The sequence below is a fragment of the Nicotiana tabacum genome, chromosome 17 (assembly GCF_000715075.1).
Source record: "Nicotiana tabacum cultivar K326 chromosome 17, ASM71507v2, whole genome shotgun sequence".
NCBI classification, from domain to species: domain Eukaryota; kingdom Viridiplantae; phylum Streptophyta; class Magnoliopsida; order Solanales; family Solanaceae; genus Nicotiana; species Nicotiana tabacum.
In genome coordinates this window covers 126,006,628-126,078,716 of record NC_134096.1, presented here as the reverse complement: position 1 = coordinate 126,078,716, position 72,089 = coordinate 126,006,628, and the positions used below count along the sequence as shown (strand labels likewise).

At 38.4% G+C, this 72,089-nt stretch overlaps 2 protein-coding genes across 8 annotated transcripts; one reads left to right on the top strand and one right to left on the bottom strand.

Annotated features, from left to right (window-relative positions):
• Window positions 1-19,248: 19,248 nt before the first annotated feature.
• LOC107764294 (uncharacterized) lies at window positions 19,249-44,932 on the top strand. 5 transcript variants are annotated; one of them, XM_016582850.2, is made up of 12 exons: window positions 19,249-19,543; window positions 21,715-21,809; window positions 24,494-24,723; window positions 25,358-25,525; window positions 28,968-29,328; window positions 29,407-29,550; window positions 30,329-30,481; window positions 30,562-30,678; window positions 32,865-32,945; window positions 34,128-34,277; window positions 42,394-44,319; window positions 44,548-44,932. In XM_016582850.2, exons 1-12 carry the CDS (start codon window positions 19,495-19,497, stop codon window positions 44,761-44,763), a joined length of 3,690 nt encoding a protein of 1,229 aa, XP_016438336.2. In that variant the 5' UTR covers window positions 19,249-19,494; the 3' UTR covers window positions 44,764-44,932. The 5 variants fall into 5 exon arrangements, with proteins under 5 accessions (XP_016438336.2, XP_016438338.2, XP_016438337.2 ...); XM_016582852.2 differs by having other exon boundaries at window positions 19,273-19,543; window positions 29,016-29,328; XM_016582851.2 differs by having other exon boundaries at window positions 19,294-19,543; window positions 21,692-21,809.
• A 2,134-nt stretch (window positions 44,933-47,066) lies between these two features.
• On the bottom strand, window positions 47,067-57,219 carry LOC107796847 (uncharacterized). Of its 3 annotated transcripts, none has more exons than XM_075235045.1 (7): window positions 57,126-57,219; window positions 54,696-54,959; window positions 54,383-54,510; window positions 53,480-53,579; window positions 52,656-53,174; window positions 51,993-52,330; window positions 47,067-47,597 (listed from the first exon to the last, which is right to left on the bottom strand). In XM_075235045.1, the coding sequence occupies exons 2-7, from the start codon at window positions 54,862-54,864 to the stop codon at window positions 47,583-47,585; spliced, it is 1,269 nt and encodes a 422-aa protein (XP_075091146.1). In that variant the 5' UTR covers window positions 54,865-54,959; window positions 57,126-57,219; the 3' UTR covers window positions 47,067-47,582. The 3 variants fall into 3 exon arrangements, with proteins under 3 accessions (XP_075091146.1, XP_075091144.1, XP_075091145.1); XM_075235043.1 differs by lacking the exon at window positions 47,067-47,597 and adding an exon at window positions 50,753-51,277; XM_075235044.1 differs by lacking the exons at window positions 47,067-47,597; window positions 57,126-57,219 and adding exons at window positions 50,753-51,277; window positions 56,936-57,094.
• Between the last annotated feature and the right edge of the window lie 14,870 nt (window positions 57,220-72,089).

Here is a 72,089-nt window from a genome sequence, read left to right as displayed (position 1 = left end):
TTGACACCCCTAAGGGCAAGTCTATGGATGATGAGACTACAAGTCGAGCGCCACGAGTTACCAGGGATCGGGGAGAGTCGCATAGTGAGACTTCATCTCAGACTTCACATACCCTACCCTCTCCGGAGGAGATCCGAGGGGCACCAGCTCCAACGTCATCCCCAGTACCCCCAGTTCCTCAGCCATATGCAGATGGTATGGAGATGAGAGATGTTATTCAGCTATTGACTCGCTTAGTGGCCTCACATACTCGACGCCAATAGGTAGGTATCGGTCATGCAGATACGGCCATCAGTGCGAGGGTTCGCGATTTCATTAATTTGGACCCTCCCGTATTCATAGGAGCAGATCCAAATGAGGACCCTCAGGTATTTATTGATAGGATGCAGATGACTTTGAGGGTAATGAAGGCTACTACGACTGAGTCAGTTGAGCTAGCTTCCTATAGACTTCGAGATATTGCAGTTAATTGGTACGAGTCTTGGGAGTTGTCCAGAGGTGAGGATGCCCCTCCAGTAGTATGGCAAGAGTTTACAGAGGCTTTTCTTGGTCATTATTTGCCACCAGAGCTTAGACGGGCCAGAGTTGATAGGCTTTTGACCCTTTGGCAGGGTAATATGAGTGTTCGGGAGTACAACCATCAGTTTGATTCTTTTGGGTAGGTATGCTCCCACTATTGTAGCTAAGTTGGAGGATCGAGTTCACCGGTTCGTGATGGGGTTGGAGCCGCACCTGCTTAATGACTGTATGTCGGTCTCACTTCAGCCAAGCATAGATATTTCTCGTATTCAGGCATACACTTAGGGTGTAGAAGAGCGTAAGTAGAAGCAGAGGGCTGATTGTGAGCATGATAAGGGCCGGAGTAAGAGAGCGAGATCTTCAGGTTCTTCTAATGAGCTTCGAGGTGGTCAGCGACAACAGTATCCGAGGTATTCAGCCCAGCCATCGGCTAGTGTACCCCCTTAGTTTGTCGGTAGGAGATTTGATCGTTCCACATATTTAGGGCCCAGTCAGAGTTCTAGGGCCTTTAGTTCTCAGTATAGGGGTGAGTCAAGTCAGATAAGGCCACCCTTGCCACGATGTGCTCAGCGTGGTAAGCAGCATGCCGGGCAGTGCCTTGTAGGGTTCACTGTTTATTATACTTGTGGTTATCCAGTCCACGTTATGAGAGATTATCCGATGAGAGGTGGTGCAGGTATAGTTCAGTCAGCGAGATCTGTAGCCAGTTCGTCATCATCAGTACGCCCCTTGGGCAAGGTTCACGGGCACCAGCTGGTCGTGGTAGATGCAGAAGTGGAGCATCTAGCTCGAGCGATCCTCGGAATCGTATTTATGCATTAGCGGGTCGATAGGATCAGGAGGCATCACTTGATGTTGTTACAAGTATATTATCAGTCTCCTCATATGATGTATATGCATTGATTGATCCAGGTTCCACCTTATTGTACGTCACTCTGTTAGTTTCTAGTAAGCTTGGGATAGAACCTGAGTTAATTGAACCTTTTCAGGTGTCTACACATGTTGGGGATCCAATGATAGCTAGACAGGTATATAAAGACTGTTTAGTAGTAGTTCATAGTTGTTCTACAGTAGCAAGCCCGATTGAGTTAGATATGGTAGAATTTGATGTTATAATGGGTATGGATTGGTTGGCTTCTTTTTATGCTAACGTTGATTGTAGATCAAAGATGGTTCAGTTCCAGTTTCCAGGGGAGCCAAGTCTGGAGTGGAAAGGTAATACTGCATCGCCAAGAGGTAGGTTCATTTCCTATCTCAAGGCAAGGAAGATGATCAGAATGGGCTATATTTATCACTTAGTTCGGGTACAGGATATGAAAGTAGAGTCACCGACCCTTCAGTCTATCCCGATGGTTAATGAGTTTCACGATATTTTTCCCGATGAGCTTCCAGGCCTTCCGCCAAAGTGGGAGATTGAGTTTGCTATTGACACATTACCAGATACCAGCCGATATTTATTCCTTCTTATAGAATGGTAACTGCAGAGCTGAGAGAGTTGAAACAACAACTGCGGGGTTTGCTTGAAAAAGGCTTTATCAGACCCAGTACATCACCGTGGGGAGCACATGTGTTATTTGTAAGAAAGAAAGATGGTTCCTTGTGGATGTGTATTGATTACAGGCTATTGAATAAGGCGACGATCAAGATTAAGTACCCGCTCCCGAGAATTGATGATTTATTTGATCAGTTGCAGGGTGTCAGGTGTTTCTCGAAGATAGACTTGAGGTCTGGGTACCATCAGGTAAAGGTTAAAGAGAAAGATATTCCGAAGACAGCATTCAGGACCAGATACGGGCACTTTGAGTTTTGAGTTATGTCGTTCGGGTTGACGAATGCCCCAACAATATTCATGGACTTGATGAACCGTGTATTCAGACACTTTCTAGATCAGTTCGTGATTGTACTTATAGATGATATTTTGGTTTACTCCCATTTAGAGGCTAATCATGCAGATTATTTACGTATTGTTCTCATAGTTCTATAAGAAAGGAAGTTGTATCCAAAGTTTTCTAAATGTGAATTCTGGTTGAATTCTGTAGCCTTCCTTGGTCATATTATTTCAGGTAAGGGTATCCGAGTTGATACACAGAATATTAAGGCAGTGAAGACTTGGCCTTAGACCCACGACAACGACGGAGATTCGTAACTTCCTGGGTTTGGCAGGTTATTACAGGAGATTTGTAGAGGGTTTTTCTTCTCTTTCAGCACCATTGACAAAGTTGACTCGGAAGGCAACTAAGTTTCAATGGACTAATACTTGTTAGCGGAGTTTCCAGCATTGAAGGACAGATTGACTTCAACACCGGTTCTGACATTTCCAGAAGGATCGATGATTATGCTATCTATTGTGACGCTTCGGGCGTTGGATTGGGTTGTGTATTGATGAAGCATGGTAATGTTGTCGCTTACACTTATAGACAACTAAGAAACCACGAGAAGAATTACCCGACCCACGATTTAGAGTTAGCCGCGATGATTCATGCACTAAAGATGTGGATGCACTATTTGTATGGCATTCGCGTTGATATCTATACGGACCATAAGAGGCTTCAGTATATATTCAAGCAAAAGGAATTGAATTTACATCAGAGGCGATGGTTGGAGCTACTGAAAGACTATGATATTGATATTTTATACCATCCAGGGAAGGCGAATGTAGTAGCCGACGCCCTCATCCGTATATCTATGGGCAGCCTATCATATCTACAGCCAGAGAAGAGTGAGATAGCTTGTGAGATTCATCAGCTAGCTAATCTTCGAGTTCGATTACTAGATTCAGGTGGTACCAGAGTTGCTATTTAGGACACGACAACATCCTCTCTAGTAACTGAAGTGAATGAACGCCAGTATGAAGATCTCGTGCTAGCTCACTATAGATATACAACCCCTCAAAAAGAGAAGACACCATTTGAGATTACAAGAGATGGAGTCCTCAGATATCGAGGTCGATTATGTGTTCCAAATGTGGCAGGGTTGCGCCAGCAGGTTATGGGAGAAGCTCACTATTCTCGTTATTTTATTCATCCAGGAGCGACGAAGGTGTATCATGATATCAGGGGAATATACCGATGGGACAGAATGAAGAAGGATATAGCAGAGTTTGTTGCTCAAAGCCCTAATTGTCAGCATGTTATGATTGAGCATCAGAAACTCGATGGATTATTGTTGGCTATAGAGATTCTGACTTGAACACGGGAAGTGATTAATATGGATTTCATCATAGGCTTACCTCGTACCTAGCGTAAGTTCGATTCTATATAAGTTATCTTATAGACTTACAAAATCAGCCCATTTTCTGCCTATCAGGACTACGTATTCAACAGAGGATTATGCAAGGCTTTACATTAAGGAGATAGTACGACTTCATGGTATCCCCATATCTATTATCTCATATAGAGGTGCTCAGTTTACAGCTAATTTCTGGAGGTCCTTCCAAAAAGGATTGGGGACTCAGGTAAGTCTTAGTCCATCATTTCATCCCCAGACAGATGGTCAGGATGATCGTACTATTCAGACACTGGAGGATATGCTACGGGCTTGTGTGCTGGGATGATAATCTTCCACTTATTGAGTTCACATATAATAATAGTTATCATTCCAACATTCAGATGGCTCTATACGAAGCTCTTTACAGACAGAAGTGCTTATCGGATGGTTCGAGATTGGGGAAACTAAGTTAGTAGGACCAAAGTTAGTACAACATGCAGTTGAGAAGATTAAGCTTATAAGGGAAAGGCTATTAGCAACTTAGAGTCGTCAGAAGTCCTATGTGCAGATAATCGACAACGAGATTTGTAGTTTCAGGTAGACGATTGGGTATTCTTAAAGGTATCACCGATGAAAGGCATTATGAGATTCGGTAAGAAAGGAAAGCTTAGACCTCGGTACATTGAACCTTATAAGATTATACGCAGAGTAGGCCAAGTAGCACATGAGTTAGACTTGCCTTCCAACTTGGAGTCTGTACATCCAGTCTTTCATGTGTTTAAGCTCCGTAAGTGTATTGGAGATCCCTCTAAAGTCATTCCAGTTGATGATGTTCAGGTTATAGAGTAGCTATCATACGAGGAAGCTCTTATTGTTGTACTAGATAGACAAGTTCGGAGATTGAGAACTAAGGATGTAGCTTCAGTTAAAGTACTTTGGAGAAACAATAATATGGAGAAGATTACTTGGGAAGCTAAAGAAGGAACGAAGGCTAGGTATATTCACTTGTTTCCACTTCCGGAGGAGGATCGGACTGAGACATCACAACCTTTAGGTACGCATATGATAATTGACGCTTATGTTAGTTATTGTTATTGATCATGTGAGGCCATTGATGTTATTGATAATTATGACCATGTGTGACTTTTGTATTGTTGGGTTTTCTATGTGACAGGTTGGTAGTAGTACCGTTACAGAGGAGACTCTGCCAAAATTTCTATAGATTTCCGGTAGTTTAACATTTGAGGACGAATGTTTCTAAGAGGGGAAGATTGTTACACCGTGTGCGTCCCAAGGTGACGTAATGAATATGGTACATGTTAATCATGATTTAAATGAGTTTAAAGTCATAATATATCTATATATGATGTTTGGATAGAAAATATAAAGTTTGGAAAAAATCGGACTAAAGTTGCGAAAAAAACGACTAAGGATTTGCCTTGTAACTGAGTTTTTTGAGCAATACATTTATGTGCTATATGGGATCTTTTTAGGACATATTATATACAAAATTGAAGATCTACGAGTCCAGTGTCCAACGCATTAAACTGTTCATCGATACGATATTGGAGTAGAGAGATCCGTATTTTTGTGAGACTGCACAAGCAGCTCGGTTGGGACCCACTTTAGATGGCCACCGACCTTACATCTTTTAAAAGATGTTTCAGCCTCATTTAGGGTCATTTCTAACCCAATTTTCATCCAAAAGCTCTCCAAAACCCTCCCTAACATATCCCAAGATCCCAAGAACCAAACTCAAGGGAAACTAACTCAAATCATCATCAAAGGTGTTAAAGACTACAAGAGAATGCTTCTATGATGTTGTGGTGTGATTGAGGGCTATTGTGAGCTATGTTGAGATAGGTATTTCGAGTTGTAGCTGCTGTCCAAGGTATGTATAACATCTTCTTGATTGTGCCTAAGGTTAATCTTGTGTTGGTTGTGTTGTTTGAGTGAAAAAAATATAAGATAGCACTTGAAAGAACATGGGATATGGTTGTCTTTTTGGTTGGACTGTTTTGTGGCTAAATATATGGTTTGTGGTGGCTGGAAATTGTGAGAAATAATTTGATAATGTTGTGGATGCCGCTGTTAAATTTTTCTAGGTGTTAATTAAGTTGATTGAAGGAGAAAGTATGAAAAACAAGTGATTGACGTAAAAATTAAGGTACTAGACGTATGGGGTTGTTTTGGAAGGCCTTTTGTGGATGTTTTGAACTAGAAATAATACAGTACACAAAAGTATGATGTTTTGAAGGTTGTAAACTAATTTATAGAATAAGAGTTGGATTCAATTTATATCTTGTTATGAGTAAAAACAAGATTGCCGCTCAATATGATTGTTAAGATAATCGGAGAAACTCATATTGGATTATATTGTTGTTGTTGCTATTATTGGTTATAGTTGTTGTTGTTGGGCTGTTGATGACCCTTAGTGGTCTTTGGGATGTATTAAAAATAGGGGAGTTTGTGCCCGATTTTTCTTAAGCCATACGACTAGCCAAATACGATGGTACAACATTATATGTTAACGACAATATCATTTCACTTGTTGTAGATGCAAGAAGTTATGTTGAGCTTGGTTGAGTAATAAGGAAGAGATCATACATGTATGTTAAGACTGCCCCTTCTTTTCTTTTGGCATGATCTATATGATACAACGAAACGAGCAAACACGCCACTTTTATGAATGATTCTATTCTTAAAAGTACTAGGGTTACCTATGTTCTTGATTCCCCATATGTCCTACTATCATATCGTATGTTCATGGGTCTCATGACTTTCCGAGAGATCTTATTGACTTATTTTGTTATGCACTGCATTCATTTATACATGTATATTGACTAATGACCATACGGCATTATATACGCGTATAGTATATGTATATGGGGTATGTGGGAAATATTATGGCGTTATATACGCACCACCACCTGATCAACTGGTATACGTTTATGATTTCGCTCACAAAGGCTGAGATGATATGATGGGATGCACTCAGGGGATTGATGATGTAATGTACGCATATACACTACTAGAAATTCGCTAAAAACCGACCAAAAATACCGACCAACGTTGGTCGGTTATGGCAAATTACCGACCAAAACGCGACCATTACGGTGTGGACGGTGTTTTGATGGTCGGAATGGCTTACCGACCAAAGTTGGTCGGAAATTACCAACCAACTTTGGTCGGTATATTAAAACGATCATCTGACAAGTTTAATTACTTACCGACCAACTTTGGTCGGAAACATATTTTATTAATTTAATTTTACCGACCAAAGTTGGTCGGTTTAACTAAATTATATTTTTTTTATTAATTATTAAAATTAAAAAAAACCGACCAACTTTGGTCGGTAATTGAATATATATATTTTTTAAAACTAATTAAAATTAAACATTACCGACCAACTATGGTCGGTAATCTCAACAATGCAAGCAAAATACCGACCAAAGTTGGACGGTAGTGTTGAATTCTGGGAATTCAATGTTCATTAACCGACCAACTTTGGTCGGTATTTTGGAATAATTTTTATTTATTTATTAAAAACCGACCAACGTTAGTCGGTTTTTCTGGGATTAATTTTGGCATAAAATACCTGTTTTGGCAGCTAAACCACCTATAAGCATACCAATACAATAACACAACAACAACAACAACACAACAACAACAATAACAACAACAACAAAAAAAACACAACAACAACAACAACAACAACCAAAACATTCAATAAATACTTTAAAACTAACAAATTAAAGTTCAATTGAACATAAAAATCCAAAACCAAGTTAAAACTAATTACAACTAGTTCAAAACTGGTTCTATTTGTCTAGTTCAAAGTATATAAAAGTCAAGGGGTGTTTTGTACAACATCATCATCACCGTCTGATTAACTTTCATCTACAAGACGATATAGAGAACGGTCTTGTGGAGGACGGGAAGCACGATCACGGGGAGGACGGGAGGAACGATCACGAGCAGGGCGGGAGGAACGATCACGTGGAGGTCGACCCTCTGGAGATGACTCACGAGATCGGGGCAACGGAAAAGCTCCACTAGATAGGAGAGTTCTGATCTGAGCTTGCATGCCAAGGAATTGAGCATCTCTAAGCCTTTCTCTTTCCTTGGCCGCTTCTAGCTCTGATGTGAGCTTTGTCACTGTATCCCGCATAGCGGAGAGGCTCTCCCTATTAAGTTGCTCGCCTTGCGAGGAAGTCCCTATTCCTCGCATTCCACACTTATAGCGATGGAAGTTTTTAGTAGGAAGCCCGTATACCTTCCCCCATTTTGGACCGCCAACAGACTCCAACCATATTCTTTCAGCATCCTCGTCCGAAGGTTGGGTTGGCTCACCCGATTCACCAGCTGGATGACTACGGATGAATTCCTCTACGTTACTTTGGTAGCGACCCTATATTATTTTAAATTAAATTAGTATTTCAAGTTGTTTATAAAAGTAAATTATAATACTTAAATAAAATTGAAAGCTTACATATGCAGTCGAGGCCCGGTCCTCGACCCACCTATCTTGATCCCCCTCTTTCTTCTTCTTCACAACATGTGTCTCCTTGAATAACTCATCATGACTCATTGGACGCCCATACTTCTTTTCCTGAAAACAAATTAATTTAGTTAATAAACAGAATAGATATACTTAGAAAAGTAAAATAATTTAAGCAATTACGTACCAATCTTCTTTTTATTGTCCCTAGGCTGATCGCACCTCCAGTGTGCAAGGAGCCTCCCTTCTCGGATGCGTGAGCTTTCTTTCCTTTTTCACTCCTCTCTAAGAACTCTGCGGTAAGCCATTGCCTTTGCAAATCATTCCACAAATTCTCAAGTAACCAGCCAGGCCTCTTGTTCTTCTTTCTAGCATCCGAGAAAGCATCCGCCAATCTCTTGCGAGCTTTATGATGAAAATTTGTAGCCACTTCCGCGCTATAGCGGTCTTCCCATACACACTTGCTCTATATTTCAAAAGTTAAATATTAGATGGAAACATCATAAATATAAATTATTAAACTGTTTAAAAGAACATTTATACCTTAAATTGATTGAAAATTTGCTCCTTCAGTGAGAATGGGCAATCAGTCCAAGTCGCATAAGGGCCATCATAAAGCTTTCTGATGGCATTGGTGATTATCCTCGTAGTCTTATTACCCGGCCTGAACCTGCAATTTAACAATAAAAACACATTAATATCTTAGTAAAAATGTTACAAATCAATAGACGCAAAACTAATGAATAACACTTACCCATCACCCTCAGGGACTATGATGATCCTGCCATATCGATCATAATGCACTACCTCGTCATCACCATCTGAAGCATGTGTATCAAAGGCATGTGAAGACGGTGTAGGCGGGTCAGAGCTAATGCCTCCCAGGCGAAGGCCTGCAATAGATGGAGTCGATGATGAAGATGGTTGCGATCCCTGTGACTGCGACATAGCTGGATGCGACCCAAGTGGATGTGATACCGATGGCTGTGACCCGAATGGCTGTGACCCGATTGGCTATGACCCGAGTGGCTGTGACATGGGTGGATGCGATCCATGTGGCTGTGATATGTAGGGATGTGATCCATGTGGATGTGATGCAGATGGCTGTGAGGCAGCTGGACTGTATGTCGGACGTATAGTCCTGTGGCCCTGTGATGGAAGACTGGGTGTCTGAATGAAGGTGTACGGCTCGTGATGCTGTGGCAGCTCAGTATAGCCGTGTGGTGGAGGATAAGACATAGGCATCTCTGAAAAGGGTGGACAAGAGGGAGTATTATTTTCTACCCTCCTCTTTCCCTTCCTACCCTTTTCTCGACCCCGAGAACTAGTAGGGTCATTGTTACCTTGACCCTTGCCTGCCATCTGCATAATATAATACACATTTAGATTGAAACATATAAGAAACTAGCTATAAAACGAGAGTGCTTTAAAAAACTAACTTTTTAATTCTCATCAACGTATTGTTCCTCGTCCGAGAATTCTTCGTCCTCACTTGTTTGAGCTTCATCAGTTGATTCCTCGTCCTCATTTTTTATAATTGTTACTTCATTTATATCAACTTCTTCCAATATGCGTTCAGGATGTTCCAAATCATTTTCTAACTGATCGTCCACTATTTGGTGAATATTGGAGATATCGTTTTGATATGCAACATCTAACACATTCTCGACTTCCACCCTACCTACAGGCTTAGTTTTTATTACAACCCACCAATCGGACTTATTCTGCCGCAATGGATAAGGAGCATAATACACTTGCCTAACGTTATGTGCAATTATGAAAGGATCATAGCGATCATACTCCCTCATATGATTAACCTCAATTATGTTGTATTGGTTGTGTACTCTTGTTGGATTTGGGTCAAACCACTTGCACCTAAAGAGTATCAATTTCTTATATGGCCAACCTGTATTTTCTAGTTGTAATATTTCTTTGACCACACCATAATAATCAATATCTCCAACTTGGTTGCCATCACCAATTTGAACCCACACCCCGCTGTTGTTGCTATTTTTATTTTTAGAGCAATCCTCTGTATGAAACTTATAATCATTCACTACGTACTTAGACATTGTTGTGACCTGAAGCCCAGGTCTCCAAGATATATCTTTCAAAAATTGATTTACACCATTATTTATATTATTTACCTACATAGAGTTAAAAAAAGTCATAAATTAGCACAACTTATGAATTAATTTTTATACATTCACTATATATATATATATACACTTACAAACTATTTGAACCACGTATCAAATCTCGTATATATAACATCATAGCCAAATTGACCCAAGAAGTGACTGTGACATATCAAATATTTTTAGTAGTTGCATCAATACGTAGTCACAGTAAATTTTATATTTTGATAACTAATAAATCAATACTTACTTGAGAAATGGTACAACTTCGGGACAATTTAGCAACACATGAAGTGTAGCTGACTTGTACTCCATATCACTCAAACTTCTATTTCTAACATCCTTAGAACATCGGCCTGGTTGATTGAATATGGACATTGGTAGATATAATGGATCATTCACACATTTGACCGTGTGCCTATTGGGCCTATTCCTAGAACATGGCACGTTACTCTCAAAATAATAAGAACAAAAATGTGCAGTTTCCTTTGCAAGATAGGCTTCGCATATAGATCCTTCAATCTTATTCCTCTGCTTAACAAATTGTTTGCATTTGCCAATTGTCCTACATAATCTCATGTTAGCCAATAACATTCAAATAAAATAGAATATTACATCAAACTTATAATATTACCTCTCAAAGGGATACATCCATCTGCATTGAACAGGCCCTCCAAGTCGTGCCTCGTGTACAAGGTGTATTGGAAGGTGTTCCATCACATCAAAGAAACCACATGGGAATATTTTTTCCATCTTACTAGAAATTACAGGGATGTTCTGGTCCATCCGAAGTAGGTTTTCTTCCCTTAATGTGGTAGAACACAAGTCTTTGAAAAACAAACTAATCTCTGTGATGGGTTTCCAGATTCTTTCAGGCAAACCACAAAATGCAATAGGCACTAAGGTCTCCATGAAAATATGGCAGTCATGACTTTTCAAATGGCTCAACTTCCCTACCCCATATCTACTTTTTTTCCAAGATTCGACGCATAACCCTCAGGCATCTTTAATTTCGTAACCCAATCACAAATTTGTCGTCTTTCCTCCAAAGTGAATGTGTAACTTGCTTTGGGCTTGAACACCTTACCATTGTTTGCTGTCTGCAAGTATAATTCAGGCCGCCTGCAATATTCTTGTAAGTCCATTCTAGCCTTCGGGTTATCTTTTATCTTACCTTTAACATCCATCACTGTGTTGAACAAATTATCAAAATAATTCTTCTCAATATGCATGACATCAAGGTTGTGTCGGAGAAGATTATCCTTCCAATAAGGCAACTCCCAAAATATACTCTGTTTCGTCCAATTATGATTAACACCATATCCGGGGAATCTATAAGGTGGAGCCTCAGTAACTTTACTGAAGTTCTGGACCCTCTCCCAAATTTCCTCACCTGAAAGTATCGGAGGTGGAGAATCATATTCCACTTTATTCTTTTTGAATGCATTTTTCATCCTTCTAAACTCATGATCATCAGGCAAGAATTGACGGTGACAATCAAACCATGATTGCTTTCGGCCATGTTTCAAAGTGAACGCTTTACTATTTTCCATGCAGTAAGGACAAGCTAGCTTCCCAGCAGTCATCCACCCAGACAACATTCCATACGCAGGAAAATCATTAATAGTCCACATTAAATTAGCACGCATATTAAAATTCTGCTTGGTTGATATGTCATATGTTTCAACACCATCATACCACAATTGTTTTAGCTCATCAATCAAAGGTTGCAAATATACATCAATCAAACTTTTCGGATTACGTGGACCGGGGATAATACAATTTAAGAATATATATGGACTAGTCATACACAACTCAGGTGGTAGATTATAAGGTGTAAGAAAGACAGGCCAACATGAATATGGTGTCGCAGATATAGAAAAAGGCGTGAAGCCATCGGCACACAGACCTAACCGAATGTTCCTTGGTTCACTAGCAAAATCTGGATATGTCCTATCAAAGTGCTTCCAAGCTTCTCCATCTGAAGGATGACACATAACACCAGGTGGTCTTCTATTTTCAAAATGCCATCTCATATGAGGAGCAGAACTCATCGACGCATATAACCTCTTTAACCTAGGTATAAGAGGTAAATAATGCATTGCCTTGACAGCGACCATATTCCCGCTGGAAAGCCTCTTGAAACGAGGCTTTTCGCAAAATTTACAACTGTCTAAAGTTGCATCATCTTTATAATATAACATGCAACCATCTTCACAACAATCAATTCTCATTGACGAAAGTCCTAACTTAGAAACCAATCTCTTCGCCTTATAGAAATCACCAGGTAAGTTGATATTAGGGTCAACTAGTTCACTCATAAGGTCAATGAAACAGTCCATGGCTGCTTGAGAAATATTCCAATTAGATTTGATACTTAGTAATCTAACTGCAACAGACAGCTCAGAGTGCGGACTTCCTTCACGTAGTGGACGACTAGCTTCCTCTAACTGTTATTAAAAATGTTTTGCGTCATCATTAGGAGTTTGTTCAACATTTTCATTGGGCTCACCCCCAAAAGCATCCGCAACCATATCCTGAATTCTAGAATCAAGATTTGTATTCTCCACCGACCTACTACTTTCACCAACAACCATGTTATGAAATATCCCACGGTTACCATCGATCTCTCCATGATTAGTCCACACAAAGTAATTCTCTATAAACCCCTTCCTATAAAGATGAAGCTTAACTTCCTCCGATTTTTTAAACTTCATACAATCGCACCTGACACAAGGGCACCTAATTACTCCTTCACTTTGGTATGGTGGAAGTGACATTGCATGTCTAATAAAGTCATCAACCCCTTCTACAAAATCCTCCCGCAATCCCCGCCGATTAGGATAATTTCTATTGTACATCCAAGTACGATGTTCCATCTATACAAATAAAACAAGAACAAATTAATTTATTCTACAATTATAAATTAATTATATCTTTTTTAGTTAATTCAAGATAATTATTTTTTCCTAATTACACCAATTTATATCCTAAAAGTTCAATTCATATCCAAAAGGTCCAATTCATATCTTAAAAGTTCAATTCATATCCTAAAAGTTCAATTCACAAGAACAAATCCTAAAAACTAAAATTTCAATTCATATCCTACGAGTTTAAACATAAATTAACTAAACTAAAGAAATTCAACCCATACCCTAAAAGTTCGATTCACAAGAACAAATTAATTTATTCTACAATTATAAATTAATTATATCTTTTTTAGTTAATTCAAGATAATTATTTTTTCCTAATTACACCAATTTATATCCTAAAAGTTCAATTCATATCCAAAAGGTCCAATTCATATCTTAAAAGTTCAAATCATATCCTAAAAGTTCAATTCACAAGAACAAATCCTAAAAATTAAATTTTCAATTCATATCCTACGAGTTTAAACATAAACTAACTAAACTAAAGAAATTCAACCCATACCCTAAAAGTTCGATTCACAAGAACAAATTAATTTATTCTACAATTATAAATTAATTATATCTTTTTTAGTTAATTCAAGATAATTATTTTTTTCTAATTACACCAATTTATATCCTAAAAGTTCAATTCATATCCAAAAGGTCCAATTCATATCTTAAAAGTTCAATTCATATCCTAAAAGTTCAATTCACAAGAACAAATCCTAAAAACTAAAATTTCAATTCATATCCTACGAGTTTAAACATAAACTAACTAAACTAAAGAAATTCAACCCATACCCTAAACTAAACTAATTCATAAATAATTGACTAATTAACAAAACTAATTAGTTAATAAAACTAATTAACAAAACTAATTAAAACAAGACCTAAACCCTAATCCTCAATAAAATACAATGTTCAAATAATTAAAACACTAATCAATTGAAACTAATTCATAACTAATTAACAAAACATAGAAATAATAAATAAATGGGTTGTAATTCAAACCTAGATGGAGAAGGAGATCGAGAGGCGGCAGTGGCAGTGGCAGCGGCGACGGCGCGACGACGGCGAGGGTAAGGGCTGGACGGCGAGGGGGAGGCCTGGACGGTGAGGGGGAGGGGCTGGGAGAAGGAGAGAAGGGAAGGAAGAAGAGGGAAAAATTTCAGAGAAATGGGGGTTTCCCCCGTTTTTCACTTCTCTGATTTTAGAATTACCGACCAAAGTTGGTCGGTAATTTTGGTCGGTACATTAAGTGCTGACCGTTTGACCAAAAACCGACCAACTTTGGTCGGTTTTTTTTTTAAAAAAATTTTAAAATCTTTAACCGACCAACGTTGGTCGGTAATTTTAAATATAAATTCTTAAATATTATAAAATATTTTAAATAATAAAATAATTATTAAAATTTAAAAAATTAGATCCAGATTACCGACCAACGTTGGTCGGTAATCCAAAATTTTCTTGTCTGACCAGCTATTGACCAATTTACCGACCAACGTTGGTCGGTATTTTGTTTTAAAAAAATATAAATGTTTTTTTCCCCAGTTTGCGTCCAACCTGGACGATTTTTGGTCGCATTTTTTGACCGACCAATGTTGGTCGGAAATAGTTGGTCGGTTTTTAGCAGATTTTTAGTAGTGATACCTATGCATGATATGACATTTATATGCATACGCATGGCATTATAAATATTTTCATGATTCACAGAGCTATTTAGACTTACAGGTTGAGTTCTTTACTCCATGTTTCTTTCATGCCTTTTATATATTGATTTTTATGCCTTACATACTCGGTACATTATTCGTACTGACGCCCCTATTGCCTGGGGGTCTGCGTTTCATACCCGCAGGTGTAGGCTGACGGTCCCCCTCCTTAGGATCCTAGCTCAGCGAGAGTTGGTGTGCTCTATTTGATCCAAAGCTGCTATTGGGTTTTGGTACGATACTTTTGTATACATATAAGGGTATGAAGGGGCCCAGTACCACCCTTTATACAATTTTACACTCTATTAGAGGCATGTAGACAGTCATCTATAGTTGGATAGTATGTGTCCTTGTCGGCTCGCCCTACTGTATTCCGCATGTATATGTATGCATGTCTTTTGAGTATGTCTCCTCACATATGTTGTTCGCATTATTCAGCAGTTTAGGGGTAGATGTTATGCATGACCTATACTTATTTCATGTTTATATCTTAAACTATGCTTATGGGTGTTCGCTAGGTAAAACTCGGGCACTAGTCAAAGTCCATCGGTTTGGGTCGTGATAAATTGGCACGGCAACACCCTTCATGCATTTATCTCTTTCTCACTGCGCATACATATAACAGTAACAACTATGTGGGAGAAATGCCAATAACAATAAAAGAGATAAGGTGGGAGGCACGCAGAAAGCAACAACGAACAAGCAGTACGTATGGACCGCAGAAACAGGCTGGGGAAATGGGGCATAGAAATTATGACAACAATTAGGAAGGAAAAATATAATTTCACTAATTAGCATGGTAGAGGGCTTAGATGCAAATATAACAAACAAGAATAAAATCATACTATTTACAAGTTAAACAGATAGAAGACATGGATAACACAATAATACTTGGGGTAAACGACACATAAGGAACAACGACTACAAGTCACATAGAAAACACAAGTGCACAATAACAGCTCAAGATAAAGGCATGATTGTATACACAACGAAAAGATATCTCAATATAATGTATGTCTCTTGTCCTCACCTGCACCGAAAGACCTTTCGTGCCGTGAACATATGATAATATAAAATAATGGCACGATATCACCCTTCATGCTTTTCATTTTTCCTCACATGATAATGTAAATGAAATGCCACAGTATTATCTTTTGTGCATAATAATGCATATGAATGGCACGACATCACCCTTCGTGCTTTATACTATTTGAAATGGCACGACATCACCCTTCGTGCTTTACACTCTCCCTCACATGATAATGTATATAAAATGGCACGGCATCACCCTTCGTGATTTACACTCTCCATCGCATGATAATGTACATAAAATGGCACGACATCACCATTCGTGCTTTAAACTCCTTACCAAGCATATGTATATTATTAACAAGCAAGGTAGGAAGCATAAATAACATCAAGGAGAGTGTTTAAACGAATGTTCCAAATTGAACATCAATCACGACTTTCAAGCCAATAACAACTCAATAACCTTCAACTACTTTATTATTCGAGTATTTCAACAAGTCTCAAAAATGATCTTCAACTCATGTATAGAATTCAAAATCTCAAGAATAACGGTCGTAGAATCGTATTTATGATTAAGTATAATAACGACCGGATTTAGTACATCAGTAATGTTTACAAAAGTTCGTCAAATTTTTAATCAAATTATAATAAGCCAAATCAGGGTTTCTAGCATTTAATGTCATATTCATAGAAATCTAGAAGTCAAGAAGACATGAAACAAGAGTGTCACATAATTCTACAAAGCACAATAAATCGTATAATTTACATCCGAGCATGATTAACCCTTGCACATGCATATATGCTCATCACCTCATATATGTATCACCCCCACACGTAACAAACAATGGCAATAAGTAGAAAAATCCCCCCAACAAGGTTAGGCAAAATACTTACCTCAAACAAGACAATTTCAATGTCGAGCAAGCTAAACAATGCTCCAGAAATTCCATTATGCGCGCATCAACTTCCGAACGACTCGAATCTAGTCACAATTAATTTGATTCAGTCAACACAAATTATAGGAATTAATTCCATATTAAAATATTAATTTTTCCACAAAATTCAAAATTACACTAAAAAATCGCAAGTGGGTCCACGACCGTAACCCGACAAAAGTTACAATCGTCCATTTAACCACGAGTCCAACCATACCAAATTTACCAAATTTCGATAACAACTCGACCTTCAAATCCCCAAATCTCATTTTCAAATCCCTAGACCCAAATCCTCTAATTACACCTTAAAAATACGTAATCTAGTTGGAATACTCAATGATAATTCAATATTATCGACTAACAATGATCACAAGTGACTTACCTCAAATTTTTCCGTTAATTCTCTATGAAAATCCCCGCAAAATCGTGGTTGGAATTTCCAAAATGACAAAAATGTCGGACCCTTCTGTTTTTGTAGCACGCCTAGCGTTTCCGCTTTTGCGGAGTACTTAACCGCATTTGCGGTCTCGCTTCTGCGACTTGTTTCTCTTCTGCGGACAAGAGGCCCGCTTCTGCGGCCTCGCATTTGCGGAACCCAAGCCGCTACTGCGATGAGGCCCCTCCCCTCACTTCCGCTTCTGCGGTCCTACGTGCGCACCTGCGACCCCTGCCCTTGCCAAGCCAATTCCGCTTCTGTGCAACCAAGCTCGCTTCTGCGAGTTCGTACCTGCGAGCCCATTTTCGCATGTGCGATTGCATAAGTAGGCAGCAACAAGTTTCAATTGTTCTAAGTCCAAATTTGATCCGTTAACCATCCAAAACTCAATCGAGACCCCCGGGACGTTAACCAAATACACAAATAAGTTCTAAACACATCATATAAACTTAGTCGAACCCCTAAATCACATCAAACAACGCTAAAACCACAAATCATACCCCAATTCAAGCTTAAAGAAGCAAAAAATTTTTAACTTCTACATTCGATGCCAGAACCTATCAAATTAAGTTCGATTGACTTCAAATTTTGCACACAAGTCATAAATGACATAACAGACATGTTCCAATTGCCATAATCGGATTTCGACCCCGATATCAAAAAGTCAACTCCCCGGTCAAACTTTCAAACTTAAATTTCTATTTTAGCCAATTCAAGCCTAATTTAACTACGAACTTCCAAATAATTGTCCGAACACTCCTTAAGTCCAAAATCACCATACAGAGATATTGGAATCATCAAAACTCTATTCCGAGGTCATTTACACATAAGTCAACATCCGGTCAACTATTTCAACTTAAGCTTTAAATATTGAAACTAAATGTTCTAATTCATTCTGAAACCTCTCCGACAAGTCACATAATTATAATAAAACACATGATAAGCAGTATATGGGAAAACTGGATTGTAATACTCAAAACGGCCGGTCGAGTCGTTACATTGCACTTCCTCAATTATAATCAATTTAATTTTATGAAGTACGTAAATGATATTAATCCAACTAGTTTTAGGGTACGCGCTTTGTGCGTGCACCCTATATAAGTGAGTATACGATCTTAAAAAGTAAAGTAATTATATTAAATAATGTGTTTGCGCTAATGAGCAAAAGTTAAAAGAAAATATAAGTTCCTAAAATTGATAAAATGTTGATCCAAGTTAGCTAGTTCAATAAATAAAGAATACTGCCCTATAAAAGTCCTTATATGCTTTATTGTGATTTTTGATGACTTATGTAGGAATATATGATGAAACGTATTGTTATTTTTATTACCGAATACTGAAAACAAGTAACAAATAATACTATGATATAACTAATTTTGCTCTATTTTCTAATTTCTTTCACCGCTAGTGCTCTTCTTGTGAAAATAAATTTATGTAACTTAGGAGTTTTATCAACTTAAAAAATAATTTTACTTACATGAAGATTTTGAAAAAGAATTGAATTAGATTCTTTTTCTAATTAGTTAATTAAAAGATTTTAATATTATTTTTTTGAATTGAGGCTTTGTGTTGTTAAAATAACATAGAAGATATAGATAATTTTTTAACTCCAATCCTACTCGAACAATATTTTTTCTCTTAATTAATTTTTGAATAATATTTCAAAATTACGTTCGATAATTAAAAAAATATTTAGTTAAGTACATATCTCTTACTTTTAATAGTTACAAAATAAGTAAAGATTTAATAACGAAAGTTTTTGTTGATTTTAAAGTCCAAAAACGATTAGAAAAATAAAAACCAAATTACAACTTTGTCTATTGTGAAGATTATTTTAAAAGGGCAAAAAAAAAAGGATAAATTTCGCACGCCTTAGTTAGATATAGATAGATATACATTATCATATGTCCGAGGGTTAAATATTAGTCCCGGACGGAACTGTGCAGTACCACTTCCCCGCTTCAGCTTCAACCTGTTGGAGACCGTTGTGTCTTTTTCTCCGGCTACACGTATTCCGGTCTTCTTCCCATTGTTTATGTACAAAAGCATACATTCATCAAACGTGAACCCTAGGTGCACTCATTGGCGGCTTCCAACAGAGTTCTCCAGCTATGGAGGTACACAATCACAATGCTGCTGAGGGACCTTATCCCATTGAAGGTATACAGCTCAACCTTTCTAGAAATTTCCATTAGAAAATGAACTTATTTTATGGTTATTTCTTGTTTGATAAATGATAACCAAGGCATCGTGTGAGTTACTTGGCCCAACCCCAGCTGATACCTAGCGCAAAACCTGTAACTTCTAGGAAGATAAAGGAATCTCAAATTTGTTTGGTTAGATTATATTCATGTTAATGAAAATCGATATGACTAGCACAAATGTGTCATATAGTTGATGATAAGTCGGTTCATGTATATTTTTTCATGGTATATGTGGATACAATTTGAATCATTCTTGTGATTGTTCTTTCATGAATTATGATCCAAAAATCCTTTGTGAGTTAGCTGGACCAATCCTAATTGGCCCATAGGTTTGAAACTCGACAGAGTATGGGCCAGTCCCTCTATCCTGCTCCCACTTAAATGCTTCGCTTCGTGTTGGTGGCAAGGTTTGAAACGTGCGATGTGCGCCCAATCTGCACATCCCACTTTTCGTCCTTGTTCTTGTGGTTGTTGGGGAAGATTCATCCCCTACGGAATAAGAAACTATTTTTAGGTTCTAGTTTTACTAAAGAAAATTGAAATGTAATGAAGTGGGAGACCATATTAGGTACTAGTTTCACTAGAATTTTAGCTCATATTTTTCGCCTATTCCTTTCTGAAATGAACAAGTCTTATCATAAAGGACGCTTTGTTTAGAAATAACAAAACAAGCTGTTTGAAGACTGTTCTTTCTCCCTTTGTTAGATTGAATAACTATGACGTTCATGAAATGTTGTAATTCATGTGTTTGTGCGTGTGTGTATAATTTTTTGAGGAGATAATGCACAGCTGTTGGATTTTTCTTGTTATTTTGTGAGGATCATTGCTAAACTTTCGAAATAGAATTAAAAACTTCCTAGGGAGATTATTTTATAAGCTTGTTTTACTAGAATTAGAATCTTATTGGTGTCCGTAAAATTTGGTGTAGCTTATTAAAAATTGCCAAAGAACATTGTACTGCAAATGTTACTGAAAGTAATAGCAAATTTGTATACAGTGTCTACTATCTGAAGAAAATTGCTATGTGGTAGTTTATGATTTTATTCCCCCTCAATAACTGCCTAGTGTTTCTTGAGTTTGAGTGGTTAGGATGATGAATAGCAAGTGGTATAACCATTTCGTCTACAGAAATCAGTTACTGAAATAAAGACAATAAAGAAAATGAAGTAATCAAGTGAAACACACTATTACCTTATTAAAGTTGAGGTCCTTGATTAGTTAGCCTCAGCCATATAGATTGGAAACAGATGTTAATCCACCATTGTTCTAAAGCTAGTTTCTGAAATGAAGGATTGCTGAATACCTTAGGCACGTGCACAGTCATCTCTTGGTTTGTGATTTCTACATTTTACACCCTTGATGTATATCTATTTTGCTAAACTTGAGAAACAAAACCATTCATACTGAGAGAGACACTATAGATCAAATGCCATAAACCTAGCATTACCTCACACTGCAAGAGCAGGTGAGTGATAAACCTAGCATTACCTCACATTGCAAGAGAAGGTGAGTGATGCTTTTGTGTTACCAGTTTTTGATGATCTTTCTTCTTCTTTTTGGCTTATCCATTTTAATAGAAATATGAATTTTTGGTTTCTACTCTAGGGAAGCATTCACTTTGTTCATTGTCCAATGTATGATATGATTAAGCTGGAATCTGAGCCTCCACTCTCAGATATTTTCATGCCTTGATGCTCTAATGAATACATTTAATGTAACTTGTGAAAAAGAAAAGAAATGGAAACACACTCACTGTAGTCATGTGCATACACATCAAACGTGATATTCTCGGTGGCTTGTCCTTTCTTGCGTGGAAGAACAGTCATTGACTGCAACTGAGAACCAAGGAAGGCAAATATTAAGGCTTTATTCACACGTTTGTTTCTCTTTTCTTTTCCTTTTAAGTTTGATACGTGTGATAATCTCACCATTTTAATTTTTCATTTTCCATGTGTTTTTCCTTTTATAGCAAACTTCAGGAAGCTTGACTAAGCTATTTATCCTTTTTGTCTCTCGAGTTTTCTTATACCTAGCTTCATTTAGTCATGCAACATGTGCCATTTTTCTTTTTTCATGTTTTGGCATTGCTTAATTCTGAATACAGACTCATGGCTTCTTTTGTTGAAGTTCATCATGAAAGACTTAACGAGATGATTTCTGGAGGGTCACAAGACCTTGATTCTTGGAACTCACTGATATCAGAGATTGAGAAAACCTACCATGTAAGTCCCAATTCGCTTGGCTTCATATGGGTCAAATTTATTATAATGTTTGATGTGGGAAAGAGCTTTATATTGGGTTTTTTCAATCATGTCAAATTGAACTTTACCATAGTGCATCTTCTAGTTTGTATAAGAATGACAGTAATCCAAGTCCAAAAAGCAAAACAGCATGTTTTCTTGTTCTTGGATAAGTCCACTGAAATGATCAATGGTAGGTTTGGCAATTTTATGGTCATGGATTTTGGATGATTGTACGAGAGAAATTCAGTACAACAATGCCTAGAGACTAGCATGGACTCTGTTAAGAAAAATAAGGCTTTTTAATTATGATGAGCATTTGCTCGAGACTTGTGATATATTGATAGATGTGGAACCCAAGGTTCAAAGGCAAGTTGAAGTATATTAAACTTCAACTCTCAATAGAACCAAAATCGCAAAAGGTTAAATGATGCATGCCAGAACAATTGTCGGAATATAATAGGACTACAAAAAGGCGACAGAACATTGTGGAACAATATACCAGTGGCTATATGGTGGATTTATGGATGGAAAAAGATCACAGATACTTTGAAAGCAAAAGGAAATAATTGTACCTTAAAGCATATATGTTTAGCTAATTAGCTTTTTGGTTAAAAAAACGAGAATGTAGGAAGCATATAAGAGGATTAATTTCCCCAGTTACAATAAAAAATTATTAATTTCCTTAGTTCTTTTCAATGTAGCTAGTGTACTAAGATGCATCTTGCTGGGGTTGTACTATTCATCCATAGCGCTTTTTGGGCGCTATTATTTAATAAAAGTTTTATTACATTTAAAAAAAAAGAAAGAAAGAAATCAAAAGCTCAAACAAAAAGGCAAATTGGAGTATATGAAACTTCAACCCTCAATCGAATCAAAAGCCCAAAAGGTAAAGATGGAGTAGAAGGATATCGAACCCAATTACTTAGAAATTTATCACAAACCAAGGGATATAAACTTCGGCCCAATGAAAATTCAAGTAATTAACCTAATCTATCAAGGTGGACGAATGCTACAAACATCTAATCTTAGATAGCAGAGTACACTTCTCCAATAGAACTTGGGAGAAGCCTTTCTCAAAGTAACATCGCATAAAAGTATGAATAATTTCTTAGATGGCTATGAAAACTCGTGGGCTTAGTAAAAAAAGAACAATAACTCTCAAAACAACATAACAAAACGTGTACAGCAGCGCTCCTGCGCTAAGCTACTCTGCCAAATGGCATTCTCCAATTCTCGTGCGGTCGTGCTGGCTGCTGCCTTCTTGTCATACAGTGGTGCGCTCACACTATGCTTCATATGTTTTAGTGAGATAGCCATAACTTTGTGTAGAAGAGTCCAAATGACAAAATGTTTATATTGTTGGAAAGACTTTAAGGGCTATAAGTTTCCTTCTTGAGTCATGTCCTAGTTCCCCATAGATTGGGACTCGTGCATCTTTAAAAGCAAGTCATCATTCACTCGGTAGAATATGTGAATATGTTGCTGTCAACTTCTAATTTCTAACTTCTCTTGCTTTTGTAAGGAAATGGACCTTAGGCCTAACTCAACCCTAAAAGCTAAGGATTGTTCATGACCATGTAAGGAGACCATAACCCATTCTCTCGACCAATGTGGGACTTAACATCCCTTGGCACGTTCAGAACTGGAGAACTAGAGCGTAGATAACATAAAATAGGGGCCCAATGTTGAGAAACACGATAACATGGATCGACTGGTTTGACTCTGATACCATGTGAAGAAGTGGACCTTTGGCCTAACTAAATCCCAAAAGCTAGCTCCTGGCTGGAGGATTGCCCAAAACCATATAAGGAGACCATAACTTATTTCCTCAACCAATGTGGGACTTAACAACTTTGATCCGCATCACTCATTACCATTCTACTATTTTAGCATCACAAGTTACTCAACTGCATTCTTGGCTTCCCCTGCATGCATCACCCCCTTTATTTAGAGGGATTCATCCTCGAATCTGAACCTGCATCAGAGGAAGGATAATTAGCTAGCCCCCAACAAGTATTCTGGGTTACTCAGCTGGCAGGAAAGAATGAAGTAGTTTCCATGGACCCTCTTCACTAACTTGGTCCATCTCCACTTAAACACACTTTTTTTTTGGGTTAGGACTCATTTCTTATACACCCAAAAGTAATCAAAGTATAAAGTAACAGAGTCACCATGTAAGCACGTAAAACTTTGTCATTAAGTAACCAAACCAGAAAACTGAAGCTGGATCATTATTCACTTGGTAGAATATGTTGCTCTTCACTTCTAATAACTAACTTCTCTTACCTTGATCTCCATTACTCGTTGCCATTCGACTCTCTTAGCATCATAAAGCTTCTTGGTTGCACTCTTGGCCCCAAATTCCAATGCATCGTATGTAGCACTTACCTGCTTGCAAGAGTTGCTCTCTTGTAACCGTTTTTGCTTCTATATTAGGAGCAGGTGGATTCAATAGTCAAACTATTTTCCTGTTCCAGATTGAGGAAAAACTTGGGTAGAAGCTAAATCTTTTTGGGTGCAATCATCTGAACAATGCATTTAGATTTGTGGATAATATAAGAATCCTTGCATGCAATTTTAAATGATTCTTCTCATTCTTCTATTTTTGCCCTGTGTGCTTCGACTCAATGGAAATACACGTGATTCTGTTCCTAATACTGCAGGATGACAGAAATACAATTTGTTTGGCTTTTGACTCCTTTTTGTCTAAGTTTCCACTGTGCCACTGGAATTGGAGAAAATATGCTTATCACGAGGCACGGCTGTGTAATGCTGAAAAAGCTGTTGAAATCTTTGAGCATGCTGTGGAATCAACACCATTTTCTGTTGGTCTGTGGGTTGACTATTGTACCTTTGCCATGAGTTTCTTCGAGGATCCATCTGACATTCGTAGGTAAATACTTCGAAGTTGTACTTCCATAAGTTTCTAGAGAAGAGGCCAGACATACTGGCCACGTTAGTCGTTAACTATAATGATGGAAAGGTTAACAAGACAAAGATACAGTGGAAATCACTACTGAATTAACTATGGGAGAGCATCACTGCATCATATTCATTTAAATCAGCTGTCTCAGTCCCAAACTAGTTGGGTCCGCTATATGAGTAATCTGTATCCATTTTAGAGGGTTCATCCTAGTTAACAATTTTTATACTGGCCATCGAGCTGCCGTGGCTGGATTCGTTTATCTGAGTCTGGAACCATCTGTGCTTTGCACATAGACAGAAGTAGCATCCTGCATAACGTAGCTCTTGTAAATACTGAACTGCAATATCATGGAGGATTGGTTGAATCACAGCTTTTGATACAGAATAACCTAGTTTCTTTTTCTTTTTTCCTAGTTCGTATTCCACCTTTTATTTTCATATAAAGTGAAAGCTTCGTTGTGAAAGGTTGCAACAATATATTTACACTTTTGAAATTCATTAAAAGCATCTGAAAATTCAATTCTAAGCTATGTGAACATGTTCAGTGAGATCATAAATAGTAATTCCTATAATCTGTATATTTTGTTAAACTTTTATGACAGGTTGTTTACCAAAGGAATCTCCCTTGTTGGGAAGGACTACTTCTGTCATGTGTTATGGGACAAGTATATGTCCTTTGAGTTATCGCAGGAGCAGTGGGGTTTCCTTGCTCTTGTTTATGTACAGGCTCTACGCTTCCCCACAAAGAAGTTGCATAAGTACTATGAGAAGTACGTCTTACTTTACTTTCTCCATTCTAACATTGAGGGTTCATCTTGGTTTCAATTTCTATTTTGAACTAAGGCGAAATACATTAATGGCTCCTCTAAGTTGTCCACAACAACGAAATAGACCCCCCAACAGACCTATTTACCTAGTAGACACCTCAAGTTGTTTTTCAGTGTGTCTTATGCAAACTTGTGCCTGACAGATCTTATGGGTGAGTAACACTCGCAATGACATGGCAAATTAACAAATCAAAAGATGACACCTGTAATTTCTTTAAAAAGAATCTATCTTATTAATAAAAAAGGAAAAGAGAAACACAATATTAACAAAAAAAGCAAAAAGCAAATCAGACCCCCTCCTCTCCCCCAAACATCATCTTCTTCTTCGTCACCACCGACCATCTTTCAACCAAATCGGACCGCCTTCCCCTCCTTCCTCAGCCCAAACCCCTACTACTTCATAACCTACCATAATAAGAAGACTTGAAGAGATTAGTGGTCCGGTGGTTATTCGGCGGAGAGGTGGTAGAGGGACGGTGTTTTGACTATTAGTGAGTACAGAAACAACAACAACAACAAACCTAGTGTAATCCCACAAGTGGAATAGTGAGTACAGAAAGTCTTGAATTTTTTTTTTGGGCTTTTTGAGAGTGTGGTCAGTGAAAACGGCGAGAAGATACTAGTTGGGTGTGTTGTCTAAGAGTGTTAATGTTAAAAAGGATGAGAAAAATATGGAGATCCGGCCGGTGAATTCGAGGTGGTCGCCCAGTATAAGTGGGGTTCTTGTTTAAGAAAATAACGTCTGCTTATAGGAGCTAGATGGACCTATCTGTGGCAAATTGAAATTCATAGAATCAAAATCCAAAAAAATAATATTTTGATTGACTCATAACTAAAATTGAGCCGAGGGTCTATCGGAAACAGCCTCTCTATCTTGCCAGGTAGGGGTAAGGTCTGCATACACACTACCCTCCCCAAATCCCACTTGTGGGATTATACTGGGTATGTTGTTGTTGACTCATAACTAAAATCCTTTTCATGTTGAATTTCTAGTATTCTTTTTTACATAATGGATATAAACTCAACTGGAAATTGTGCCGGAACTGGTTTTCTTGACTTACACAGGGAGCATACCGATTCAAGGGTGTTTTGCACATCAGAAGAAAGAGTTTTTATGCTCATTTATTTTCTGTTGTTTTGCACACTTCTCTTTCATGGTGAAGTTGTGGCGTTGAGAATAGTGGGTTGAGGTGGAGTGGACAGTGGAAGAAAATTTTGGAGAAGAAAGGGTGAGGATAAGTGGGATCCACCAGTTAAATTTAAAAAAAAAACACAATTTTTAAAGGCTTCACTTGCTGCAACGCGAGTGTAGTACACATATTTTGCCACGTCAGTTTGAAGGGTTTAAGAGATACACTAAAAAATAATTTGAGGTGTCTACTAGATAAATAGGTCTGTTGAGGTGTTTATTTGATCGTTGTGGATAACTTAAAGGGGCCATCTATGTATTTCGCCTTGAATTAATTTTTATTATTTTCTGGTAATTGCCTCCAACACTACTGCTCTACAATGATGAAATTTCAAAGAACAATGTTTGACCAAAATAGTATTGGATGCATATTCTGCTGAAATAAAATAAATATTAAGTGTTTGATAAAAAAATTAGATAAAAGGTCAAATTCATAACCTCATATTTAGTGGCACAAGAGTACCTAAAATTACTGGTAAGTCATGTTCGAATGCTGAAAACTGATATCATATATATACTACACTTCTCTTGATGTGTTGATTGTGACACTATACTTGATACTTTTATTGCTGAGTAGGGATGGCAAACGGGGCGGGTGGGTGCGGTGCGGGTTCTACCTTAACCCGTAAAATTTCAACCCACACCGCATAGCATTTCCACTCACGTTCCCCCTCCCTGCACTCACACTCGACGCCCCGCCCCACTAAGTTTTCCAGTGTTTTTTTCTTCAAATTGTCTTATTTTTAGAGACTTTCATTACACTAGTTGGAGCATCTTCATATTGTCTCAAGGCCCATTCTTGTGATATTCCCGATATTGTGATATTAGAAAACTAGAAAAAGAAATTGTGATATTCACATGGATGCATTATATGAGTAAGAACCAATTCATGCTCAAATTGTTAAATCAAAATTGACTTTACAGATAATGGAAATAATTACTTATACCACAAGACCAATATAGAACATTAATAAAAAAAAGAATTAAATGAAACTCCCAATAGAGTAAGAAAAAGGAATTTAATGCCCATAACTAAATAAATGCAAAACTGAATAACATAACTAGATTTTTCAACAACAGTAATCCTATATACGTAGATCTTCTCCATTAAATGAAAAGCTTCAGAGATGCATTTTTATGATGGATGAAAAGCACTCTCAAGTCTCAAGGTATGGAGAACAGAGGAAAATATTTTTTTTTAAAGTTTGAGAGGGTCAAATATTCTAGAAAAGTCAAAGTAGTTTATATATAGGAGTAGTGAAGTTCGTCTAATCTTTAATGTCATTTTCGAATATTTCGAGCTTTATATAATAATCAAAGGTATTTAAATTGAAGCAGGAAAAAAATAAAGATATTTAGAAATTAAATACAACACAATATTATGATCCACGTAAATATTTTAAAAAAATCGTATAAGCAACAGATTGAAAAGCTTGAAGACAAGATTCATGCGAATAACTAAATGTACAGTAGGAAAAAATTGACCCGCACCCATCCCGCAACCCGCAAAAGTTTCTTTAAAGAAAATTCAACCCGCCCCGCCCCATTGCCATCCCTATTGCTGAGAGCTAAGGTTCTTCACTATCTATGCTCAGAAAGTAGGTCATATTACTTGATTATATTAAACTTCCGATGACGAAGACTCTTGCCCTTCTGTTTACTATAGAATTTCAGGTGCTAAATGGATTGGATTACTCCAAAGAGAAGTATCTGTATGATTAAAAGGTATATGCTCTGTGCTGATAAAGCGTGTGGGCTAAGAAAGTTATTTAGATATGTGAGGGGGCAATTTTTTTACCCAGATTGCCCATATCAGCTAATTCTTATCCAACCAGTGACACTAAGTAGGCGTTTTAAAATGTTTCTGTTATTTTCTGATTCATTTCTTTTCAAACACCCCTGCAGGACAGTAAAAGATTTACATGGCTCCTATTATTAATTAACATTTTTTTTCTTCTGAAAAATGGATAAACAGTTGTTATGTCTACCAAAAAGGCAAAAACTGTGCCTTAACGTCATTGAGCTGGTTCATGGTAAGGCAAGGGAGAATATTTTAATATAATGGAATAATTCAATGCGTTAGGTTTTTCATCACTTGCCACTTCTTGCCACATTCTGTTGGATTGTGTACTGCTTCAAATTCAAGGCATTTCAATTGTGAATACTAGAAAGTTCATATGCTTATTAAATGTCCAGCTTTAAGAAGTTTGTAACCAATTTAGAAGAGGGGATTCTACATCTCAGTGATGACAGCGGCGGGGTACAACTAAAAGAGCTTTCAGATGCAACAATTCTGTTATCAAATGGAGAAATTGCTCAAGTTGTTAAGGACATCCAGGATCCTAGTGATGATTCAGTCAGGTTGAAAGCGCTGTATAAGTACAAATACGGTGGAAATCAGCTATACCAAGAAGCATGCCAACTAGAGAACAAAATTAGATGTTTTGAATCAAACATCCAGAGGCGATATTTCCAGGCAACTCCTCTTGACAGCGATGAGCTGAAGAACTGGCATGATTATCTCGACTTCATCGAAAAGCAAGAAGATTTTGATTGGGTATGCTTTAATGTTCTCTGAAGATGTCAGGGATTCCTGCTTGATTTTGCTCCAAAATAGTAAACTATTCTGCTACAGGCCCTAAAACTTTATGAGAGGTGCTTGATATCCTGTGCCAACTACCCTGAGTTCTGGATGCGTTATGTGGATTTCGTGGAGACTAAGGGAGGACGGGAGCTAGCAATGTTTGCTTTAGAACGAGCAACACAAGTTTTCTCGAAGGTAAACTTCAAGATACCTGTACAGGCACTGAATGACAACCACTTCACTCTTCACTTGAATGTTGAATCACTTTTCTTTAATTGATTGGTCTGTCTTACGGCTATCCCTGGATTTGGTTAAGTGAATGTGAAAGTTAATCAGTTATAATCCTGAATGATTTTTGTTCTTCATTTTCTAACCAACCTCAGATTTGTGCTTTAGATCACCTGGATTTATCTGCAAATATGCTCACTAGTTACTGTTATATTGCATAAAAGCGCTTTATCCAACATAAGTGCAATATCTAGCCAGTTCTGGTGAGGAAATGGTTACTGACCCGTATGCATTCTGGAAACCAATTTTTCCCAGTTAAATAATCAATAGTGAAAAGGTTTCGTAAAAAGAAAAAAAAAATCAATAGTGAAAAGTTTGAAAATTTGGAAGGCTGAGTAGTACAGTTCGTGTCTCAATGTGAGGGCACCAGGAAGCACATTATTTTCCTAATGCAGTGCAACTTGTTGAAAGTAAGCTTCGTTTGAACTATTCTAGTTGGATTTTTCTTTCCAAGTTTCTGATGGTTGAGTTTGTAAATTGTTGCTAGCACAAATTCTGCACCAAATTTTACTAGGGTTTACTCGTGAATGAAATTACTTGCTAGAAATGCTTGTATCTACAAGAGAGTGATAAGATAAAAGGACAGTATTTCAAAACTAAATCATACAGTTGAGTTTCTCTGGTCACTATATACTATAATGTTTGATTTTAAGCAGAGACTCTTATCTGTAAGTGCTTCTTGCAGAATGTTCCAGAAATCCATCTTTTTACTGCCAGATATATGGAGCAAATTGGGGATCCAGATGGTGCTCGCGCTTCCTTTCCTCCTATTATTATAGATTGGGAGTCCTATTTCATTCAAAATGTTACTAATCGAGCAAATATGGAAAAACGTCTGGTACATACTAAGTTACACAAGTTTTCTTAAATCAGGGAGAAGAATTTTGTTATAAGGCATTGCTTGCTGAAATTTTCCAGGGGAATTGCTCAGCTGCTTGTGATATTTACGAAAGAGCAATTAAAATGGCAGTGGAGGAGCAGAAATTGCAATGCCTTCCTATGCTATACATTTCTTATTATCGTCTCAAACACATGGTACGCAATCTACTTTGCAGCTTAAATACTTAATTATTTAGCAATTGTTGGTTTATGGTTTCAATAGTAACAAATGATAACCTTTGATGCTTCACTGATTGGGAGGGACGGGGGAGTGGGGAGACAGAGAGAGAGAATTATGGATGCTTTCTTGATATGGAATATCAGTTATAAGGAGCTTCAATTATATTACCCCTATTTTTGACTTTATGGCTTCATATTTCGTCATACCATCCTTTAGGTTGAGTTGCTGCTTTCCTATTCTAAATATTCCTCAACCTTTGCAATCATCGAAAGGGAGAAGAAGCTATTAAAATGGGCCAGAAAAAAATATCTTAACTTTGGAAAGTTCCTAGAATTTTCATTTTATGGAAATGAGGATTTATTGAACTCTTACTTGAGAGAGAACAAGAGTCAAGAGGAGTGTAGGTGTAGAGAGTGTAGATATGACGAGGAGGGAGAGATATTTGGTGGTCATACAAAAAGGGAAAGGCAACATAATGGCATACTGTAGGAGAAATGGGAAATGGGAAGGGTAAAGGCGGTGGGGAAGGTGAAAAATGGGGGGAAAGAAAAAGTGGTAGATTGATATTATTTGTGGGGGACAAATGAACCGAACAAAAGGGCCATCATCAAGGCAAGAATAAAAGAATGGGGGTAGATTTACTTTAATTTCAAGAAACTAAAATGGAGGCGGTTTCAAAGTGGATTGTAGGAGTGCGGGGAAGATGGGAGAAAATGACTATATACAGTGGCTCGGGGGAACTCTGGAGATATGCTATTATTGTGCAAGGAGAGGAAATTAGAGAGTATGGAGATAAAAAAGGTGATTTCATGTTAGCAACTTGGTTTAGAAACATCGGGAATGGAGTGTATGGGTCTTGGCGGGGAAGGGGTTCAAGGAGACCTTTCGGGAGAGATGGTGGTTGCTTTGAGGGAGTGGAATATCACTTGGGTGTCAGGAAGGGACTTTTAACATTATCAAAGGAAAGGTGGTATCTAGAAGAAATGGAGGAGTTCTTGGAATAATCAACTTTTATTGACTCTCCGTTTGACAGGTGCTAGTTTCACTTGGGCTGGTCGAAGGACTCAACATCTAGATCAAAACTTGATAGATTGTGTCCATTACCAGGGAGGAGATGGCTCCGGATGTGATTTAGATTCTCCTTATGAGGCTGACATCGAACCACTCACCTGTTGTACTTGATGGAGGAGAAGTGTTGAAGTGTGTGACCATCTCATCTAAAAGCTCAAGCTGTTAGAGAGAGCATACTTTTATTTACTTCATTATATCTTTAACACGCCCCCTCACGTACGAGCTTGATTCTTTTGATGAGCCAAACACGTGGAAGTTCTTTTTGATATTGGATGGCGGTGAGACTCGAACCTAGGACCTCTGCCTGCTTTGATACCATGTTGAAGTGTGTGACCATCTCATCTAAAAGCTTAAGTTGTTAGGGAGAGCACACTTTTATTTATTTAATTATGTTTTCAACCGGAAGATTTGAGAATATATGGTTACACACCACATACGTTGAAGAAATAGTGTCTGGATGGTGGAATAATTATGAAGTGGGGAAACCCGTCTTTCAGGCTTGCAAATAAGTTGGAGTTACATAAGAAGGACATTAGGGTGTGAAACAAAGTCTTTCTTGTTCTTGATTTGTTGGATGGGTCTACTCTTTTGGTTGTAGGATTGATACGACACCACATATGGAGATGGTTGGTGTGGTTTTTGTTGAAGTAAGCGACCATTTTATCTAAAAGCTTAAGCTATAAGAAGATACAAATTTTCTGCAGAAAAGACGAGCATCGGGGGGGTCCTAATTCAGCACTAAGAGCTGTAAAGTTCCCTTTAAATTAGCTTGGAATCTCATATTGTTAGATTGGCATCATGCTTAAAAGATTTACTTGTCTATGTACATAATTAAATGTAGAAATTTATTACATTTATTGGGAGATAGCAGATTGTGCCAGCAGATTGTTGTTTAAATAATCATGAGAAAATATTGTCACTTAATATCTAGCTCAGCAAAGGATGAATGAGGCATGTTGTTTGGCACAAGGTCTCGTCTTTGTAAACCGTTTCACAGTGCAGTTTAACACAACTTAATCATAATAGCCCTTTCTATGGGTCTTACCCATGTTCTTGGACATAATCTGATACTACCTTCCATTGGTGCCAGATCACTGCTAGTGTGGAGGCTGCGAGAGATGTAATAATTGATGGAATAAAGCGTATCCCTGGTTGCAAACTTCTTTATGAGGTATGTTTTCCTTATCTCTGTTAGGATGCCTTTCCTGCAACTAGCAGGTAATGTCAAGTTTAGTACTCCCTCCTCCAAACTGAATGTCCTTCTGGAATTGGCGTGTTGTAAAGTTAAGAATTTTAGGAAGTTGTTATTTAATGAGAAACTCAGGAAGAAGTGAGATCCACAGGTTCCTCTTTTGTATCTTTGATAGGTAGAAGATCGATATATTGCTATTATGAATTGTAAGAGTGTTATGCAAACCTTATATTGTACTATTAGTTGGAACTTTTTCTTTCCATGGAAATAAGCAATCTATTGGCTATACCAAGCAAGAAATAGATATTGTAACAGCTCATATAAAAAAATAGCATTTAGTTTGGCACCCAAGGGTGTGGCTGCTTAGGTGCCTAGTGGTATGAAGCTGGTGAAAACCTTGGAGGAGACCAGTGTTCAAATCTCAATTGGAGACAAAAAATGCTAGGTGATTTTTTCTCCCCATTCACCTAAGCCTTAGTGGCAAGAGTTACTTGGTGAAATGGTCGAGGTGCACACAGGCTTTCCTGGACACTACCGTTATTTAAAAAAAGAAAAGAAAAAGAAAATAGCATTCAGTTTTCTATTGAGGGTAGTACAATATGTGAGCAATTGGTTCACACTCTTGAGTTTGAGAAGGTTAAATGCCAATTGAACACTTGGAATTCTGTTTCGTTATTGGTGATTCCAATATAAGAACTTTCACAGGTCATCCAGATTAAGAATTCAGACCACCATATAATAGTGGCACACATCTCTGTATTAGTTTTTGGAAAGGAAATTACTACTTTTGTTTGAAAAGATAAAAAATTGAAAAGGCCCTGAAGAGCTTCTAAGATGAAAGCTACTTTTTTTTTTGATGAAGTAAGTGATCCAATAGAAAGCATCAAGAAGATGCAAGAAGTACATGAATTGGCAGTTAAGCTTACAAAAAAAATTCCTGGCTCCTACACATAACTGACTAAGCCAGAACCAAAGAACTAATGAAATCCAAAGTACAATATACACCAGCAAAACAAATTGGCAATGCACATAGCTTTTAAAGAACCTATAGGAGTTGAGTTTCCCTGAAAACATCTCTTTTCTAAGATGAAAGCTATTTTGGCACTATTCTTCATGAGATTGTGACTAATACCAAATAATGAGTATATTCTACTTCTGCAGGAATTGATAAGATTCTCAATGGCACATGAAGGAACTAAGCAATTGAGCATAGTAGACTCGGTCATAGCTAATGCAATCTCTCTTGTGTCAGACGTATCCCAAGGTTTGGATATAAAAGATCGGGAGAGTATATCTGTATTATTTTTGGAGGTTAGAAACCCCCCCCCCCCCCTGAATGTTTCAGTTCTACATTGTTTTCTTTTGATTCTCCATTTTGGCTGTGGAAGGAAAGTGTGCTGAATTTCTTATTTAAGTGAAAAAATTGTTCAAGATTTTCGTAGGGTTCATGGTGATTATCTGTTTGCTGATGCTGCTGGGACCATCAATAATTAATGGAATTGAAATCTTAAAGGAATAACTCTCAGTACGACATACTCATGAATCAAGTATCTATTACATAAGAACTTAACTAGTGAACATGTAGGGACAACTAGCAATAGTTTGGAAGTGAGCTAGCTACTGCTGGACATTGTAAACGTGATCCAATAGTTCACATCTGTCAACATGTTTCCAAATCTTCCTAACTAGCCAGCGTGCAAATATAAGGGTGTGAAATTATAAACAATGCTTTTTCGACCTGTATGGTTAGTTCTGTCAGTTGGATATCATTTTTGGTCCATATGCTTCTGTGCTGCTAAAAATTGAAGGATGCTATAATCCTTCATTGCAAGATGTGGTTTGTCACTTATGACAGCCTTGCATCATCATGTCATGACCCAAATTTGGATGATCCATGACTGGTATTTGGCCAGTCGCTAGTCGCTACCCACTAAGTGAACCCTTAAGTCATATCACTCAACTGGCTGAACAGATAATCATAAAACATGAAGGAGATAAAAGATACCTTAGGCAAACAAGATAACAGAACTATTTTGTCAAGCAAAATATCCGACCAACTGAATCCCACAACCCACAAAGTACTTGCATCACCTATGACTCTGAGTTAACTAGACAGTGACACAACCCAAGAAAAAGAAACATGGCATAAAACTGAAATGATCTCTAGGGAGAGAAGATGGAAGGCTCACCATTGCCGCTGATTAGGAGCGTAAAGATTCAGGAGCCTGTTGCAGGGTCTATCTCTGACATCTCTGTATCTATACTCAAAAAGTAACGGAGTGGGTCATTTACACCCGGTAAACATCGTCGACCGCCCTAAAAGCCTGAGCCCAGTCTTCTATGAAAACAATGCATGCACGACTGCAATGCAACTGTATGCAAGGAGAACCGAACTGTTACTTGGCCTGAAGGCTAAACTATGTTGAAGTTGTTCCACATTTTATCCCCCATAAAAGAAGACATAGATTCCCGCATAAGTTATGCGGGTATTAGTTATGCGGAAAAGAAAAAGTGAAACCAACATCGTATAAAACAATGCTAAGTTTTATGTGAAAGGAAGAGTGAAACCTCTCATTGTATTAACAATGTTAAATTTTATGTGGAGATAATTTTGTCACTACTTCCAACCAAACATCACCTAAGGGTTTGGCTGGTCGGAGGGATTAGGAAAAATAATTCCAGCATAAAATCCCGTATGAATTATACCGTGTTGGAGGGATTTGGAAAATTTTTGCATGTATAAGTAATGTTGCTTTTGGTTGGCTGTATAAGAAACAATACTCCCTTCATCCGAATTTATGTGGCGATGTTTGACTGGGCATGGAGGAAAAAAAGGTTTTTGAAACTTGTGATCTAAAACAAACTATAGACATTTGTGTGGCCGTAAATCATCTCATTAGGTAAAATGGGAAGTTTAAATTTAAATTCTTTTTAAATAAGAAAGTATGATATTCATTTTGGCACAAAGTAAGAAGGAAGGAATGCCACATTAATTGGGATGGAGGGAGTAATCTCATATAACTAATGCCACATATGGTTGGAGGTATTATCTAATATCCACATTATAGTTATGCGAAAATTTATATATTATTTTATGCGAGATACAATATGAACTAAGAATATGTGTATTAGCAATAAAGGGATAAAAGTATCTAAAGACAAAAATGCCCCGAAAGTGAGTAATCCCTAGAAATAAAGACACGCAGAGTTTTCTTTTAAACTCTAGAGGTGCGAGACTCTTTCTCAACGAGTCTTAAGGTTGGAGCTCCCTTTGACGAGCCCACAGATCTGTCACCATAGGTCGTTCAAAGGGAAGAAATAAAAATAAGAAAAAGACCTTGTTACTGGAAGAGGATTTTCCTGTTAATCGCCCAGTGACACGATCCTTAACCCGTGAATATAACAAATTGGTACCAGAGCCAAACACTGTGGGCGATAGCAGCGAATTAAGAGTTCTTTTACAAGAAATTCAGCAAGCGAATGAATTAAGAATTGCTGCAATTGAATCGCGAATGGAAGCTCGGTTACAACAAGTATCGCAACAACTGGAGGAACTAATAAGCGGGTCCAACAGAAGCCGCAACAAAGAAATTGATGATGGCTTAGCAGGCAGTAGTGCTATTGGCAATCGAAATACCAGAATAGAGGAGAGACCAGAATTACGAACGGGAGGCGGAATTGTGCCACGATATACCAAGCTTGATTTCCCCACTTTCGATGGTTCTAGCGATCCGCTGCGAAAAATTCTTTGCCCATCAACACACTGCGGAGTTGGATAAGGTTGGTCTGGCAGCTTTTCACATGTTGGGCGAGGCTCAACTCTGGTATTTCAAATTGGAACAGGAAGAACCAACACTCATGTGGGAAACATTTAAAGACTATTGTACTCTCAGATTTGGTCCACCTTTACGCGGCAACCCATTGGGGGAGTTGGTGAATCTTAAACAAACAGGGACCGTGGAAGAATATCACCGCCAATTCCAGGGGCTGCTAGCACGTGCTTGTACGGTGCGGGCAGATCAACAGGTTGACCTATTTACAGCAGGATTAAGAGATTCAATTCGAATAGATGTAGAGATGTTAAGTCCTCCAAATTTGGCCCAAGCGATGAATCCGGCACGTGCCCATGAGAAAAAGCAACAACTTACTACCAGCCTCCGTCGAAGTTATGGAACATCTATTGGTATGAGTTCAAAGACCAACAATATTGGATCAATTGCAAACTCGAAGATTAACTCTGGCCAAGGAAATTTTACAGCAGCAAATTCCAGTACCAACAGTGTGAATTCGCCATTTTATTAAGAGGTTGTCACGAGTCGAGATGGCAGAAAGACGGGCAAAGGGTTTGTGCTATAATTGTGATGAACAATATGAACCTGGACATCAATGTAAAAAATTATTTTGGTTAGAAATTAGCGATGAAGAAACCATGACACAAGAAGCGGCTGACGAGCCAGAAATATCCCTGCACGCCATAACAGAGAAACAAAATGCTAAAACCATGCAACTACAAGCTATAATGAAGGGTCAAACATTACTGAGTTTGGTCGATTCTGGAAGTACCCATAATTTCATAAGTGATATAGCAGCTCAACATCTAGGGCTGCAAATCCTACCCAAGTCAAATTTGTATGTCTCGGTGGCAAATGGAGAGAAGGTTCCTAGCACCGGAATTTGTCAACGAGTTCGGTTTTCTGTTGCTGACAATTTTTTTGTGGCTGATTTTTATATAATTCCTCTGGGTGGTTTTGATTTTGTTTTAGGAATTAAGTGGCTACAAACATTAGGACCTATACTATGGGATTTTGTCTCTCTTACGATGACTTTTAAACTAGCTGGAAATTCAGTCACCTTACAAGGGCAAAGGCAACCAGATGAGCCACAACTACATCTTATTCAAGCACCATCTGAACAACAAAACCAGCTGGATGATTTATTGTCAGAATTCAATGATTTGTTTCATGATCCAGTAGGGCTGCCACCTCTTCGCACTTGTGATCACAGAATTTGCCTCCAACCCGGAACAGGGACCGTAGTGGTCAGACCTTACCGGTATCCTCATTCACAAAAAGACGAGATAGAAAGGCAATGTGACCAGATGTTGCAGCAAGGCATTATTCGGCCAAGCCAATCACCTTTTTCCTCACCGGTGCTATTAGTTCGCAAGCAAGATGGAACATGGCGTTTTTGTGTGGATTAGAGAGAACTTAATACCATAACAATTAAGGATAAGTTTCCTATTCCAGTAGTTGATGAATTGTTGGATGAACTACATGGAACTCGGTTCTTTACCAAGCTGGATCTTAAATCAGGTTATCACCAAGTCCACATGCATCCCAGTGATATAGAGAAGACTGCTTTTCGGACTCACCATGGGCACTTTGAGTTCCTAGTCATGCCATTTGGTTTAACAAATGCTCCATCCACTTTTCAAGCATTGATGAACGAGGTATTTCGTAAGTGTCTGCGTTTGTTTGTCCTAGTATTTTTTGATGATATCTTAATCTATAGCAAGTCTTGGGAAGAGCATTTGAGTCATATTAGAACTGTTTTTGAGTTACTACGGGCTCACCACTTCCGTTTAAAAAGGTCCAAGTGTTTTTTTGGAGAAAATCAAGTGGCCTATCTTGGTCATGTAGTTTCAGCGACAGGTGCATCTGCAGACACAAGCAAAATTAAGGCAGTTGACAACTGCCCCCTGCCTCAATCTATCACTACCTTGAGGGTTTTTTTAGGACTAACAGGCTATTACCAGAAGTTTATTCGTGACTATGGACAAATTGCAGCTCCCCTCACAAGCATGCTCAAACGGAATTCATTTAATTGGACAGAGGCAGCCCTAGCCTCCTTTACTGCTCTAAAACAGGCTCTAGTGGCTCCCCCGGTTTTGCAATTGCCTAATTTTGATGAGGAGTTCGTGGTGGAATGTGATGCTTCAGGTGTGGGAATTGGGGCTGTTCTACAACAGAGGGGTCATCCTATTGCATTTTTTAGTCAAAAATTGGCTGATCGGCATTTTAAATTGCCTGCTTATGAGAGGGAACTAATAGGATTGGCTAAAGCTGTTCAGCATTGGCGACCTTATTTGTGGGGGCAGCAGTTTCTCATCCGCACAGATCATTATAGCCTCAAATATTTGCTGGAACAACGTCTCACTACATCCCCACAACGACACTGGATCAGTAAACTCATGGGCTTTACTTTTCGGGTTGAGTATAAGCCTGGAAAATCAAATGTAGCTGCAGACGCTTTATCTCGGCGTGATACAGATGAAGGAATGCTATTCGCCATCTCACAGCCACGGGTTGTATTGATTGACGAGTTGCGAGTAGAAACTCAACATTCTGCAGCTCTCAAAGAAATTGCAGCCAAGATAGAGCGCCAAGAGTTGGGTAAAGATTGGTCTATGCGAGACAACCTTATTTTTACAAAGACCGAATTTATTTGCCTACAGAATCTCCCCTAATAACTTCTGTGGTATCTGGAATTCATGATAGCACTCATGAAGGTGTTCAGAAAACACTGCAAAGATTGCGTAAAGATTTTTTTTGAGAGGGTTCGAAGTCCACTATTCAGGACTATATTGCTGCCTGCCAAGTGTGCCAACGCAACAAGGCTGAACGCTTAACTCCAGCCGGCTTGCTTCAACCGTTGAAACTGCCAACACAAATTTGGGCTGGCATTTCTATGGATTTCATTGATAGCTTGCCAAAATCATTAGGAAAATCAGCTCTTCTGGTAGTAGTCGACTGTTTCTCTAAGTATGTTCATTTCCTTCCTCTCGCACATCCTTATACTGCTGCTAGTGTTGCTGGTCTCTTCTTCAACCAAGTTGTGCGTTTACACGGCCTACCTGAATCTATTGTCTCTGATGGTGATGCTCTTTTTACTAGTAATTTTTGGAAAGAGCTTTTTCGATTGTGCGGCACCAAACTAGCTTTTTCCTCAGCCTACCATCCGCAAAGTGATGGGCAAACAGAGGTTGTTAACCGCACAGTTGAGATGTACTTGCGTTGCTTTGTGGGAGGACAACCGAAGCAATGGGTGAACTGGATTTCCTGGGCAGAATTCTGTTATAACACTTCCTATCATACTGCATTGCGTGCTTCACCTTTTCAGGTTGTCTATGGGCGTGATTCACCTCATCTGCTTTCCTATGTTGCAGGATCATCTCGAGTAGATGTTGTGGATCAAGCCTTGATTGACCGGGATCTAGTTCTGCAAGAAATTCGCAGCAGACTTCAACAGGCCCAACAACGCATGACAGAGGTTTATGACAAGGGTCATCGCGATGTCGAGTTTACTCCGGGTTCATTGGTCTGGTTATGGTTGCATCCTTATCGACAACGCTCTCTTGCTGGCCATAAACACCATAAGCTTGCCCCCAAGTCTTATGGTCGTTTTTCAGTGGTGCGCAAAATTGGTCAAGTTGCTTATCAACTAGCTTTACCACCGGATTGCAAGCTTCATGATGTCTTTCATGTCTCCCTTCTCAAACCCTTCAAGGGAGAAGTTCCTACCGGTCAGCCTACATTACCCCCTCTGGAAGATGGCAAGGTTGTGTTTGTTCCAGACACCATTCTCCGACTTAGACTCAATCGTGGAAATTGGGAGATTCTTGTTCAATGGTGTGGATTTTCAGCTGATGATGCTACATGGGAAGATCTGGTTCAGTTTCGTGATGCTTTTCCACATTACAAGCTTGAGGACAAGCTCTTTCTCCGGGAGGGGAGTGATGTTACAGATGCCTTTATTGGAAAACAGTATAAAAGGCGTGAAACCATTTAGCAGCAACATTAATTATGCTATTTTATTTTTATTAGCTTTTATTTCCAGTTATGGTATTATGTTAGGTTTTTAATTCTATTTCAATTAGGTTTCCTACTTGGACAAATTTTCCTATTTTATCTGTAAGCTCTATTTAAAGAGCAGTAATGCTAGAAATAAAGACACTTAGAATTTTCTTTTAAACTCTAGAGGTGCGAGACTCTCTCTCAACGAGTCTTAAGGTTGGAGCTCCCTTTGATGTGCCCACAGATCTGTCACCATAGGTCATTCAAAGGGAAGAAATAAAAATAAGAAAAAGACCTCGTTACTGGAAGAGGATTTTCCTGTTAATCGCCCAGTGACACGATCCTTAACCCGTGAATATAACAAAGACAACTTAATCAAGAGGAACATTACACTAGTTAACAGATGCTACATGTGCCAACAACAGTCAGAAAGTGTAAACCACCTATTCCTCCACTGCTTAGTTGCAAAAGAAATCTGGAACTTCTTCTACACTACCTTTGGTCTGAGATGGGTTTGCCACAATCAATAAAGCAAGCTTTTGAAAGTTGGTATTTTTGGAGAGTTGACAAATCCATCTGGAAAATGGTGCCAGCTGTAATTTTCTGGTGTATTTGGAAAGAAAGGAACCGAAGGTGTTTTGATGGCATTTCAACTCCACTCTACTCCCTCAAGGCTGCGTGTTTAGTTAACCTGTTTAGCTGGAACTATCTCACCCCTGTTAATAATGCTGATATTTTTGTGGATTTTATTAGCTCCCTGATAGTAGCATAGGCTTTTGTAATGGAGCTAATTATCCTATCTCTTTTGTACTCTTTGCATCTTCTTGATGCCCTTTAATGAATCTAATTTACTTCATCAAAAAAATTGTTTGCTATGACTTTTTATTATGTGACAATGTTCCTAGTTAAGGATTTGTGCGTGATCTTAATTTCTTTGAAGAATCAAGTTTATTTATTTGCAGTCAAAGAATATAAAAAAAGGAAACAAAAGCAAACAAGAAAGAAAATCCAAATTGTTTTACTACAGTACTCTGTCCGGATGGTAGAAGAGTCTGTGTCAACACAAACCAAGCCCTGATCGTACTAAAGTTAATGAGAAAACCTAGAAATTGAGAGATATAAAAAAGATATTCTCAGTATACCTACACAATAAGTCGATTTTCTCTTTTCATGTATAGTGATTTTCTACTTTAGATAATAAGATCTCATCTGAAAGTTCAAAATGCATGTGGGATGGCTTCAGTTTCAACAATGAGTTCATTGCCAATTGTTGTGTGATATTTAATGTCTCTAGACCAATCACTTCCACCTTTTACTAACCAAAACTGTGACTACCACCTGCATACAGGAATAACAATTTTTAACCAAGAATTCAGTTTGCTTGAAACTTCAGATTCACTTTGCTAGGAGATATGTTAACCCTTTCAAAAGCTGCATTATACTATAAGCAAAATGTTTACTTGTTTTTCTTTACATTTCCTCATGGTCTTGTACCTACTGAATCTGGCCCTAGGTTTTTATAAAGTGAAGTTACCTTTCTTTAAATATATTTACCAAGTTTTACTATTTTGTGTTTGGATGTGTAGAATCCACTTTCACCTGTCCCTGATAATTATCATTTATGGTTGCAACAGTTAGTTGATCTTTGTGGTTCTATCTCTGAGATAAATATGGCATGGAGTCGTCACATCAAATTGTTTCCTCACTTCATAAGGACCAATGCCTCGAGTTCACTTAACAGCTTTACTGAACAAAGGAGAAACATTTCCTATGTCTTAGTTAATCAGCCATCAAAAGGACCAAGCTCTGGCCATTTGATCCAGCTGTCCAAAGGAGAGGAGGCGCATCTACTGCCACTTAAAGATGGTAAGCGACCAGACCAGCTTTCTGCAGAGCCGTCTTTAGCTGTAGATAATGACAAAGGTACGACTGGTAAACAGGAACAGCTATCTTCCAAAATGGAAGATCTATCTGGTGGAGATGGCTCTGGGAAAAATGAGTTATCTCTTAAACCTGTTGATAAATCAAAGGATGATTCATCGATGCCAATGGAACTAAGTCATGATCCGTCACAGCAGAGGAGAGAAGATTTGCCTGGACCAATGGACTTCTCTTATGAATCTGTACCTCAATCTGGAGATGATGCATCCAAGTCTCCTGGGCCAGTTCTGGACTTTAAAGAGTCCTCAGGGCCCCTTTCTGTTTTAGAAGCCTCAGAAAATATCCATCAAGATCAGGATGTTGAACATGAACAGCTACCGATGCCGGTTTCTTTGGAGAATCTTTCCTTGGTTTCTGAGAAAAAGGAATCTCAGGGCTTTGCCTCCATGCACTCTGATGGTCTTGGAAGTGGTGAACGAATTCCCTCATCAAGCACGGGCAGACCACAAGATCCTATACTTGATGGAGATGGACCAGCTAGTTGTTCATCTCCAGCAACATGTCTATTTTCCACAACAGCAGAAACGCATCCAGGTCCTGTTACTGCTGAAAGTTCACAGCAGATAAATGATATAGTCGCAGTTCCTGAATGTGGTAGTTCAAAGGTGCCTGCAGGATATGATCAGCAACAGGAGCTACAACGAGCTGCTTCACAAGAACCGCACTTGCTTAATTCTCAGGGTGATCCACAGATACAACAGGTCCTGGAAAAGGCTACTATGCAGTGTCAATCAGGTACTTCTCAGGGGAATATCTCAGGTAACCAATGCTGGCCATTGAATAATATGCCACAGCAGATCTCCATGTCTGGACACCATCCCCAGGTGTCTTCTTCACCTGTTTCTTATTCTCAACCAAGTACACCTCAACATTCTGTGCACAATAGCCAGCAAATTGGGCCCAATCCCCATCACGAAGCATTGAATCAAACATCACAGGACATCTCCCTATCTGAAAACCACCCTCAAGTCTCTTCCTCACATGTTTCTTATTCTCAACCAAGTACGCCGCACCATTCTGCGCAGAATAGCCAGCAAATTGGGCCCTCACACCACCAAGAAGCATCGAGTCAAACGTCACAACACCATTACCAGCAGCAGCATCTTTTGCACGGACAGTATCAGCAGCAGCTGCTTATTCAGCAACAGCAGCATCTTTTGCACGGACAGTATCAGCAGCAGCTGCTTATTCAGCAACAGCAGCAAACCCTTCTATCACAACAGCAACAGTATTTCCAGAAAATTCAGCCTTTACCACAACAGCAATTTCTCCTGCACCAGCTACAGTATTTACCGCAGTCACAGCAAGTATGGCAACAGCAAGTACAACAGATGCAACCACATGAACCCCAGCAAACTCAGGAGCACTATCCGCAAGCACAGGAACAGCAGCTACAGCAATATCGCCAGTCACAAGAACTTGCATACCAGATGCAACAACATGGTTATCAACTACTCTTGCACCAGTACCAAGTACGTCAACAAGGATATCAAAGTATGCAGCAACAACAATGGCAACAACAGGGACATTTCCAATTACAGGAATACAGTCACCTGCAACAGCAGCAATATCATCATCTGGAGCAGCAAACAGATGAGGAATACAATCAAACCCATCAGGTTCCTTCCTTATAATTGCTTATTATCTTATTGAACTGAGTGAACAGTCTCTCTGTAAGCATTTGTTTATCTCAGTGTCTTCTGAGTGCTCAACTGGATGTGTAGAATTCCAACTTGTGACATACTTTTACTAGTCTCTGTTGGTATAGGTATTGGAGTTCATAAACTTGTGTATGTGATTTTGGCACCATCTTATGGCACTAGAGATTGACATGTTATAATGCACAGGACCAACAGGTGGCGGTTCAACATTCTTCGGGAACTCCTCCTGAATCAGAATCACCAGAAATTTCAAGGCAACCACATTCGGTAGAAAGATCTAGATATTCTGTATCCCCTTATAGGCGGGCCCCTGCTCATGGAATATCACCTTCACATAGTAATGGCACATTGGCATCAGAGGCTTCTCCATTTTCGAGGACAAATTCTTCCCGAGAGAAGTGAAAATGGAGTATGTTCACGCCCTAGTTACTCTTGCTAAAGAATTTTTTTCTGTGTTCTGTAAACCGAATTCTCTTTATCCCCTAAATGTCAAAGTAGAATCATCACATGGAAATCACATAGAAAGGAAGGCGACGAGATCGATAATAGAAGAGCTTTTTTTCTGAACGTCTATCATGAGTTTTTAGGTTTTGTTCTAGGGCCTCAAATGTATCTACTCAATGGTCTAAACTTGGCTAATATTATAGGTCTTAAATGAGGGTTGGATTAAGTTTGCGCAGTCTGAGGCGGATGTAGTGTTCATACTACAACCAACTTTTGACACGTAATATAGCTATATATGTTAAGAACTTCTAAAATTTAAACAAATATTAAATTCTAAATCTACTATCTAACGGTGCAATGAATTAAGTGCTAAAAATCTTCAGGTCAAACCCACAAATTTAGAATTCTTAATCCGCATGTTCAGCTGATTAACAATTATGAAAATTTTGTTTGAGTCAAGATGGGTTGGGTCGTGAATAGATTGAATAGGTCATGTTTCTAGCTTGTCAAACTTACGTAGTTGTTGGTTACACTTGTGGGTTAAAATTTATACCCTAGGGTGTCAAATAGATTGGTTGGATGAGATCTAGGTTCTAGGCAGGGTAAAATGGTTAAATCAGATTCAATCTACTCAGAATTTGGTTGAGTCAAGATAGGTAGAGTCAAATAAGTTGAGCAATGAGTCATTGGTACACTTTTAATGAGTCAAAAATCAGTATTAGCTTATATTCGGTCATGCATTTGGCTTAAGGTGAGTTGCCTGCATCGGCATATAACACACTCATTAGACAGCAAGAATTTCGATCTCTAACTTACTTAGGATTGAGACATAGTTGTTGTAATACACACAATTTATTATTACTGGTGCTATTTTAGTGGAGATGTGCTGGGTCTGAATTTTGGCATTATTAGTGCTATTGTTGCGTATTATGTATGTATGTATATTGTATGTGTAGTAGCTTTGGAGTTTATCCAATCCAAGGGAAGATTGGCACGCCAAGGCTTGAGGAGCAATCCCTAACATGGAAAGCCATGGAGATGATATTAATGAATTTAGTGTCATTTACTTTTTTTCCCCCCTTTGTGGCACTCCTATTAGTTTATGTTATTATGACGTCCTAACTAATGAAGTAGTGCGACAGTGTTGTTTTCGCAATTGTATCATCGTCATCGTCTTCGCTGGTCTCATTCCTTTTTTATCATTTAAATATATATAAAGTTGTTTAATTCAGTGTCTTAAAAGGCGTTTTCGGGGCGAGGCGTACCAAAAACGTCCCGGACGACGGTGTCAAGAGGCGTACGCCCAACAATTCGGAACTTACGCCCGGGCATTTGAGGCAAGGTTTTTTAGTGAAGCGTAAGCCCCAAAAAAATTTTCAAATTAAAACAAAATTTGTTGAGTAAGTCCTTCATATAATACCCAAATTTTCAAAATTAACCTTGAATTAAACTCAAGGTTACTTAAATACACAGTGTGAAGAATGAAGACGCTCCATTTATTTTTTATCGGTGCTGATCTCTCCTTTGGGAGTACAAAGCTTGCATTTTGAAAACCAGAAAATATCCAGCTACAGATAGCTTTGAATGCGTTTATTCTTGTTGCAGAATTGCCAAGTGCAAATACCTAATTTATCTTTCGGTCTTACTTGCTTATACTAATTGATTATTCAAAAGAAACTATCAACATCCGCGCTCTTAGAGAAAGAACACAGAGCACTAGCAGTGTGGACTTCGGTCTTTAAGTTTAACGAGAAAATACAACGCCAGTCAAAACCCACACAATTTTATCTTTATCCAAGAAGCCTAAAGTACAATAGTAGCAACGAACTTGAATTGAATAATCTTTAATTGAACTATTGAGCCATTTTATCGACCTTCCTAAATATTTCAAGCCTACGTTGAACAGAGAACAGCAGATGACAGATTAAATGGTTAATCACTCACTAAGATTAGTTCCCAGATTATAAGTAGAAATACACTAACACGAGATAGAGTTAATATGAAGAAAGTCATTACACAGAGAAACCATCGGACAACAGAAGATCCTATACTTCAAAAAGTTAAAAGAGTGGTTACGTTTCCGGGGAAAAGATCATGGGTTTATGTGATAATTAGTCTTTTGCACCTTGTTTGGTATGAGCAGTACCCAGAAAATATGGACTGTCAGCATGGGTTAGCAGCGAAAGTAACTACAACATGACTATGATATCCAAATCAAATTCACAGTTAATAAGCAGGCAGCCTAATTCAACCCATACACAGACGACGCCAACTCACTCAATAATCGTCTTTAACAAATAAGGGATGAAAACTATAATTATGTTCATACACTTCTCTCGTTAAGAAAAATTAAGAACAATGGAACAAAAAGCATTATTCAACAGTTTCCTCGGATGAACAAATACTCTTTATGCCACGAAGCTAAAAGAGCACCAAAGACATGAAAAGATAAGAAGGGACAATGACCAGTGAGCTATATACTGCAGGGACATATTATACAAGAAGGTATAAGATAAAACATTTCTAATTATACACCCTGCCCTAGGAAAATATCTTACACGGTTTTGAGTTCATCCTGACACTGGCCGAAGAAGGAAAAAAGAAAATAAGAGAAAAAACCTGATTATTTTGAAAAAGAAAACCTGATATTGTCTGCAGTAGTTAGTATTTCTCAACAAAAAAAATTGTTAGTTTATTCTCATAATAACCCTGAGAAAACATTAAACAAATCGATACTGCATACCTAAAATTAGTCCACTTGGTGGCCAAAACATTAGTTATCTCCATTTGACCTGCAGATAACAGATTCAAATTGGAAAGGGTAATGAAAATTTTACAAGCACAGATATCAATGACAAGCAATATCACGGTAAGCTGGACCATGAGATACCCAAATCATGCAAACTTCTCAGTATCTGCACAGAGGGTTCGACCGAGATTGAAAGTCTAATTCCAACCACTGCATCACCAGACATACCAATTTAGAGCCTTTGCAGCTCTGCCAAAACTTCCTTGTCACCACTTAGAAAGCACCCATTCTTGCAGATAAACTTGTCTAAACAATTCAACCGCGCATATAGACCCTCATGTCAACATTAAGCATCATTTTCCAAGGAAATAACACGTGGACTAAACCCAGGGGCCGGGGAAACCCCTATACTATCATCTTCAACCCGTCTATGTGGCTTTTGCAAAGATAGCCAGTCCCAACCTGAATAAAGGATAAGTACTGAGTAGATTGATGGCCTACAAGGAATCCCCTGAATACTGCATTCGGCTCTTGAAGTAGGCCTAAACAGAGTGGAATGGTGGATGACTTATATAATCGACAACGACTAGTCTAAGAGGCATAATTGATATCATCCTCAACCGGAAATTAGGTTCTTCAAGAATGAGTCAGGAGAAGTCTCAAATATAAAGAAAATTCCTTAATGTCACTAAACCAGTAATAATATAAGACATTCCACTCATGTGCAAAGTTCGATGTATCACTGACCATGAGAGATTGTCAAAGATTTAGGCCATAGCTAATCTACTAACAATATTCAATAGATCCTGCATCCCGTCACAACCATGCTTAAAAGGCTTAATACTGTCACAACCGAGAGTCTATCGGAAACAGTCTCTTTACCCCCAGGGTAGGGGTAAGGTCTGCGTACACACTACCCTTCCCAGACCCCACTAGTGGGATTATACTGGGTTGTTGTTGTTGTTGTACCATTTTTTTTTTGGAGAAAGGTAACGATTTCTTCTACCGTGGTTCCATTCTGGAATTACTTCAAAAGGTTTTTTATGATGCATTTGTAATAGCCTATGTGTTGCAAATAAAGAACATCCTATGGCCGACTAACTACTATACTGGGAGATAAGACTGATATTGAAAGAGGTTTTCCTATATGGTTATGAAATCATTTTGATTTAATGTTATGAATCAAATGTGTTGGAATATTGAAAGGATGGGAGACAGGAAACACAAAGGAACATACTTGCAGTTATATACCTAACCAGCAAATTCACAATACTACACTCTGAACAACAATGATGCACATTATGCAATACGTCAGCCAACATGTTTTCACAGGGCTAAGTCATATTCCACTCCTAAACAGTTCAGTCATTACATGATGCCACAAGCTTGTCATATGACTCATATCCCAGGGAAGGCCTATAGATTAATCAAGCTATCTGGTCAAACATAAACTACGAGTACCTCCTAGTCAAACTGGCTGATCCTTTTGCATGATATCTCATCCACCCAAAACAACTATAAACAGATTGAGCAACCGAGCAGGCAGAAAGCAACACCCTCATTTTAAGTGAAATGACCTAGATCTTCAGAGAAATTAACTTTAAGCCAAAGATGAACATTAGTGATCTAGTGCTTTAGCTCAACCATCTTGATGAGCATTCATTCTTGGGATAATCCAAAAGAATGATAGTCTACGTCAAGTAGCAATGATTGGTCAACTATATTAGCAGATTAACACAATTACAACTTATAAGCTATTCTTTTTTACAAGGTAAGGTAATTGTATAACTTATAAGCTATTGCAGTAATGCCAATCTAACTATCCGAACAAATTAAAGTGGAAGGGGCTGACAGCATCTCGCCAAAAAAAATCCACCCAAAGAAAAACCTCCCTAGCATATTCCAGGTATTCATCATATCAAGTATGAAAACAGTTGTATGAACTTATTTATAGCACAGAAGATCCTTGAAAAGCATTACCCTTGAAATCTTATGAGTTCTTAAGCAAAATAAATGCAGAAGCATAACTCATCCAGATTCACTCTCATGAAATCCAGACCAAAACGTTAAGCATCAGCGTCATGTTCAAATCACAAGAAACTATTTACCAAGCAAGGAAAATGGGAGTGTTCATAAAATTGATGATAAAGCTAACTTATTAAAATGTTTTCAGATTTCAATTTCCTATCTATTTTGTACCAAAAAGAAGATTATGTTGCTTGGAGTTGTGTTTACTTTTATCCTCTACAGTTTTATTTTTTGACAAGGTGTCCACTTGAACTTTCTTTTCTGTTTTCCTTTTTGTTTTGTTTGGGATCCCTTTAGAAGCAGGGGGATTTTCCAGTCAAAGACCGGCAGTTATTACACCATGCAAGAAGACATTACAGAGGAAGAGTTAAAGTAGAAGTTAAAAAATTTAACCTGTTAGGAAATGGAAACTACATGACCCTAGCACATATATCCGGTCTCTACTTTGGTACATTTTACAGTTAGCCGTCACTCTGAAGCTGTTAAGCAGGTATCAGCGACAAGAAAGGCGATTTACCAATATTAGAAGAATTCTAGCGATACAGCTCTATTAGCCTTTAGTAGCATGAAATGCTAAAATTGGTCTCGCTGCAGTAAATAACTAGTGGAACTATACCATTATTATTTTCAACTCCAAAGCAATCAATTCTCTGGGTGAAATGTTAGCCAGAACTTTTAACATTTAACTGATCAATTTCTTACTTAATGACTATAACTTGAGACAACTGTTCTCTTTTCCTGATGCATAATAGGCAGTCAATCTTACAAGTGGAATCTTTCATCCATAGGCAAGATGATTAAGTAGTAACCTCCAGACCTAGTTCTACTTAGGCTTTGAGAGGAGTTTAATGGATTTTCGACTAAGGATAAAACATATAACTAGTAATGTTCTGAAATAAAACGAGAGTGGAACAACCAGTACAAGCCTACATGAAGAAACACGCAAGTGCTTGGATGTCCATGCTATTCTATTTTTGACTTCTAAAAGCTAGTAGTCTTTAAAGCATCATCTAATCATAATCCAATTAACTTCTAAACCTATTTCTACCTGCAACGCTGATGTTTTGCCAATTAGCATTTGATGGGAAGCTTATTTTTCGCAAAATTGACAAGTACACGAGACTCTGCCAAAGCTATATAATAAACAGGTAATTTAATCAAACAGACAGCTTTTATACTAGGACAACAAAACACAATCACAAAATTTATTTCACAAAAGATCAATTCATATACACAAGCTTGTAAATAACTAGGCATATAACTGTACATTGCACACAATGAGAACCTCTTGCAACTATATGCGAGAAATTAGATAAGCAATGGACTGAAGAAGGTTGTCAAAAGGGTAGAAACAAGAAAGGAATGAGCAAAAAGCTGACTCAACTAGAAGAGGACTAGTATTCTTATTCCACACCCAATTATATCAAGGCTCAATGAGGATAGAACAATGAGCAGGTAAATGAAGGATAATCTTTTTTAAATGAGAAGAGAGAGGAGGGATTGTTAGAGGAACTACTAGGAAGAAACAAGGGCCTCTTATTCCTTGTTACCAAATTTCTTAGCAATGATAGGTCGGACATCATCAGCATCAGCCAGTGCCTCTAGGAATGGAAGTAAAGAAATTAGTGCAGAGTCTGAAGGGTCATCAAACCAACTCTTAATAGGAATCCCATTATTCACTTGCAATCTGAAAACCTGAAATCAAGATGGGAAACTAATATTCAGTTACATAAAACAATAGCCTTACTTCAAGCTCAAATAAGCACTCTGCATATTCAACCTTGCTGTACGTATCTCTTAAGCATTTCTCCAATTTCCAAAGCACATCAAACTTGAAAAAATTCACAAACATCTAGACTCTTTATTTTTTAACAAATAATTTTCAACATATTCTTCTTCCTATAGAAAACTTGAAAAGCAGTCAAATGCCTGATAAGGGCGCTGTATCTATTTTACGGATTGCGCAGGAATTTCAGTGACTTGATCTCACCGGCCCACTCACCCTTACCAGCCACAACCAAATGAAAAAAGAGAGGTAAGGATCTACCATCCCAGCACCATTAAGTACATAGAGATTTGTGTCCGTCTCGCCAACAGGACAAACATATACAACAACAACTACTACTACTACTAGTCAGTCCCAAACTAGTTGGGGTCTGCTATAGGAATCCTCACTGACACGTTTCTCCATTTAAAATAATCTCAGGCCAGTATTATACAAATAACAAATATAATATGTACTAGAAGTTCTCTATATTTCCTATTGGCATAACAATCTCTAATAGGGCTAAAAGACTTCAAAAAAAGCAAAGGATCAAAAGTAAACGCAGTAACATGACAAAAGCATATTCCCAGCTAACAAGATAATAATACTCAATTTATCATCAAATACATAATTCAAGTAGATTACCTGTGGGGAATTATCTATAATTACAACTTTTGCCAGATCAACACCTAATACTGTTAAATCCTTCGTATAACTTCCATCAGAGAAGATGCATGATTCACGATACGCGCGCCTTGAAATAAGCTTTCCATCTGGATCCAGTATATCTAGCAGCTGCTTTGCATATATGCTCTGACTAGCGGTAAAAATTACGATTTCGAACATCTCCGCGACTCTCTCCAAGAATGTCTTGAGGTGAGGCCTCTGCCTCACATAGACAATGTGTTCTTTCATGTTGAAGAAAACAGGAAATGTGAAGTCTGCATCATCACAATGCTCCAGTGTAGAATGAACAAGTGTCTCTGGAGACATGAAATGAATATGCAAGATATTAGACCATCTTGTGGGAACTATGTCATACCTCTGTAAAATATTATATGTACTGAAAGTAATATTGCACCAAATACAGCAACTAAGCTATATACGTGTTATACATGAATGTACCAGAGATTTGACTGGATTACTCTGGTAGTCCCTACCATAAAAGAATCTTTGTAACTGGATCTCAGGTAAAGCAAAGATTGTTTTTACACCAAGCTACACATTGCATCATTTCCAGTGTAACCAAAAATTGCAGCAAGACGATAATGAAAAGTAAAATTGGAGTTCCCGAGTAGTGAATCTCACCATCTAGGTCAAGTACTAGGGTGATCGATTTGCTTCTTTGTGATTCTTTTGGCAAAATATTTGGCCTTTCTAATATGTCTGGCAAATTTCTTATGAAAATATGTGGGTCAAAGCATTCTGCTTGATCAGATTCTAAATATGTGAAAGCATCAGACTGTTCAGATGATCTGAGCTGGTGAATTGCCATGTATAAGCTCGAATCATCTGACTGAATGGCAGTTTCTCCAGATGTTCTGCAATCTTGACTATAGCTAGCTGCAGCAGTGTCTTCAAGAAAAGGCAACAGCAAGTATTCCTCATCCACATTAGTAAAGATATTTGGCTCTTCACACTTGTAATCAGACAATAATCTGCCAGTCAAACTGTCATCATAGATGGTTTCACCCTCGATGGCCAAACAAGAAACAATCATATCAGAGATGTAAAAATCTGAAACATTGCACGTCTGATGTTCACACGAACTTCTGCTGCTATCACTATCTTCGGTCTCCAATCGGGGTACATAAAAATCATTGCTTGCTGTAAACAACCATAAAACATGAGAAGTTTATGTAAGAATGATTTTTTTTCCCAGAACTGTGAGAGAGAGAGAGAGAGAGAGAGAGAGAGAGAGAGAGAGAGAGAGATGCGCTTCTCAGCTCTTATCATCTATGGCCCGAGGGTGTTTTGGTTGTTGGACAACGTCCTTTTCAAGCTCAGGAAAAAGAAAGCAACACACAATTTAAGGGTGGGCTGTTGGTTTTCCTAACATCTTTTTCAGGACGAGGAGAGAAAAAGCAGAATTTCACAATCGACAAAAGAATTCAAAAAAATTGGGGGCATACCTCCATCACTGGGTACATTAGACTCACTGTGCGCACCAATCTCCAGACTAGGTGAAAAAATGGTCTCTGGGCTTGATTTGCAGGTTACTGCTGTAGGCTCCTGCAGTGATTTCAAAAAACGAAGGACAACAACAACATCAAAAATCAAATTGTCTTACTTTTGGCCTGTAGGCACAAGTATGGCATGGAAAACTAAAAATGTAAAACTGCCAGGAATAATTAGTAATAATGCACGAGTTATATTATGTGAATTATATATTTCTTTGTAGCTGCTTTTGTTTTACCAAACAAATACTATTGCGCCTCAATCCAAAGCTAATTGGGCTAGGCTTTTGTTGTAGTCAACTCGTGCGTCATGTCTTTTCTCAAGAAAAAAATAATGCAGGAGTTCACAACAACAAAAGCAGCTAGAAAGAAATGGACAATCTAGGGACATGTACAGGATAAAGCATGAAATAATCTATATTGAAAGAGTCTCCTAACAAAGCAAGTCATTTTTGAGACAGGGAATACATGTTATTCTTTTCCTGGTGCTCGTGTCTCAGCCCTTTCACATAATGTTATCTTCAAACAGCCACTTATCAAAAAAAAAAAGTAGAGATATGGAGAGAGCAGATAACTATTCAGGGGACCTTTTTTTGGTTCCTTGTTTGCTCCTACGAATTTCTATGTTCAGTTTTTTTATTTTATATATATATATATATATATATATATATATATATATATATATATATACGCACAAGCTGAAGACGCATGACAGAAATATATGTAGATTTGGCAGTCCTTACCCCACTATACACCAAATAGTTGAAAGAAATGAACAAATAATATAAGACTACTATACACTGCAACATAAACTGAAAATGTCAGGTAATGATAGTTAACACCCTGTAACATATTTACCATTGTATCAAAGGTTGCAGAATCAGTAACGGGTGGATGTTGCTTCTCAAGCAGTTTATCTGCCAAATCATTAGCGTGGTCTCCATTTCTTCCGACTTGGTGTGGATATACTTCATAGTAGATAGGAACTGCAAGAATTAAAGCAACTGATGAATGAAACAGGAGATGCAGTACGAGAAAATGGCAATGTCAGCATGAAGGAGAGACTTCCATTGTTCAAACTTGTGGGTGAAGAGAAAAGATTCATCATTCTCAAGCCATCACAATGACAACTAAAGAATCATTAAGAACCATAAGATAGAACCAAACCTACCATCATGACTATTGTGAATCAAATCTGTAACTTCTTTTGCATTCTGCACACTTCTGGTTCGGGAGAGAGAACTCTTGGATATGACACTTGAATTTGGACAGACGTGGAGACCATTTTTTTCTTTCGAACTGGATGAGGCTGGCCTTGTCTTCATTTTTAGTGATGGCATTTGATTTGTACGTGGAATATCTAGCACAATCTTGACTTGAAAGCATCAGTGGGGATTCAAAACCCCTTCAGACAAATAGCATCAGCCTCAAGAGACTGTTGTCAAAGAAAATTGAAAGAACTTCAGAATTCATGGCTATGCCAGGATGTTCACATATAAATAAGTAGACGAGATAGCACTGTGTTTATAGTCATCAACTGTATGCAGTGAAATAATTAAAAGAAATCACTCTCAAAAGGAACTTTGAGAAACCAATAACCAAAATCACTTAAATACAAGGAACAGAGACATTTAAACAGAAGGTCATTGCCCTTTCAACTTCATCCCCTCCTTTCATATATCATGCTTCAACTGAGCTCTCTACAGGAGCATAACTTCGACAATCTGGAAACACTGAAAGTTCTGCAGTTTTAAGAATTATGCTAACAAGATGCACAGTGAATGTCTTGAACCCACTATCAAAAGAAACCTTGGTTGTTCGGTGCACCCGTGAGGTGCCTATGTGTATAGATGATTGGTGTTCTTTGGTCGAGAACCATATCTTGGTGTAGGTTCTCTGCTTTTTGGTATATGACATGTATACGGGATTTCTCGCATCATTAATAAATTACTTACCTTATGTAAGAAAAAGAAACCTTTGTTATATCCCCTGCTCATTCACTAGCTGAACTTCCTAGACGAAAATTACCTTTTACTCATTTTTTGAGCACACAATATTATCTACTCTTAAACCAAGCCTCCCCATTACCTTTCTTTCCCCAAATACCAACATTGTGTTCTGTTAATCTGTTTTTAACTTCCACAAGAAGGAAAAAAAAAAACTGCTATCATAAACCACACCTAAATTCGACAATTGGCTGAAGCAAAATCAAGGATATCCTTATAGATACTTTCCTGCATTGAATAATTCCCTCCTATCCAAGCATGAATAACAAATTTATAACAACAATTTGCTAATGTTGGACCACCATGTTTTAACAAAAATTACCAAGGAATTACGCCATCTAATCAGTTTTCTGTAACGATGGATAATAAGACCAAGTTTTTTTTGCTCGACTCCTTTAATTTGGGGGTTTCCTCACTAACCCATCAAAAATGCACCTGCCAAATAGGCTTGACGGAGTTAATCTGGATTAAGAGAATCTTTTTGTCTCAATCAATCAAGAATGCTTCAACTGGGTACGTTCACTTATTTCACACAATTCGCTTGGTCATACTTTTTCCTCTTCACTTACTATTACTATTTACTCCACAGACTTCATCTTTGATCAATATCTGCCTAAGTAAAAGCTTAATTCCCCTAAACATTAGAAAAATTTAACAAAAAATGAAAGCTTTATCATTCCCATGACAAAACAAAGATAATATGCTACTTCTGCACACCTTTGAAGTCAACCATGTAAAGACCATTTTTTTTTATCACAGACCAGTAAAGACAACAGTGAAAACTATTTTTTTTTTCTTTGATCTTTCCTCCCAAACTCATGGAAACCCAAACTTATCATCAAAGCAACCTAATTCAGACCTATCAAGAAACTCATCAAAGCAACCTAATTCAGACCTATCAAGAAAGCTATAAAGCACATCTACCACCCATACACTCCAAGGAAACCATCTTTAACTAAGATCTACGTGAAGAAAAGCTCATTTTCCTCAGTTGTCTGAAATTTAAAAAATAAAAATCAAACTTATAATCAATTTCTTTTCTTTCAATTTATTATGAAACCATTATACTACACATGTACTGAAGAAAATCACTCTTTATTCCACGGAGAAATACTCTATATTACCACAATATATTCAGAAGGTAATTAAAAATCAAAATTGCATTCATAAATTCTAAAAATATGAAAATTCACCAGTAATGAAGTTCTTATTCATAAAAAATCTAAAAATTTCACGACAACAGAAAACCCAAAACCCCAAAATAATTCAACGTAAACCCAGAAGACCACAAAGTCAACTTCAATCAACTTTTAGCAATTCAACCAAGGAAGCAGCACCACATAGTTACAGCACATAATCCAACAAATAATCAACAGATCACCAAACCCTAGAAGTTCAGCCATACCTCAAAATTCAAAGTTCAAAAACAGCTCAATTACCAACTTTAACAAAACATTTCAACGAGAAGATGAATAGTACTAGATATAGAAACAGTAGAGAGTGAATTTCATGTAGGAAAGTAAATTCAGAAAAGTACACAGAGAGAGAGTCAACATAGAGATATAAATTTCTGTATCTATAGGTCTCTATATTACCTGGTAGAGACACCAATTGCGCTCTCTCTATCTCTCTCTCTCCCTCTCTCTCTCTCTCTCTCTCTAGACGCGCGCTTTTCTCTCTCTTTGGCTCCTTCTTTGTGTATATATAGAAAGATAGCAGGAAGAGGTCTGATTGTCTACGGCCAGCACTAGTGATCATTTTTTGTACCCCAGTTGTACATAAAGAATGTGAACGGACTGACGTCTCTATGTGACGCAATAAATTTAGCATCTGAACGTGTTCGTTTATGTTTATCTCAAAAGCTTTGTTTGTTTTTTTTTTTAATTATCAACAGTCAGATTGATCTGATAAACAGTCAATTGATCGATATTTTAATTTAAAAGCAATAATAAATTTATTCAATTTTAGAAAAATAAAAATTCCAATGTTGAATAGTAATTTAAAAAAAATGCCTTGAGTGAAGAAAACAATCATCACAAATGACGATTCATTCTAAAATTTTGACTAGTTAACCTTTTTATTTGATGCTTCAACAACAACAACAATAGACCCAGTATATTCCCAACAGGTGAAGTTTGGGGAGGATAGTTTTGTTGTTTCTAATAGACCTTCGATTTGAAAAGAGCGAGAAGAAGAAGAAGAAAAAGAAGAAGAAGGAGAATGAGAAGAAAGAGAAAAGCAAAAAAGGAAGAGAGAAGAAAAAGAGGAGATAAAGGATAAGTACAACGACAACGACGACGACGATCCAGTGTATTCTCACAAGTGGGGTTTGGGGAGGGTGAGATGCATGCAGCCTTACCCCTATCTTGGACGGAAGGTTGTTTCCGATAGACCCTCAGCTAAAAAAAAGATAAAAGAAGCACTAATATCAAGTAATAATAGTACAAAATATTTAGAAAACTAAGAATAAGATAGCAAGATACAAGATTAAAGAAGCACTGATAACGAGTAATACAATACAAGATATGTAGTAATAGCCATCTAAGGGTAAAATAATACCATACTAACACTAATACTACTGGAACAAGAAGACATGGGGAAACACTCGACTGCCTACTAACCTTCTACCCTAATCCTCAACCTCCACACCCTCCTATCAAGGGTCATGTCCTCGGTTAGCTCAAGTTGTGCCATGTCCTGCCTCATCACCTTTCCCCAAGACTTCTTTAGACTACCTCTACCCCTCCTCTGACCCCCGAGGACAACCTTTCACACCTCCTGACTGGGGCATCTATGCTTCTCCTTTTAACATGTCTCAACCATCAAAGCCTCTCCCTTCGCATCTTATCCTCCATGGGGGTCACTCTCACCTTGTCCCTAATAACTTCATTCCTAATTTTATCTAACCTAGTATGCCCACACATTCATCTCAAACATCCTCATTTCAGTAACTTTCATCTTCTGGACATCGAGCTCTTGACTGGCTAACACTCTGCCCCATATAACATAGTCGGTCTAACCACTACTTTGTAGAACTCACACACATTGGTATTGCATAAGACACTGCAAGTGAGCCTCCACTTCATCCATCCCGCTCTGATACGACGTGTGATATCCTCATCAATCTCCCAATCACTCTGAATCAAAGACCCCAGATACTTAAAACTCTCTCTCTTAGGAATGACTTGAGTGTCAAGCCTCATATCCGCGTCCAGATCTTGGGTAACTCTGCTGAACTTGCACTCCAAGTATTTTATCTTGGTCCTGCTCAACTTGAAACCTTTAGACTCAAGGGTATGTCTCCAAACCTCTAGCCTCTCATTAACACCACCCCGCGTCTCACCAATCAGAAATATGTCATATGCAAATAACATACAACAGGGCACCTCTCCTTGAATATATTGCATCAATGCATCCATCGCCAAGAAAAATAAAAACGGGCTAAGTGTTGATCCTTGATGCAACCTCCTCTCAACTGGAAATACTCCGAGTTTCCTCCTATCGTCCTTACTATTACGCGGTGCCTTCCTGAAGTTCCTTGGAAGGGCGACGTAAGGCTAAGCAACCGATATCAATGTGGTTGCTATGCGCCAACTGAGGTCCTCTCCGTACGCTAGACTAGATTGTCAGTGCCATACAGGAAAAACAATGTCATGAGCAATTGAACAGCGGAAAATGAGCAACTGATGATGAAAGCTGATGATTGTATTGATGATGATGATGATGAAAGCTATTACAAGATGCAATGCGGTGTCGGGGGAGAGACACCAGTACAGAGAATTGTTTGAATGCTTGAATGTTTGAATGCTTTGGTCCCCCTTAATAATGCTTAAAAAAATAAACTAAAGTTACATGAGTTGACCTAAGAAAGCTGTAGAAGCACACTGAAAATGAATGAAGTAAAACTACTCTATAATTACAATGAAAAGGACTTAATCTTCTATGGAAGCAAGTCCGATGGTAGCAACTTTGTCTTGAGCATCAGGGTCTACGCGCGCATTGCTGTTGGTGCGACCGACACTATTTGGATCTGCCAGCGGCTGGGCATTGGTGCTTGGCATTGGGTCTGCACGCGGGGCACTGTCTGTGCGTGCGGCGCTGTGGGTAACATGATGGTTTGTGCGCGCGGCATTGTCAGTGTGCACGGCACCGATGGCATTGGCCAGCCGCTGGGCACTGGCACTGATTATCGATGGGGCGGCAGAGGCGCATGCGCGCTTGTCACTTGGCGCTGCCGAGACCATGGGGCCGACCGTGGCGCTAGGCGTTGGGAGGCTTACCGGGACGCCACGGGGCGCGTCCAAGGGGTCATGGGTCGATGATGGAAAGCAGCCCATGACATTCTCCCCCACCTGAGTTGGCGACGTCCTCGGAGCCTTACCTGCTGGATGATGATGATTGGTCAGGCTCTTGTTGGCTGGGAGGTCTGTTCCCCTCGGTGTTGTGAGATGTCTTTCTGAATGATCTTCCATACATTTCTGAAATGGCCTGAGGCGGCTGACATGGAAGACTTGATGGATTTTCCACCAGCTGGTGTGTTCAGCTGGTATGTGGATTTCTCGATGCGCCTTTCAATGGAAAAAGGCCTGATGTAGCTTTGCAATAGGCGAGGATCTTGGGTCCTCTTGGCAAATAAGTTCCACCTCGGGGTTCTTACCATCACTTTGTCCCCTGCTTGATGTTGGGCAAAGCGAAGGTTTTGTTCGGCATACCTCGTTGCCCTCTCTTGGGCTTTGACAAGATAGCTCTGCACTATCTTTAAAGTTTGCTCCCATTCTGTCGAGAAACTGGCAGCTCGATGAGATGATGGCACATTTGGTGCATTCACATTTTGTGGGAGTAGCGGTTGCTGTCCGGTAACAATTGCAAAAGCGCTTTTGTTTGTATGGGCGCACTTTTGTGAATTGAAACACAGCTGAGCAGCATCCAGAAGCTTCACCCAATGTGTTTGTGACCCGGTTGCAAATTGGCGGAGATATTCCTCCAGCATGTTATTGAACCGGTCTGTTTGATCATATGTTTGTTGATGATGATGGCTTGAGTTGTAACTCAATTTGGATCCGAGGCAACTGAAGAGTTGGGTCCAAATTTTGCTAGTGAAGCGTGGGTCGCAGTCACTAATGATGTTGTTGGGCATACCCCAATATTTGACAACATGAGAGAAGAAGAGTCGAGCTGTATCTTCTGCCGATATGTTCTGTGGGGCTGCGATGAAGGTAGCATACTTGGAAAATTGGTCTACTACCACCATAATGGTTGCATGATTTCCGACCTTGGGTAATCCTGTGATGAAATTCAAGGAAATGCTTTCCCAAGGTCTCTGTGTGACAGGTAGCGGCTCCAAGAGTCCCGCTTGATGCTGAGGGATCCGACTTGTCCTTTTGGGAATGCTTGACAAGTCTTCACACAATGAGGGGCGACATGAGTTGTTGGACCCCGATGATGTGATGTCTGTTTGATGATGTTGAGGGCAGCCGGAACCGTGGGTTCAGGTTTGTTGGTTCCCTCCTTTAACTGCATGGTCGTGATGTTTCCAGCGGCCATCTTCATGGGTATGCACGGTATGGTGCGGGGTTTGGCCCCGTTGTCTCCCATCATTAGGAGCATGTTGGCATATGGTACCGGGATGGTGTTGGTCTACCTGAGGAATTCCAATCCCACTATCAGTTCGAAGTCATCGATGATAGCTATGTATAGGTCGAATATTCCCTTGTATGGGCCAAAGCTTGATTGGCACTTCTTTGGCTATTCCACTCACTTGCTGAGACGGAGAGTTGCTAGCCTTGACACGACCTTTGCATTTTTGCACTGCTAGACCGAGGCGTTGCACCTGAGTTGAGTCCATGTAGTTATGGCTAGCACCCGTGTCTATCAATGCCCGAATAGGTCTGCCATTTACTTTCATGTCAACGAATATTAGGGTCCTCTTTTGTCATGTGGGAGGCCTTTCGTCCGCCTTTCCTTTCCCTTTCTTGTCGATTAGGAATGCGTTCTTCTTGGGGTTGCCAGTACTGGTTCCCGCCAAGGTATCATGAATGGAGCCAACAAATGCGTTGAAGGCACCTACTTGTTCTGCGCCGACTGAGCCGTCCTCATCTGACTCATCATCGTCAACAGATTGTTGAGCATTGATTTGTGTATTGGGGCATTTATTGTTCCAATGTTCCCCGCCGCAATGACGGCATTCTGATGGGGGCTTTCTTCCCTGATTGTTGTTGACTGATGCAACACTGTTGCTGCTTGAGGAAGGAGTCTTAGATTTGGATGCACCTCGATCTCCTCCGTTTTTATTGGGGCCACCGTTGCTAGGTTGGCTCCCGGTGTATCCCCCTCGGACAGGCGGCTGGGGCCTATCCTTCTGAGTTTCCAACTGATAATCCCCAAGGCACTCTGCAGCTTGAATGGCCTTGGGCAGGGTATCTACCCGTTGTCTTTGCAGCTCCATACGAGCATGAGGTTTCAACCTTCTATGAATGCGAACAATTTGTCTTTGTCCCCCATATCCCGTATGTTTAGCATGAGTGCGGAGAATTCACGCACGTAGTCCCGCACCGACCTGGTATGGCGGAGTTCACGCAACTTTCTCCGTGCATTGTATTTCACATTTTCGGGGAAAAATCGCAGGCGTATGGAGGCCTTCAGTTCTGCCCATGTCTGGAGAGTATCTTCACCGGCCCTGATGGCTTCGTATTTGACTCGCCACCAGAGTTTAGCATCACCCTGAAGATACATGGCAGCAGTTGCTACCTTTTTTGATTCTTCCAATTGTCCAACGGCATCGAAGTATTGTTCGATGTCTAAGATGAACTTTTCCACTTCTTTAGCATCCCGGGCTCCATTGTATGGCTTAGGCTCCAGAATTTTCAGCTTTTGTGGCATGGGGGCAATGTTCATGGCACCCCTGATATGGTTTTCGCCTCCTTTGAGGAGGCTTTGAAGGGCAGCATTGACAACATTGAGCTGGCCTGTCAAGTTGTCTATGGTTTGCTGCATGACGGTCAATCAGTCTGCCTCTAGTTCCCGATGGGCTAAATCCTCGGCACGCTCCTGTTGGAGGTCCTCGAATTTGCCATAAATTTTGGTTGCCTCGACGGTAGCCGTTTCCCGGTCTTCCTCAGAGTCGTGACTGATGTTTGCTATGTCAATTTCTGCCTGCCGTATTCTGCGGTCCAGGTCATCCAACCTTTGCACTAGGCTGGTTTTTAGATCAGGCAACATATCCACGATGTGCCGTAATGCGTCAACTGTCTCTTCTAGGGTCATGATGCGATCCCCGTAATTCACCATGGTCAGAAATGGTGATGATGATGGCAATGAGTTCCCTTGTCCGATGTCGAGCCTAGGCTCTGATACCAACTGTTACGCGGCGCCTTCCTGAAGTTCCTTGGAAGGGCGACGTAAGGCTAAGCAACCGATGTCAGTGCGGTTGTTATGCGCTAACTGAGGTCCTCTCCGTACGCTAGACTAGATTGTCAGTGCCGTACGGGAAAACCAATATCGTGAGCAATTAAGCAGTGGAAAATGAGCAATTGATGATGAAAGCTGATGATTGTATTGATGATGATGAAAGCTATTACAAGATGCAATGCGGTGTCGGGGGGAGAGATACTAGTACAGAGAATTGTTTGAATGCTTGAATGCTTTGGTCCCCCTTAATAATGCTTAAAAAAAATAAACCAAAGTTACATGAGTTGACCTAAGAAAGTTGTAGAAGCACATTGAAAATGAATGAAGTAAAACTACTCTATAATTACAATGAAAAGGACTTAGTCTTCTATGGAAGCAAGTCCGATAGAAGCAACTTTATCTTGAGCATCAGGGTCTGCGCGCACATTGTTGTTGGCACGCGCGGCACTATTTGGATCTGCCAGCGGATGGGCGTTGGTGCTTGGCATTGGGTCTGCGCGCGGGGCATTATCTATGCATGCGGCGCTGTGGGCAACATGATGGTTTGTGCACGCGGCATTGTCGGTGCGCGCGGCACTGATGGCATTGGCCAATCGCTGGGCGCTGGCACTGATTATCGGTGGGGCGATAGAGGCGCATGCGCGCTTGTCACTTGGCGCTACCGAGACCACAGGGCCGACAGTGGCACTAGGCGTTGGGAGGCTTGCCGGGATGCCACGGGGCACGTCCAAGGGGTCATGGGTCGATGATGGAAATCAGCCCATGACATTACCCATGTCTTAGCTCCCTCATACATGTCCTTGACTACTCTAATATAGGGGCTATAAACACTCTTTTAGCCTCTAAACATCTCCATAGGACCTCTCGCAGGACTTTATCGTAAGCTTTCTCTAGGTCAACGAACACCATATACAAGTCCTTTTTCATCGCCCTATATTGCTCCACCAACCTCCTCACAAGGTGAGTAGCTTACGTAGTCGACCGTCCCGGCATGAAACTAAACTGGTTGTCAGAAATGGACATACTCCTCCTCATCCTCCTTTCTACTACCCTCTCCCAAACTTTCATCGTATGGCTTAGCAACTTGATACTCCTATAGTTGTTGCAGTTTTTGATATCCCCCTTGTTCTTGTACAATGGAATCATCGTACTCCACCTCCACTCTTCAGGCATCTTCTTCGTCCTAAAATTAACATTCAACAACCTAGAGAGCCATTCCAAGCCTGTCTTACCCGCGCTCTTCCAGAATTCAATAGGGATCTCGTCTGGCCCGGTCGCTCTACCCCTACTCATTCTGCACATAGACCCTTCGACCTCCCTCACTCTTATGTGTCTACAATACCCAAAGTCACAATGTCGCTCTGAGTACTCCAAATCGCCCAACACAATGTTCCTATCTCCCTATTCATTCAAGAGTTTATAAAAGTAGGACCGCCATCTTCGCCTGATCTGTGCCTCCTCCAACAAAACTCTACCTTCCTCGTCTTTTATGCACCTTACTTGGTCCAGATCACGAGCCTTCTTTTCTATCACTTTGGCCAGCTTGTACAGCTTATTGTCTTCGCCTTTTTCTCCAAGCTCTTCGTATAAACGACCGAATGACGCAGTCTTAGCCGTAACAGCCGCTAACTTCGCCTCCTTATTAGCTTTCTTATACCATTCTTGATTTGCCTTCTTCTCCATCTCGTCTATGATAAGTAGTACCAAATAATAGAAATAGGGAACACAATACTTGAGGTGAACAAAACCACATAACGTAATAAAGATCTAAGAATATGAAGGGACATGCATGCTACTAAGACTATCGGTGAGCAACTAAGAAACTACCAACTACCTACTAACCTTCTACCCTACTACCCTAATCATCGACCTCCACACCATCCTATCAAGGGTCATGTCCTCAGTGAGCTGAAGCAGCGCCATGTTCTGCCTAATCACCTCTCCCCGGTACTTCTTTGGCCTACCTCGACCTCTTCTCAAACTCATTGTGGCCAACCTCCCACACCTCATAATGGGAGCATCAATGCTTCTCCTCTTAACATGTCTGAACCATCTCAGTCGATACTCTCGCATCTTGTCCTCCATGGAGGCTACGTCCACTCTGTTCCGGATAGCTTCATTCTTATTCTTATCTCTCCTGGTACACACACACATCCATCTCGACATCCTCATCTATGTTGCTTTCATCTTCTGCACATGGGAGTTCTTGACTGACCAACACTCATCCACATACAACATAGTCGATCGAACCAACATTCTATAAAACTTACCCTTAAGTCTTGGCGGCACATTCTTATCACATAAAATACCGAAAGAGATCCTCCATTTCATCCATCCCGCTTCGATGCGATGTGCGATATCTTCGTCAATCTCTCCGTTACCTAGGATAATAGACCCGAGATACTTAAAACTAGCTCTCTTAAGGATAACTTGAGCATCAAGCTTTACATCTATATATGTTTCATGGGTCCCGTCACTGAATTTGCTTAAGAACTGGAATGAAATATTCTTCAAATGAAAAATGTAACAATTTTTTGTTACATACTAATAAAAAAATATAATTGCAAATTAAATTTTTCATCTCAATATAGAAAAGTAATATTTGAAAATTTTCTTATTAAAATTTAACATAAGTGCATTCAAATACCAAGAGCTTTTGGGATTGAAAAGTAAAAGAAACTCCATTGGTCGTGAATATTCACTCTCTTTTTATTTTTCCAAATTATCTTTTCTAAACACTTTATTTGGGATGCACTTCATTTTCTCTATTTTAACGCAAGGTTAGAGATGTGGAGGTAGATCCTCGAGTCTAAAAATTTCAAATTGAGTAGGAGCAAGACAAAACACTTGGAGTGTAAGTTCAGTGGTGAGAGTCAGGAAGTGGAAGGGGAGGTGAGGCTGGACTCACAAGTTATCTCTAGGAGAGGAAGTTTTAACTACCTTGGGTCTATTATACAGGGAGTGGGGAGATTGATGAAGTTGTCACACATCGTATCGGGGCGGGATGGATGAAGTGAATACTTACTTCCAGTATTTTTGCGACAAGAAAGTACCACCAAAACTTGTAGGTAAGTTCTATAAAGTGGTGGTCATACCGACTATATTGTATGGGGCTGAGTGTTGGTCAGTCAAGAGCTCCCATGTACAGAAGACAAATGTAGCAGATATGAGAATGTTGAGATGGATGTGCGGACACACCAGGTTAGTTAGGACTCGAAATAAGGTTATTCGGGACAAGGTGGGTATGACCCCTATTGAGGATAAGATGCGGAAAGCGAGGCTTAAATGGTTTGGACATGTGAAGAGGAGAAGCGCAGACGCTCTAGTGAGGAGGTGTGAGAGGTTGACATTGTAGGGCCTAGGGAGAGGTGGAGGTAGTCCAAAGAGAATTGGGGAGAGGTGATTAGGCATGACATGGCGCTGCTACGGTTGACCGAGGACATGACCCTTGATAGGAAAGTGTGGAGGTTGAAGATTAGAGTAGTAGGTTAGGTGGTCTAGATTGTTCTTATCAATAGTATTAGTACATACTCTCGCATTCTGTTGGTATTGGGTTTCGATTACTATCTGTCCTTTCTTTAATTTTGGTCATTTTACTATCTTGTTGTTATTAATGTTGCTTTTACATGGCTTCTCGGTGTTGTCCCTTCTTGTTTTTCTTTTCATTAATATGGTGTTTATGCTTTCATGAGCTGATGGTCTATTGGAAATAACCTCTCTATCTCCATAAGGTAAGGGTAAAGTATGTGTACACACTACCTTCCCCAAACCCCACTATATAGGATTATACTGGGTGTGTTGTTATTATCGTATTTATAAAAAAAATAACTCCATGGCCCTAACGGTCTGCTGAAAAAATATTTCTAATATATTAATTTTTTAATGTATTTACTTGTAATCATATAAATCAAATTAGGACAATTAATTTGTGGAGTGAATAGTAAATTTTCAAAGACCTCTACAACTAGTGAGATTGTACTTTCTCCTTTTTGTTATGAAAATAATTATAATATGGATATCTATTTATTACTCCGCTATAGATAATCTTTGTGAAAAAGATTATCCGTTTGATACTCTATTAAAGTTTATCTACAAGCAGCTGATGCAGGCAGGTTGTAAGCAACTCAATGAAATAATTTATAGCAGTTTCTTATTAAACAGGCAGGTTGCAAGCAGCTCATACAGACAGCTTATAAGCAGTTCAAGAAAAGCCTCGCAGCTGTTTCATGAAAAGCCTCGCAACTGCTTTCTTTCTTTTATAAATAGAGAAGTTTTCAGTTCATTATGTACATGAGTTTGAAGTTGAAATAAAATATCAATCTCTCTCTATACTTATCTTCTGTTTTCTTTACTTTACAATTCTCACTGTAAGTAAGACCAAATTGTTGTATTTATGGATTTCTTCCCTTTTTATAGTGGGTTGAACTATTGATATTTCTTAAGCGTCACTATTTCATTTCCATATTTGCAAAGTAAGCATGGAAATGATTCCATGTTTGGCTTAAAGGTATTCCTATATCACTGTCTTTATGAACGATAAATTTTTTTCCCTTGCCGCTTTGCCATCTTGTAGTAGGTTTGTAGCAGAGGGCTTGTGACATTAATTTTTGCACTTTCATATATTGCTTATCACTAACTATTCGTTGAGTTAAGTTAGCAAAAGTTTATGGCTATAAATCAGATCCAATCGCCAACATTAAGAATTCTACTCAAAAGGTTAGTACTTCCTTCGTATCAGATATTCATGTTTTTTTGCTACTAATGGTATAATTTTTGTTCATTGGTCCTAAGGAGCCCAATTGGTTCACTTGGCAGTTCATGCCATAAATTTGTTCCTGAAGAACAATATTACGAGAAGAGATCATGATTTATTATTTTCAACTTTATCGATGGCTACACATGGGAGTTTGCAAGAAATATATAGCCACTAGTAGTGGCAATAGTTTTTAAGTCTTGTTATGGCTTAATTTTATGGTTCACTTGAACTCTAGCAAAGTAGGACCACCAGAAGTGGCAATATTTTCGTATATTTTATTGTAACAAAATTTTGTTAACCACCAGAAGTGATATATTCCTATGACCGTCAGAAGTGATAATTTAGGCATGTTATGGTTACAATTGAAGATAAGTTAGAGAAAATTCTCCATATTGCATACATATTTCGATTTGCTCGTGAAGTAGCAAATATCTTAAAAGGAGGTTTGAAGCATCACAATGTGATTTGGTTAACGCACATTCAGATAATTATATTCTATTTCCCGAAGGATGAGAATTTTTGATAAATATTAATTTATTTCCCATAAGTGAATGTGACAATGTTAATAAAGCGTGTAAATATGAACGCGCTCTTGATATGAATATATTATAACTCACATCCAGAAGAGGTAATATGATATAATCAATATTTTATATTTTAAATTTGCTCATGAAGTAGTAAGTAATTAAAATTTCATCCTGAAGCAGGAAAACATTATGTAGTAGTAGAAATATTAAATTTCTTAATTTTCGTCATTTAATAAATTTAGAATTGTCTTTATATTGTTAATTTGATTATGATTTTCTCTCATGACACCAGAAGTGTCTTAGCAATATTTGGTAGTATAAAATTTATCAAAAGCTCTTGAAGAGCTAACTGTTTGTCTAGAAGACACATGACACAAGTAGTATCTGAATAATATTTGATTGTGAAAAAAAAATTGAAGGCTCCCGAAGAGCTTATATGCAAATATGTCATTCATATTATATGATTGTGGTCAAGACATATATTGCAATAAACCAGAAGCCCATAATCCTAGGGGTAAAAAGAAAATGTATGTGAGAAGTTACCCGCCTTATTCTTCAATTTGTACTACATCATGTATCACGGTAAATCAGAAGTTTACTAATGCAAAAGCAGTCACAGTAAAACATAAGTTTTACTGAGGCAAAAGTAGCTACAGTAAATCATAAATTTGCTAATACAAAAGTAGTCACAATAAATCAGAAGTTTACTAATGCAAAAGTTTATGCTATAGTAAACCAGAAGTTTACTAAGAGATCGCACAAGCCATTATAAACTTGAAGTTTTTATTTGTCATTTTTAAATGAGCTATTTGAGAATTCAGATAAGCATATACTGAAGAACTAGAAGATTCTTCAAGAATTCTTTTGTGTTGCTTGTTCTCATAATAAATTGATTATACTAAAATTGGGACTAAAATCCCCGAATTCTGGAATATATAAAAGGTAAATATGGGCCCATTCACCTATTATGTGAACCACTTATAAATGCATATATGAGATGGTTACATGTGTGTTCATTGTCAACCTGCAGTTTGGCATTTGAAGTTGTCTTTCTAAATTAAGAGCATAATTTTCTGATTATGAAATCAAGATAGTTCATATTGATGATGCTGATTTATATTCAAGATAGTTTAGCATTGAATACCTCCTATTAATGTCTAAACTATTGCTTATGAGAACAAAGCCTCATGTGTTGATCTAAATTTTTTTAAATTGTATACAACAACACTTGTATGCATCAGACCAACAAAATATGATAAGTCATCCCCTTACAATTGGTTTAGGATCAAAAACTAAATATTTTTACTATCTAATAACTTTTGATGTGTGGTATATGATTAATTACTCTACCACAATGCACAAAGATAAGTTTCCCAAAGAAGATTGGGGATATGAGTTAATTTTTCTAACATTTGGGGAATGGAATAAACAACTGAAAATATGTTATATGAATCGAATTATCATTAATAACATCCTTATTCAGAAGATAATTCAAGTCAAATGCCAGAAGCATTTGCTGATCCAAAATTAAATATCACATTTCAGGTGAAAATGCTCCTATTAAAATTAAAGTCCCTGAAGGATAGAGTTTACTGTACGCATGAAGCGTGGTAGACCAATCGGTTCTAAAGGTAACAATCCTTGAAAAATGATAGGAGCAAATGATAAAAATGATCATAATGAGGAGGAAATGAGCTCTAGAAAAGCCCATGACATAACATTTCATGAAACTCCAGAAGAAGTTCAGGTACCTAAAAATAAAGAAAGTGACGAGATCTCAACAAGTTATGTCGCTTAAGAGCCGATACAAAATGATCGTCGACGATATATTTGATACAATATAGTGCACGATATTGTAAAAGATTGTGAGGATCGAGCCTGTAGTCCAGACACCTGAAGATGTCATGCCATTTAAATGCAAGTCATAACCTATATAACTCATTTGATTAAATCAATATGAAGATCCCTGAAGGATTTAAAATGCTTGAAGCATATAATTCAAAGTTTCGAGAAATGTACTCGATCAAATTACAAAAAATTTTGTACGGTTTAAAGCAATATAGACACATGTGGTATAATCGCCTTAGTGAATATTTGTTGAAAGAGGGTTACATAAATGATATTATTTGTCCATATATTTTTTATAAAGAAAATGGCATCAAAATTTGTTATACTTGTTGTTTATGTTGATGACATAAATCTTGTTGGAACTCCAGAAGAGCTCCAAAAGGCAATTGAATATCTTAAAAAAGAATTTGAGATGAAAGATCTTAGAAAGACAAAAATTTGTCTTGGTCTGCAAATTGAACATTTAGCAGACATGATCTTTATACATCAATCTGCCTATACAGAAAGGAACTTAAAATGCTTTTACATGGACAAAGCGCACCCATTAAGTACACCAAATTGGTGTTTGATCACTTGAAGTGAATAAGGATCCGTTCTGACCTCCAGAAGAGGACGATGAACTCCTTGGTCCTGAAATACTCTATCTCAGTACAGTTGGTGCACTTATGTATCTTGCTAATGCTAACAAAGGTGGTGCAGATCATATTGGTTATGCAGATGCAGGTTATTTATCCGATCCCCATAAAATTCGATCTCAAATCGGGTATGTGTTTACATGTGGAGGTACTGTCATATCATGACGCTTGACAAAATAATCTATTGCTGCTACTTCTTCAAATCATGCCGAGATAATAGTTATTCATGAAGAAAGTAGGGAATGCGTATGGTTGAGATCAATGATTCATTTTATTCGAGAAAAATGTGGGTTGGAATGTGATTAAAAAAAACTACAATATTATACGAAAACAATGTTGCATGCATAACCCAATTAAAGGGATGATTTATAAAAGGAGATAGAACGAAACACATTTCACTAAAATTATTCTACACACATGATCTTCAGAAAAATGGTGACATCGATGTCCGTTCAAGTGACAATCCAACAGATTTATCCACTAAATCTTTGCCAACTTCAACTTTTGAGAAGATGGTATACAAGATTGATATGCGGAGAGTCAAATATTTGGAATAAGATTTTCATCAGGGGGAGTGAAATACGCACTATACTCTTTTTTCCTTACTAAGGTTTTTCCCATGGGGTTTTTCTTGTAAGGTTTTTAATGAGGCAGCTAGAATTGCGTATTACTAAATATGTGTACTCTTTTTCCTTCACTAGGATTTTTTCCAGTGGATTTTTCCTAGTAAGGTTTTAACGAGGCACAATATCTTTTAATGAATATCCAAGGGGGAGTGTTATAAAAATAATTATAATGTGGATGTCCATTTATTACTCCGCTATAAATAATCTTCCTGAAAAAGATTATCTGTTTGGTACTCTATTGAAGTTTATCTACAAGCAGCTGATGCAGGTAGGTTGCAAGCAATTCAATGAAATGATTTGTTGCAGCTTCTTATTAAACAGGCAGGTTGCAAGCAGTTCAAGAAAAGCCTCGTAGCTGCTTCATGAAAAGCCTCGCAACTGCTTCCTTTCTTCTATAAATAGAGAAGTTTTCAGTTCATTATGTACATGAGTTTGAAGTTGAAATAAAATATCAATCTCCCTCTATACTTGTCTTCGGTTTCTTTACTTTACAGTCTTTATTTTATAACACTTTTTAATTTATATGACATTATTGCTATAATTTTAAAAGTCAAACGACTGTCTTTTTATAACATAACTTTTTATATACATTAAATTATTTAAATAGAAAAAATTACAGTAGAATTGATGGAAGACTTTTATCTAGATCAAGTTATGTAATTTTTTTTTAAAATTAAAATTTAGAAATTAAAAGGTTTAATCGTCCTACGTCAAATAACTTTAATTCTTTTTGTATTGTAAACCTAGAAAAAAGGAAGAG

What these genes read in the sequence shown, in the direction of transcription:
- LOC107796847 (XM_075235043.1), bottom strand. Translation starts at nt 54,864, where the DNA reads ATGCCATCACTAAAAATGAAGACAAGGCCAGCCTCATCCAGTTCGAAA. An exon ending in CTGCAACCTTTGATACAATG is followed by an intron (nt 53,580 to 54,382) that starts GTAAATATGTTA and finishes AAATCACTGCAG; the next exon opens with GAGCCTACAGCAGTAACCTG. An exon ending in TAATGTACCCAGTGATGGAG is followed by an intron (nt 53,175 to 53,479) that starts GTATGCCCCCAA and finishes GGTTGTTTACAG; the next exon opens with CAAGCAATGATTTTTATGTA.
- LOC107764294 (XM_016582850.2), top strand. Translation starts at nt 19,495, where the DNA reads ATGGAGGTACACAATCACAATGCTGCTGAGGGACCTTATCCCATTGAA. An exon ending in AGATTGAGAAAACCTACCAT is followed by an intron (nt 21,810 to 24,493) that starts GTAAGTCCCAAT and finishes CTAATACTGCAG; the next exon opens with GATGACAGAAATACAATTTG. An exon ending in CAAATATGGAAAAACGTCTG is followed by an intron (nt 30,482 to 30,561) that starts GTACATACTAAG and finishes GAAATTTTCCAG; the next exon opens with GGGAATTGCTCAGCTGCTTG.